Here is a 63,792-nt window from a genome sequence, read left to right on the forward strand (position 1 = left end):
ATCCTGGATTTCACCAAATTCCTTTTGGCCTTCTTAAAGGTTCACATTTTACTTCAACATCTTTTGTGTGTTAAAGAATTTGGCACCAAAATTTTGACCAAAAGATCTGGATCAATAGAGCAGAGCAGAATAACCAGTAGGTTTCTGGTCAGTCTTCCAGCAGAGAGAAAGCCATTCTATTTATGATCTCCAAAGGCAGAGTGTGAAAGACTTTTTTCTAATCTAATTTATTGATGCAAAGAGGTCGATATTCTGTTTGTGAAGTATATGGCTGTGTGAGTCTCTGAGAGTGAAAAGAGAGGATGGGAGGATAAACTATCCCTTTCTCTTAATCTCCCTATTACTGAACCCTACCATCTTCTTTACCTAGTGTCCTGGCATCTCAGATATGTCAGGGATTCTGGAAGATAAATTTGTCTATTTATCATTAGTCTTCCCCCTCAATTGCTACTTTTGTGTTAGCCTTCTCTATGTGGTCAAAGCAATTACCACACCTTTGGCCTCTTTTCCAAATATTTGTTGGAATCTTTTGTCTGAAGAATCTAACTTCTGTTTTGTAACTGTGAGTATAAACTTGTTTCCCCTTTGTGATGGTGGTTCTTGTTGCTGCTGTTCTCTTATTTAGATCTTAAAGGGGAAAGGGAAAACCAATGTAGCCCACAATTTTAAATATAATTTCAGTGTATTTATTATTTAAAAAGGTATTAACAAAGAGGATAGAATGGTCATTTTTTGCAGAGGAAAATAATATGAAAAATATAAGGAAATATAAGAAAATGTTGATGGTGATGATGTATAAAGCATAAGTGGAGAGAAACCATTTTAAAGAGTTTTCAGAAGTCTCACTCACCAACTGTTGTTGACATCCTAGTATCCACCTCCATGAAAGGGACAGACAGGTAAATGTAATTTCAGTGGGGTCACCATAAATAATGTCAAATCTCTGTTACTAAGAGAAAAAGGAACATTGGATACTGAACAGGCAGTTCTGACACAAGTATCTACTGTGAATCCAGCACTGTGCCATATACAGGGAGTGGAAAAGAAGTAAAATGTATTATTTATACCCTTAATAAGTTGTAGAAATTAGATAAAAGCCACTAAGGGAACAAAAACCAGAAAAAAAATAACTGAAAGCATTTTATAAACTACATAGAGCTGTTCTTAAGGCATACAGAAAATATATGTTGGACAAAAATAATCAGGGCAGAATTTTTTAAAGATATGAGCCATGAAACAAGATCTAAAAAGTTCTTGTTTTTAGAACAAGACTGGCTGGCTCAGTCAGTAGAGCATGTGACTCGTGATCTTGGGATTGTGAGATTGAGCCCTAGGTTGGGTGAAGAGACCATTTAAAAATAAAATCTTAGGGTGCCTGGGTGGCTCAGTGGTTGAGTGTCAGACTCTTGGTTTCAGCTCAGGTATGATCTTAGGGTCATGAGATCAAGCCCACATCAGTCTCTGCACTCAGCCGGGAGTCTGCTTGAAGATTCTCTCCCTCTGCCCCACCTTCCATGTGCACATACACTGTCTCTCTCCCTAAAATAAGTAAAATAAACCTTAAGAAAAATAAAATATTAAAAAGTAAAAAAATAAAAAAATAAAAGTTCCTAGGAATAAAATTGCCCTTTCTTAAGACTACCCAACTACTCTACCCAGCTGTTATTACATTTCTGTTTCTAAGAGAAATGGTCAGATTCCTCAAAAATATCTTTCTCCTATAACCTCATTCCAAATCCTTTAAATGCAGATTAAGAAAGCTTATTTAAATTGAAGTGGTCTATAGCAGTTAAATGAGACACTGAATTGGAGTTTTTACTCTCTTACTCTAAAAGTAAGATAAGAGCTTGAGACAAGATGGCGGGGAAGTAGGAGGACGTGCCCATTCAACCTGCACCCAAAAATGAGCTGATTACCTTCCAAAGATCTCTAATCACCCACGAAATCAGCCTGAGATCAGAATTATACACGTCTGGATCTCTACTGGAGCAGAAGACATCAGTGGGCAGGTAAAGCAGAGTGGGAAAGTCTGACTGATATCAGAAGATAAACAAAAGGGGGAGGGAGCCACCAGAGGCGACACGTTGGAAATACGAGAGTGCCCTGCACCTGGGGACCAGCATTAACTCGGGAGTCTGGTAGAAAGCACTCAAAAAGAGCAAAGGATCTCCAGGGGGGAAATTGCAGAATCGGGGTGTTAGGGTCAGGGCTTAAGTCACCCTTGGTGCAGAGCCAGAGAGAGTGTGGCAGAGAAACCAGGTCTCGGTCCCTGAACCACCAGCATGCCTGAGAGTGCTTGGCGCCTGGCTCCCATGAGGGGCTGGGAGCCTCGCCAGCCAACAGAAGCACAGCCTTTTGGCAGTCCCCAGGCAAGTGCCCTGCTGTGCCATCAGAGTCTGAGTATTGCCCCACGCCCTCCCCTGAAAGAGGTGCACACAAATGCCAGCCGGGTGCTCTCGGACTGGAAAGACCAGGCACTCCCAGCCCGGCAGCGGGAAAATCTCAGTGTGTGATCCCTGCTTGGAACTCTCTGGCAGTCTGGAGCTGCCATGGTTTTGGGTACAAGCAAAATATCCTGAGTCCCCAGGGACCGTGACTGAGAACCTGCTCAGATTTATATGGGATCTGCAGCCAGACTGAGGCTTCTCTCTGAGAGGGAGGTCAGGGTGCAGATTGCTTTCCTCTAAACCTACAAAAACCATCAAAAGCGGTCAAAGCGAAAGAGAAAAACAAAAGTGAACAAATATAAAAACCTCCAGAGAACAAAAGCCTGAAAAAACCAGTTTCCTCAGAGCCCACCCCCTTGAGGGGGGCAGGAGGACTTAGCTGAGAGAACTTCAGGGACTGAAAACCCACGTGGCAGGCCCCTCCCCCAGAAAACCAACTGGGAAAGGAAAAAAAAAAAAAAAAGACGACAAGAGAACAACCACCACTACTTCATAGGACAATTTTTATTATTAATTCGATCCCACTATTCTGGCTCATTTTTTTATATAGTTAATTTTTATTATTATATAGATAATTTTTAACCTATTTACCATCACAGAGAGATGTCCAGTACATCAAATTCCATAATAACCTTCTTTTTTTTTCCAATTTATTTATTTTCAGAAAAACAGTATTCATTATTTTTTCACCACACCCAGTGCTCCATGCAAGCCGTGCCCTCTATAATACCCACCACCTGGTACCCCAACCTCCCACCCCCCCCACGCCACTTCAAACCCCTCAGACTGTTTTTCAGAGTCCATAGTCTCTCATGGTTCACCTCCCCTTCCAATTTCTAACCTGAACTTTTTAATACATACACCTGTGTTTTCCTTTTGCATTTCTATTTTTTTAATTTCTTTTTTTAAATTTTAGTTTAGTTTAGTTTATCCCTTTTTTAAATTTTTATTTAATATTCATATAGAGTTAAACTTCAAGGTAATCTCCTTTCCCTAATCAATGCCACCCCTATAGGTAAACCAATTCCTAATCCCCCCTTATCTTAGGAAAGTTGAGTCCTTTAACAAAGATATCAAGATACATCCAGGAAGAATCAAAACAACCTTCCTCACCCACACTGAGAATTTACAACCACTGTCCCATCTTTTTCTTCCACCAGTATCTCTGTGTTTTTGTGTTTGTCCTGATAGTATATAAATCTTACATTCAGGGTTCTTTTTGATGAGGTTCTTCCTTTATATGCATATATATATATATATATATATATACAAATATATATATTTTTTTCTCTTGTCATATACTTTTATCAGTCTTTTTGTTTGTCTGTGTCTGTTTGTATACTTCATAAATCTTACCTTGGGGCCCATTTGGGATAAACCTTCTCTTTTATCTCACCTTTCTTTTCTGTCTCTCTCCCTTTCTCTTTTTTTTCTTTTCCTTTTCTTTTTCCACTCATTTGGGTGGGGAACCCTGATTGCTCAGAAGCATTCCAGGGTGCACCTTGACTGCACCACAGTTGATATACCCAGCTACACCCATTCAGCGATCTCTCACCAAAATGACTAGGAGGAGGAATGCCCAACAGAAGAAAAATACAGAGGATGGACCTTCTACAACAGAGCTAATGGCTATCAACATGGACAATATGTGGGAAAGAGAATTCAGGCTAATAATTATTCAAGCAATAGCTAGGTTGGAGAAAGCCATGGGTGACCAAACGGAGTTGATTAGGGCCGAACTGAAAATGACCAGAGATCATGTTTTCAATATTAGGGAAGAGCTGAAAGCTAACAAGGATGAGCTTCACAATGCTCTCAATGAGTTCCAATCTAATCTAAATTCTCTCAAAGCTAGAGTAACTGAGACAGAAGATAGAATTAGTGATGTGGAGGACAAACAGATAGAGAGAAAGGATCAGGAGGAAGCCTGGAACAAACAGCTTAGAAGCCACAAAAACAGAATCAGGGAAATAAGTGATGCCATGAAACATTCCAACGTCAGAATTATTGGAATCCCTGAAGGGCAGGAGAAAGAAAGAAGTCTAGAAGATATAGTGGAACAAATTCTTCATGAAAATTTTCCAAATCTCATGAATGGAACCAGCATTTATGTACTAGAGGCTGAAAGGTTTCCCCCCAAGAATACAGATTCACGAAAGTCTCGAGACACCTAATAGTAAGAATGAAGAATTATAATTGTAGGCAGAACCTCTTGAAAGCAGCTAGGACAAAGAAGATCCTTACGTACAGAGGAAAGCCCATCAAAATAACGTCAGACCTGTCCACAGAGACCTGGCAAGCCAGAAAGGGCTGGCAAGATATATTCAGGGCACTGAATGAGGAGAACATGCAGCCAAGAATACTTTATCCAGCAAGACTGACATTCAAAATGGATGGAGAGATAAAGAGTTTCCAGGACCAGCAAAACTTAAAACACTATGCAACCACCAAGCCGATACTGCAGGAAATATTAAGGGGGCTTCTTTAAAGGAGGAAAAATCCCAGGAATAGCATTGAACATAAATATAGAGACAATCTACAGAAAGAAAGAATTCAAAGGTAACACGATGTCAATAAAAACGTATCTATCAATAATCACCCTCAATGTGAATGGCCTAAATGCGCCCATAAAACGGCACAGGGTTGCAGACTGGATAAAACAACAGGACCCATCCATATGTTGTCTACAAGAGACCCATTTTGAACCTAAAGATACACCCAGACTGAAAATGAAGGGATGGAGAAGCATCTTTCATGCCAATGGGCCTCAAAAAAAGGGTGGGGTAGCAATTCTATATCAGACAAATTAGATTTTAATCTAAAGACTGTAGTCAGAGATCCAGAAGGACACTACATCATTCTTTTTTTTCCAATTTATTTATTTTCAGAAAAACAGTATTCATTATTTTTTCACCACACCCAGTGCTCCATGCAAGCCGTGCCCTCTATAATACCCACCACCTGGTACCCCAACCTCCCACCCCCCCGCCACTTCAAACGCCTCAGATTGTTTTTCAGAGTCCATAGTCTCTCATGGTTCATCTCCCCTTCCAATTTACCCAAAAGCACATACCCTCCCCAATGTCCATAACCCTACCCCCCTTCTCCCAACCCCCCTCCCCCCAGCAACCCACAGTTTGTTTCGTGAGATTAAGAGTCACTTATGGTTTGTCTCCCTCCCTATCCCATCTTGTTTCATGGATTCTTCTCCTACCCACTTAAGCCCCCATGTTGCATCACCACTTCCTCATATCAGGGAGATCATATGATAGTTGTCTTTCTCCACTTGACTTATTTCGCTAAGCATGATATGCTCTAGTTCCATCCATGTTGTCGCAAATGGCAAGATTTTGTTTCTTTTGATGGCTGCATAGTATTCCATTGTGTATATATACCACATCTTCTTGATCCATTCATCTGTTGGTGGACATCTAGGTTCTTTCCATAGTTTGGCTATTGTGGACATTGCTGCTATAAACATTCGGGTGCACGTGCCCTTTGGATCACTACATTTGTATCTTTAGGGTAAATACCCAGTAGTGCAATTGCTGGGTCATAGGGCAGTTCTATTTTCAACATTTTGAGGAACCTCCATGCTGTTTTCCAGAGTGGTTGCACCAGCTTGCATTCCCACCAACAGTGGAGGAGGGTTCCCCTTTCTCCGCATCCTCGCCAGCATCTGTCATTTCCTGACTTGTTGATTTTAGCCATTCTGACTGGTGTGAGGTGATGTCTCATTGTGGTTTTGATTTGTATTTCCCTGATGCTGAGTGATATGGAGCACTTTTTCATGTGTCTGTTGGCCATCTGGATGTCTTCTTTGCAGAAACGTCTGTTCATGTCCTCTGCCCATTTATTGATTGGATTATTTGTTCTTTGGGTGTTGAGTTTGTTAAGTTCTTTATATATTTTGGACACTAGTCCTTTATCTGATATGTCGTTTGCAAATATCTTCTCCCATTCTGTCAGTTGTCTTTTGGTTTTGTTAACTGTTTCCTTTGCTGTGCAAAAGCTTTTGATTTTGGAGATTGAAACAGTCATTAAAAATCTCCAAACAAACAAAAGCCCAGGGCCAGATGGCTTCCCGGGGGAATTCTACCAAACATTTAAAGAAGAACTAATTCCTATTCTCCTGAAACTGTTCCAAAAAATAGAAATGGAAGGAAAACTCCCAAACTCATTTTATGAGGCCAGCATCACCTTGATCCCAAAACCAGACAAGGATCCCATCAAAAAAGAGAGCTATAGACCAATATCCTTGATGAACACAGATGTAAAAATCCTACCAAAATACTAGCCAATAGGATTCAACAGTACATTAAAAGGATTATTCACCAGGACACTACATCATTCTTAAAGTGACTATCCACCAAGATGATCTAACAATTGTAAATATCTATACCCCCAATATGGGAGCAGCCAATTACATAAGAAAACTGTTAATCAAGATAAAGAGTCATATTGATATGAATACACTAATCGTAGGAGATCTTAACACGCCTCTTTCAGAATTAGACAGATTATCGAAGCAGAAAATCAATAAAGAAACAAGAGCATTGAATGACACATTGGACCAGATGGACCTCATAGATATATACAGAACATTCCACCCTAAAACAACAGACTACTCATTCTTCTCAAGTGCACATGGAACTTTCTCCAGAATAGACCACATACTGGGTCACAAATCAGGACTCAACTGATACCAAAAGACTGAGATGATTCCCTGCATGTTCTCAGATCACAATGCTTTGAAACTGGAGCTCAATCACAAGGAAAAGTTCAGAAGGAATTCAAACACCTGGAAGCTAAAGACCACCTTGCTTAAGAATGTTTGGATCAACCAGGATATCAAGGAAGAACTGAAACAATTCATGGAAACCAATGACAATGAAGACACTTCGATCCAAAACCTATGGGATAGAGCAAAGGCGGTCCTAAGGGGGAAATACATAGCCATCCAAGCCTCCCTCAAAAAAATTGAAAAATCCAGAACACAGTAGCTGTCTCTACACCTTAAAGAACTGGAGAATCAACAACAAATCAAACCAACTCCACACATAAGAAGGGAAATCATCAAGATTAGAGCTGAGATCAATGAGGTAGAAACCAGAGATACAGTAGAACGTATCAATGAAACTAGATGCTGGTTTTTTGAAAGAATCAATAAGATCGATAAACCATAGGTGACACTAATCCAAAAGAAAAGAGAGAAAGCTCAAATACATGAAATTATGAATGAAAAGGGAGAGATCACAACAAACACCAAGGAAGTAGAAACAATCATCAGAAGTTATCAACAGTTATGTGCCAATAAGCTAAGCAACCTAGATGAAATGGATGCATTCCTGGAAAATTATAAACTCCCAAAATTGAACCAGGAAGAAATTGACAACCTGAATAGACCAATATCTAGTAACGAGATTGAAGCAGTGATCAAAAACCTCCCAAAAAACAAGAGCCCAGGACCTGATGGATTCTCCAGAGAGTTCTACCAAACTTTCAAAGAAGAAATAACATCTACTCTCCTGAAGCTGTTTCAAAAAAATTGAAGCAGACTGTTTTTCAGAGTCCATAGTCTCTCATGGTTCACCTCCCCTTCCAATTCACCCAAATTCCCACAGTCTGAGAGGTTTGAAGTGGCGGGGGGGGGTAGGAGGTTGCGGTACCAGGTGGTGGGTATTATAGCGGGCACGGCTTGCATGGAGCACTGGGTGTGGTGAAAAAATAATGAATACTGTTTTTCTGAAAATAAATAAATTGGAAAAAAAATAAAAAAATTTTTCAAAAAAAAATTGAAGCAGAAAGAAAATTTCCTGACTCTTTCTATGAAGCCAGCATTACCCTGATCCCCAAACCAGGCAAAGACCCTACCAAAAAGGAGAATTTCAGACCAATATCACTGATGAATATGGATGCTAAGATTCCCAACAAGATCCTAGCCAACAGGATCCAACAACACATTAAAAAGATTATCCACCATGACCAGGTGGGATTCATCCCTGAGCTACAAGGATGGTTCAACATTCACAAATCAATCAGTATGATAGAACAAATTTTAAGAGAAGAGAGAATAACCACATGGTCCTCTCAATTGATGCAGAAAAAGCATTTGACAAAATCCAGCATCCATTCCTGATTAAAACGCTTCAAAGTATAGGGACAGAGGGAACATTCCTGAACTTCATCAAATCTATCTATGAAAAAACGACAGCAAATATCATCCTCAATGGGAAAAAGCTTGCAGCCTTCCCATTGAGATCAGGAACAAAACAAGGATGCCCACTCTCACCACTCTTGTTCAACATAGTTTTAGAAGTCCTAGCAACAGCAATCAGACAACAAAGGGGGAAATAAAAAGTATCCAAATTGGTAGTGAATAAGTCAAACTCTCTCTTTGCAGATGACATGATTCTTTATATGGAATACCCAAAAGACTGCACCCTCAAACTACTAGAACTCATAGAGCAATTCAGCAACGTGGCAGGATCAAAGTCAATGTACAGAAATCAGTGGCTTTCTTATACACTAACAATGAAAATACAGAAAGGGAAATTAGAGAATTGATTCCATTTACTATAGCACCAAGAACCATAAGATACCTGGGAATCAACCTAACCAAAGAGGTAAAGGATCTGTACTCGAGGAACTACAGAACACTCATGAAAGAAATTGAAGAAGGCACAAAAAGATGGAAGACCATTCCATGCTCTTGGATTGGAAGAATAAACATTGTTAAAATGTCTATACTGCCTAGTGCAATCTATATTTTAATGCTATTCTGATCATAATTCCACTGGTATTCTTCAAAGAGCTGGATTAAATAATCCTAAAATTTGTATGGAATCAGAAGAGACCCCGAATCGCTAAGGAGATGTTGAAAAACAAAAATAAAACTCAGGCATCACGTTACCTGATTTCAAGCTTTATTACAAAGCTGTGATCACCAAGACAGCATGGTACTGGCATAAAAACAGACACATAGACCAGTGGAACAGAGTAGAGAGCCCAGATATGGACCCTCTACTCTATGGTCAATTAATCTTCGACAAAACAGGAAAAAATATACAGTGGAAAAAAGACAGTCTCTTCAACAAACGGTGCTGGGAAAACTGGACAGCTATATGTAGAAGAATGAAACTCGACCATTCTCTTACACCGCACACAAAGATAAACTCAAAATGGATAAAAGACCTCAATGGGAGACAGGAATCCATCAGAATCCTAGAGGAGAACATAGGCAGCAATCCCTTCGATATCAGCCACAGCAACTTCTTTCAAGATATGTCTCCAAAGGCAAAGGAAACAAAAGCAAAAATAAAGTTTTGGGACTTCATCAAAATCAAAAGCTTCTGCACAGCAAAGGAAACAGTCAAAAAAAAAAAAAAAAAAAACAAAGAGGCAACTCACAGAATGGGAGAAGATATTTTCAAATGACAGTACAGACAAAAGGTTGATATCCAGGATCTATAATGAACTTCTCAAACTCAACACACACAAAACAGACAATCATATCAAACAATGGGCAGAAGATATGGACAGACACTTCTCCAATAAAGATATACAAATGGCTATCAGACACATGAAAAAGTGTTCATCATCACTAGCCATCAGGGAGATTCAAATTAAAACTACATTGAGATATCACCTTACATCAGTTAGAATGACCAAAATTAGCAAGACAGGAAACAGCATGTGTTGGAGATGATGTGGAGAAAGGGGAACCCTCTTCCACTGTTGGTGGGAATGCAAGTTGGTGCAGCCTCCTTGGAGAACAGTGTGGAGATTCCTCAAGAAATTAAAAAATAGTACTTCCCTATGACCCTGCCATTGCACTCCTGGGGATTTACCCCGAAGATACAGATGTAGTGAAAAGAAGGGCCATCTGTACCCCAATGTTTGTAGCAGCAATGGCCACGGTCGCCAAACTGTGGAAAGAAACAAGATGCCCTTCAACGGATGAATGGATAAGGAAGATGTGGTCCATATACACTATGGAGTATTATGCCTCCATCAGAAAGGACGAATACCCTACCTTTGTAGCAACACAGACGGGACTGGAAGAGATTATGCTGAGTGAAATAAGTCAAGCAGAGAGAGTCAATTATCATATGGTTTCACTTATTTGTGGAGCATAACAAAAAGCATGGAGGACATGGGGAGTTAGAGAGAAGGGGGTTCAGGTAAAGTGAAAGGGGAGTCAATTATCATATGGTTTCACTTATTTGTGGAGCATAACAAATAGCATGGAGGACAAGGGGCATTAGAGAGGAGTAGGGAATTTGGGTAAATTGGAAGGGGAGGTGAACCATGAGAGACTATGGACTCTGAAAAACAGTCTGAGGGGTTTGAAGTGGTGGGGGGGGGAGGTTGGGGTACCAGGTGGTGGGTATTATAGAGGGCACGGCTTGCATGGAGCACTGGGTGTGGTGAAAAAATAATGAATACTGTTTATCTGAAAATAAATAAATTGGAAAAAAAAAGATATGGGCTACAGAAAAGAAAAAAAAAAAAAGAAAGTGGAGGTGAATCATGAGAGACTATGGACACTGAGAAACATTCTGAGTGGTTTGAATGGTGGGGGGTTGGGAGGTCAGGGTACCGGGTGGTGGGTATTATAGAGGGCACAGATTGCATGGAGCACTGGGTGTGGTGAAAAAATAATGATACTGTTATGCTGAAAATAAATAAATGAGGGGAAAAAAAGGAAAAAAAAATAAAAAATAAAAGTAAGAAAAGATAAACCTTAACAATATGGAAAAGTCTAATTTTAGCCCACCTAAAGACAGAAAAAGAAAATAGTCTCAAATTTTTGCCTGTTCATTGAAAACTACAAGATAGTTGAATTTTAGAGCCTATTCCTTAAAATCATTAATAAATTACAGACCATTTAATGTATCAGCTAATTTTCCATTTCTGCCATTCTGATAAGCTAGCCCTTCTGCTTTTCCTTCAAGGAGAACTTGCGGCTCCAAATCCGTTTCATGGCATTCTTTACATCCTCATTCCTCAGAGTGTAGATGAGTGGGTTTAACATAGGGGTGATGGTAGTATAGAACACAGACACAGCCTTATCCAGTGGGAAAGTAGTGGATGGACGCAGGTAAATAAAGATACAAGGGACAAAGAAGAAAGTCACTACAGTGAAATGAGACCCACAGGTAGATAGAGCCTTGCGCCGGCTCTCTGAAGACCGCTTGCGAAGACTAAATAGAATAACAGTGTAGGAGGCCAGGAGAATGAGGAAACACCCCAGAGAGATGAGACCACTGTTCGCAATCACCAACATATTTACCAGGGTTGTATCAGCACAGGCAAGTTTTAGGACTGGGTGGACATCACAAAAGTAGTGGTCAATAACCCGTTTATTGCAGAAAGGTAGCTGAAAGGTCAGGAAGGTCTGAACAAATGAATGACCCAGGGCTCCCAACCAGGACAGTGATGCCAGCACAATACAAACACTGGCACTCATGATGGTAGTATAACGGAGAGGTTGGCAAATGGCAGCATAGCGGTCAAAAGCCATAACGGTCAAGACAAAAATCTCAGCACAACCAAAAAAGTGGAAGGTAAACATCTGAGTTACACAACCCCAGTAGGAAATGGTCTTTTTCTCAGAAATAAAGTCTGCAAGCATCTTAGGTGCTGTGGCTGAGGAATAGGCAATGTCCACGAATGACAGGTTACTGAGAAAGAAATACATGGGTGTATGGAGCCGACGATCAGAAAAGACCGTAAGCAGAATGAGTAGATTTCCCACCATGATCACAGTGTAGAAGATGAGGAATAAGGCAAAGAACATCAGTTGCATTCCAGGATCTTGGGAAAGTCCTAGGAATATAAACTCAGTGACATTGTTAGCCACTTCCGTGGGGACCCAAGTGATACTGGTTTGGTGGCTCTGGTTCCCTGCAAAAATAAATAAATATCATAAACCACTGTAAGCATGGTAAAGTCCAACAGGAAGAGCCTTATGAAAATATTTGAGTGAGGCTAGATAGTAGGTGAAATTCTTCTTATTTCTTGAACATAGTTATGGGTATTTTCTTCACCATCAATGTTCTTACCACATTATTGACTCACATTGTTACTTAAGCCTATAGTTCCTTTCTCCCAAATAATGATCTAGAAAACATGAGGGTTTTTTTATTTGTTTTTAATGTTGTTCCATAATCCTCCTTCTTGTCTGTCTTTCTCTCTCTCTCTCTCTCTCTCTCTCTCTCTCATTTTTCCAGAAATTCTCTTTGGGTTGGAAAATTTTAAATTCATTATCAAATGGATAAGTTAATTTCAGAGGGTTATAATAAATATAAGAAGTCAGATGCTGAGATGTGATGTCAAATTTCTTAGGTGAATCTTTTTTTAATATAATGTACACAGATCAGCCTTAGAAGAATGATATTCTATTTTATCAAGTGAGAAAGATTGTTTTAATTTCTAAATTAAGTTGGAAATCTCAGGACAATTAAAAATTAAGTCATTTTAGGGGCGCCTGGCTGGCTCAGTGGGTTAAGCCGCTGCCTTCGGCTCAGGTCATGATCTCAGGGTCCTGGGATCGAGTCCTGCATCGGGCTCTCTGCTCAGCAGGGAGCCTGCTTCCTTCTCTCTCTCTCTCTCTGCCTGCCTCTCAGTCTACTTGTGATTTCCCTCTGTCAAATAAATAAATAAAATCTTTAAAAAAAATTAAGTCATTTTAGTGATGAAAAACAACAGATACAAGGGCCTCCTGCTCACCAATAACCCATACTTGCAAGTCAAATTGAGGGAGTTTGAGTCCTCAACCTTGGTCTGCATATGAAAATTCCATTTTGTTTGCCAGTAAGGAGTATCTGAGTGGTCAAGCTATATAGAAAAATACTTTTCCCTGTGTTGGTCTAAAGAGTTGAAAAGTTTAAAACTTATTGAGACTCAGTTCTTTTACCTTGAACAAGCCCTCTCTGTGTAATTATAGGTAAGCATCAGGAATGAGATTTCCAATACAGATAATGCTATAAATGATAATTAAAGAAGTGCCTAATACCATATATGTATATGGTATTATATAAAGTATACAACAGTATAAAGTATATATGGGGATCCTGAAGGCATACGGAACCAAATATTGGGTAAAAATTGTCAGGGAAGAATTCCTGAAAGAGATAAATCATGAGACAAGATCTAAAGAAGCTTCTCAGGATAAAAATGGCTTTTCTGAAATACTGCAAATTACTAGGTATCTTGGTATCTTCCATATTTGTTAGGAACATCTCTTTACTGCCTGGATAGTGGAAGCTGAGTAATTTAAGACTGAGCATCCTTACATTATTGGATTAGCATCCTTATTAGATTACTTTAAGTAAATCAATTTATTCTTTCTGAATCTCAGTTTTCACATTTGTAAAAGATGAGTGATATAGTCATTTTACTCCATGAAGCGATATATATAGATAGTTAGATAGATAGATATAGATATAGATAGATACAGTCATTTTACTCCATTTTACTCCATGAAATAGAATGAGATCATTTGTGTAAATTTCTTTTTGTATTTGTGAGGTGGCTTACTTTGTAATTTGAATCTATGAAGTGTGATCTTTCTAGTTAGTAGAAATTTTAATTTGATCTATTCATCTATTATATAAAAATTATATAGGCAATATATATATTGTCTATAGACAATAGAAATAGAAAATATTGAAATTCATCCATGATTTTATTCCTGAGATAATAAACTATAATATCTATCCATTTCCATTGAAGACATATTCTTAACAGCAGTAATACTGTTAGTAAACTTTTACTAAGCACTTTACTATCTGCAGGACAGTGTGCTAAACTATTAGGATATGTCCCCTCATTCTATACTCACAGCAACATTGTAATTTCTATCTCCATTTTAAAGAGCACCAAATTTTTAAGACTTTAGGTAAATCATCCAGTATAACAGTCAGTGAAGAGACTGGTATATGAATGGAGCCATCATTAATTCCAAAACCCATGTAATACATACCCTTAAATAAATGAAAAAGGGGTAGAAAGATAAGTAAACAGATGATAATGATAGATGATAAATAGATGATAGATGATAGAAAAGTAGATGGATAAACTTCTCATGAAAAATAATTTTATTAAAAATAATCAAATGCTCTCTTATGTTGCAAAGTACTTTGATTAGAGAATGTATTCCATGAAAATGTTTGAACATTCTGTGGCAGCTGGGTCACTCAGTTGGCTAATCGACTGCCTTTGGCTCAGGTCATGCTCTCAGGGTCCTGGGACTGAGTCCTGCACTGGGGTCCCTACGCAGCAGGGAGCTTGCTTCTCCCTCTGCCTCTGTCTCTCCCCCTACTTGTGCTCTTTCTCTGTCAAATAAATAAATAAAATATTTTTTAAAAAATCTTTGAACATTCTGACACTGTATCAGCAAAGCTAACTTGTGCTCAGTCATAACTAATTGACAGAATCGTAAGGGTTGAAAAAACATTTAGGTAATAATATAAAACACTTATATTACATTTACTACATTCCAAGTATTGTTCTAAGTGGTAGTAATTCACTTAATTCTCATAACATTCATACAGTGTAGGATATCATCATCATCTCCACTTTAGAAATGAGGAAACTGAAGCATGGAGAAAGTGCATAACTTGCCCAGGGTCACAGAGAAAGGTAATTGGCAGAGTTGGTATCTGAACCTAGGCAATGGAACTCCAAAATTTATTTTCTTAATGAATTTGCACATTGCTTGGGCTGTGGGCATCAAAGTCAGTATATCTTCTCTCTCATTTGAAAGTCTTAAACTTTCTGTAATAGTCAAGGCACCATTTCTGCTACTGGTGATTTTTTTCTGAAAAGCTATATACAGTTCTTATAGGCAGAGACCACAGTTGCTACTGGCAAGATCATCACAACATTGATTCTGTGCCCAACTTATCTTAAACTTACAATGAGAATGCAATGAGTGATGTGATTCTGGTCATTAATCTTGACATTATTTCAGTGACTTTGGTGACAACCAAATAGATGAGACCCACATGTAAACCAGCAATCACCATTCCAGAGGAGAGTCAGGGACACCTCTCCAAAGAAGGTCTTCACTGAGTGGAATTTTGAAAGAGTTAACTGATGATGAATAGGACTGCAGGGTGAGGACACAGAAAAGAAGACAGGGCAGAAAGGATGTTCTAGGCTTGGTGGATTAGGATATAGGAATAAAAAGGGTATAAATCATCATGGCATCCCCTCTGAGAAAGGCCAACAGGTTTGATACAATTCATCACAGAATCCATGAAGGGAAGTGTCAGGAAGTAAGGCTAAAAAGGAAGAGGAGATCAGGTCATGATCTTGTGGGTTAAGTTTGAGGAGTTGGAATTTATCAGGAATGATTTTGGGAATCAAAAAGAAAGATGACTGCTGCAGCAGGAGGGCAGTGGGAATGGGAGGTAGTAGAGAGTAGTTGCTATGAAGAAGCCTGAAACCCAGCTTTCCTAGATTCAAATTCAAGCTCCCCTATTAGTTCACACTATGACTTCAGGGAAGTTAATTAACTTCCCTTTACCTCAGCTTTCTCAAGGGTTAAAAGTGGATAAGAATAGTATACACCACTTAAATGCTGTATGGGTTAGATCTGTATCACGTATGAAGCACTTATATACATGGCATGCTGTAAGTGAATATTTAATTACCTCTACCCATCTTAGTGATGAGAAAACATGCTGAATACAAAGAGGGAGAAAGTCTGGATTGGAGTCATTTTAGGACGTTAAACTCCTTACTATATTCACCTCCTAATTCCCATTTATACGTATTTGCATGTGCTCCGTGTTTAGAAAAGGTATCTACTGCTGACACTCACCCTCTCAAATATGTTCTGTGTCAGGAATAGTATCAGAATACAGTCCATATTCTTTTGTTTAATCAATTAATTAGCATATAGTATATTATTAGTTTCAGAGGTGCAGTTCAGTAATTCATCAATTGCATATAAAACACAGTGCTCATTACAAGTACCCTCCTTAATGTCCATCACACCCACCTAAATTATTTAAATTTAAGCCCACCTAAATGATTTCAAATCAAACAAATAACAAGACTGCAGTTCCCTGAAATCCTCTGGGGAAGAGATTTAGTCTTTAATTTTTTTTTTTTTTACTATTTTAATTTTTTATTTTTTCAGCGTACCAGTATTCATTATTTTTGCACCACAACCAGTGCTCCATGCAATCCGTGCCCTCTCCAATACCCAACACCTGGATCCCCCAACCTCCCACCCCCTGCCCCTTCAAAACCCTCAGACTGTTTTTCAGAGTCCATAGTCTCTCATGGTTCACCCCCTCTTCCAATTTCCCTCAACTCCCTTCTCCTCTCCATCTCCCTTTGTCCTCCGTGCTATTTGTTCTGCTCCACTTCTGTGAGTGATCTACAAGAAAAAGAGATCAAAATCTCTGGATCTCCTTCCTAACATAAAGTTCCCTCCCACAGCAAGCTCTTTGTGCAATAGTGTCCTTGACTTCAATATCCCTCATAGAGACATTATGATGACACACATACATGTTTTCATGTCTCTGGTCACTTAACATCATTTTATTACCTGTCAATCCTTTGAGCTTTTACCTATAGAAACATTTAAAGTCCCAATATATCCTGTTCTCCTAACTGTCCACAACTGAGGAAGTAACTTACTAAGTACCTGTGGAACTGAGAAATAGGGAACAATAATCTGAATAAGTAAACTCTTAAAAAAAATCTGCACATGTGTAAATGTAACACAATGTAGACTTTTCAAGGTAACATCTATATCATCTTCTACATTTCACACAGCACCAATATTTATTTATCCTTTCAACTGATAAATATTCATGGAGCACTTTCTCTGTGTCTGGTATTCTGCTGTGAACATAACAAGACAAATAAAACTAATACCTGACATAAAATCTTTCATTTTAGAGTAGTGCCTTTAAAGGGCCTTCTCAAATCATCTTAGACTGCACCATAACTTATGTAAAATCCTATACTTATATAGATGAAAAATAACTTTAGTGATCCCTTGACTTTATTTTATTCATCTAACCATTGGTGAAAGCAGTGAAGTGCAGGGAGGAAACAATTATCTAGGCTGCACTGTTAGTGTCAAACTAGAACTAAATTCCAATTGAAATAATATTGGTACACTTTAAATTATAGTAAACCATTTCCTAAATTACTGAATATAATTATTAGAACAGATATTGTAAGTGGGTGAAGAACTTAAAGATTTCTTTTTATCCCTGAATATAATTTGAAACAATGAAAACCGCCCTTGCTTCTTCCCCTGGTTATTAACTTATCATTACAAATGGGAAACTTACACTGGGTATCTTCTTGAGTCTGGTCCCACAACATGGATTTGGACAATCTGAGATCTTCTTGGATCAATAAAACTTTCTGAGATGGAAAAGGGATCTGTACCTAGATATTCATGCTAAAAGATTGAAATCTGTATACAAATGCTTCTCTTAGGTGTGTGTCAAATTTTACAAAAGTATTATACCTACAGCCTGAGAAGGGATCTTATGTTATTGATCCTCTCCCTCTCTCTCTCTCCTCTCAGAAGATTTAATGAACTTATAGCCATGCCATGGCTTCTGAACTGGACTGTAAGACTTTATTTCTATATTTCTGGATGCTAAGAGAGAGAGTCTGCCAGCAGTCTTTATGTATCACCACAGCCCTGAGGGAATGGCTAGACAGGTGATTAGGTAGCATTGGAAAGTATTGTTAGGCAGAGAAAATACAAGTATAATTACCACTAAGGAACACCTTGTAAAACTATACTGAAGGCTAATTTGTAAATTACTAGTTAAAAATATGCAGGCCATCTTTACAGCTTTGCACAATTCATGCAAAGTTGGTGCAAGGGAAGGTGGATGATGCTCAGTATCACAATATTGCACCACCAGCCCAAGTATAGTAGTTTATAAAACTATTAAACTGTTTTCAGTTAAAATCATTTTAAAATTTGCTAAAGTTCAGATGGGAGGGGAGGCAAGATAGTGAAAGGGGGGAGACCTCATTTCAGCTGGTCCCTTGAATTTAGCTAGATAATTATCAAATCAGACTGAACACCCATAAATTCAATCTGAGATGTAAGAAAAGAATATCTGGAATCCTTTTTGCAAGATAGGAGGTATAGAGAAATGAATCTGAGGGGATATATCAGCTCAGTGGTAGGGAGAAAGGCCTCAGTAAGCCAGCGACCAGAAAGTGATAAGGCACCAGAGAGGGCAAAATCAGAACCATTAGAAATGTGCTTTAGTGAGAGACATCCCTGCCTGAAAGGTGCTCAGGTGGTGAAACAGGAAATAGGGTAGATTTCTAGGTGGGACACTGTGGTCTCAGGATCCCCAGAGTCACAGAAAAGACAGCGGTTCCTGAACTGATCAAGTTCCCAACATTGGAACAGGGAAACTGGGTATGGTCAGTGAGATCAGGACAGGGCACTCAGCTTGATTCACCATAAATTTCAAGCCATGACTGGGTCAGTTGACTGCTTTCTGCACTGGGATCCTGGGAAGGACAGAAATGCAGGGACCCTCCACCTTCTCCTGGGGTGGGGGGTTGGGGTAGAGCGGATGCATACATGACCAGAAAACAGCTCTCAGTGCCTGGGGACTCTGTAAAGTGCAGTAACTGAGCGACCCTCTGCTTTCCCTGGGAGGATTGTGTGGGTGCACATGTGGAGGAGTCTACAGAGTTTGCACACACAAAAGTGAGGGTCACTTATCCCTGAGGGTTTATTGAAGATGGGACAATGATCTTTTGATTCCAGGAAATTCAAGCATGGCCATTTTTATTTTGATTCTCTAAAGGGGTACTGGAAGCCTTCAGGGAACAAAAGCCACACGCAGCAAACAAACATCTTACACTGAACCCAGCCCCCTGGCAAAGGATGGTGCATCTCTGCCCAAAGGTTCCTGAGAATCAGCACAGCAGGCACCTCCCCCAGAAGACCAACTGGAAGAACAACTGAACAGCAAGTTTACCAACAACACAAGACCATAAAACTCCAGTGCTAGAAGAAAATAGTATTTGGAATTCAAGGTTTTCTTTCATGATTTGTTTATCTTTCAGTTTAAAATTTTCCATTTCTTTTTTTTTCTTTTTGCCCTATTCAACTTGTTTCTTATTTTACCAACTTTTTGTTTTTAAGTATTTTGACTTTCATCTTTTACATTTACATTTTATAGATAAATTCTTCATTTTTGGTCCCTTTCTCTCTATTCAATTTTATTTTTTTTATATATGAATGTTTTGCTTTCTTTACAGTTTTGGGATTTAGTGTCTTCTAACAGAGAGACCAAAATACACTCAAGACCAAAGTGAATCACCCTGGTTTGTCCACCCTGTGAGATCATTCTCTTTTGCAACACCCCCATTTTTTTTCTCTTGTTCTTTGTTTGTTGATTGTTTGTTTGTTTTTTTCTTTTTCTTTTTCTCTTTTTTTTTTTTTTCTTTTCTGGTTTCTGATCTCTTCAGATTTGTTCAGTGTGTACTTTGCTTGGGTAATGGTTGATATTTTTGATAGTGCTCACTCATTAATCCATTCTACTCTGCAACAAAATCACTAGAAGGAAGGATTCACAACAAAATAAAGAACCAGAGCTAAAACTCTCTGCCACAGATCTAATCGATATGAATATAAATAAGATGTCAGAGATGGAATTCAGGATAACAATTATAAAGTTACTAGCTGGGATTGAAAAAAAGGCAAGATAATAGAGTGATAAAAAACAATAAATAAAATAAAAAGAAGACAATTGATAAAAGACAATAGAGAATCTCTTAGTGCAGAAATTCTATTTAATCAGGCCAAAATTAAAAAGTGTTCTGAGATACAGCCTAATTGGATGCTGTAACAACTAGGTTAAATGAGCAGAACACAGAGTAAATGACACAGAAGACAAGTTGATGGAAAGTAAGGAAGATGATGAAAAGAGAGAAATACAACTAATAGACCATGAGGGGAGGCATCAAGCAATCAGCAATACCATAAAATAAAACAATATCAGAATTATTGTGGTGCCCAAAAAGGAAGAAAGAAAGAAAAGGCCAGAAGGTATAATTGAGCAAATCATAGCTCAGAACCTCACTAACCTGGGGAATGAAACAGGCATTCATGTCCAAGAGGTAGAGAAGACCTCTTCCCGCCCCCCAAAAAACACCCTAACATATAATAGTGAAGTTTGCAAATTTCAGAGATAAAGAGAAAATCCTGAAAGCACCTCGAGACAAGAGGTTCCTAACCTACAGGGGTAGGAAGATTAGACTGCATCAAATCTATCCATAGATAATTGGCAGACCAGAAAATTGTGGTATGATAATATTCAGGGTACTAACTGAGAAAAGAAAAAAATTCAGCCTAGAGTGCTTTATCCAGCATGGCTGTCCTTCAGCATGGAAGGAGAGATAAAGAGCTTCCAGAACAGACAGAAACTGAGAGAATAGTTGACCACCAAGCCAACCCTGGAGGAAATATTAAGGGGATCCTATAAACAAAGATGGAGCCCAAGAGTAACACAGACAAGAGAGAAACAGAGACAATCTACAGAAACAGGGACTTTATAGGTAATACAATGGCCCTGAATTCATATCTTCCAATAGTTACTCTGAATGTAAATGGGCTAAATGCTCCAATCAAAACATACAGAATATCAGATTGTATAGAAAAACAAGATCCATCCATATGGTGTAGAGAAGAGAGTCATTTTATACCTAAAGACACCTTCAGACTGAAAGTGAGGTGGTAGAGAACAATTTATCATGCCAATGGACCCTAAGAAAAAGCTGGGATTGCAATCCTTATAGCAGAATAAACACATTTTAAACCAAAGACTGTAGGAAAAGATGAAGGGGACCCTATATCACATTGAAAGTGTCTACTTAACAAGAAGACCTAACAATTGTGAATATTTATGCTCCTAATTTGGGGGCAGCTAATAAAATCAACCAATTAATAACCAAATTAAAGAAATAGATTTATAATAATACCTAATAGCAGAGGACATCAACACCCCACTCACAGCAAGGGACAGATCATTGAAGGAGAAGATCAACAAGGAAAATAGGGTTTTGAATGATACACTGGACCAGATGGACTTCACAGATTTATACAGAACATTCCATTTTAAAGCAGCAGAATACACATTCTTCTTTTTTTTTAATTTATTTATTTTCAGCATAAGCTTAGCAACCTAGATGAAATGGATGCATTCCTGGAAAAATATAAACTACCAAAATTGAACCAGGAAGAAATCGACAAACTGAATAGACCGATATCTAATAACGAGATTGAAGCAGTGATCAAAAACCTCCCAAAAAACAAGAGCCCAGGACCTGATGGATTCCCTGGGGAATTCTACCAAACCTTCCAAGAAGAAAGAACATCTATTCTCCTGAAGCTGTTTCAAAAAATAGAAGCAGAAGAAAAACTTCCAGACTCTTTCTATGAAGCCAGCATTACCCTGATCCCCAAACCAGGCAAGGACCCTACCAAAAAGGAGAATTTCAGACCAATATCACTGATGAATATGGATGCTAAGATTGTCAACAAGATCCTAGCCAACAGGATCCAACAGCACATTAAAAAGATTATCCACCATGATCAGGTGGGATTCATCCCTGGGCTACAAGGATGGTTCAACATTCGCAAATCAATCAATGTGATACAACAAATTAATATGAGAAGAGAGAAGAACCACATGGTCCTCTCAATTGATGCAGAAAAAGCATTTGACAAAATCCAGCATCCGTTTCTGATTAAAACGCTTCAAAGTATAGGGATAGAGGGAACATTCCTGGACCTCATCAAATCTATCTATGAAAGACCCACAGCAAATATCATCCTCAATGGGAAAAAGCTTGCAGCCATCCCGTTGAGATCAGGAACAAGACAAGGATGCCCACTCTCACCACTCTTGTTCAACATAGTACTAGAAGTCCTAGCAACAGCAATCAGACAACAGAGAGAAATAAAAGGTATCCAAATTGGTAATGAAGAAGTCAAACTCTCTCTCTTTGCAGATGACATGATTCTTTATATGGAAAACCCAAAAGACTCCACCCCCAAACTACTAGAACTCATACAGCAATTCAGCAACTTGGCAGGATACAAAGTCAATGTGCAGAAATCAGTGGCTTTCTTATACACTAACAATGAAAATACAGAAAGGGAAATTATAGAATCGATTCCATTTACTATAGCACCAAGAACCATAAGATACCTGGGAATAAACCTAACTAAAGAGGTAAAGGATCTGTACTTGAGGAACTACAGAACACTCATGAAAGAAATTGAAGAAGACACAAATAGGTGGAAGACCATTCCATGCTCTTGGATCGGAAGAATAAACATTGTTAAAATGTCTAGACTGCCTAGAGCAATCTATACTTTTAATGCCATTCCGATCAAAATTCCACCGGCATTCTTCAAAGAGCTGGAGCAAATAATCCTAAAATTTGTATGGAATCAGAAGAAACCCCGAATCGCTAAGGAAATGTTGAAAAACAAAAATAAAGCTGGCGGCATCACCTTACCTGATTTCAAGCTTTATTACAAAGCTGTGATCACGAAGACAGCATGGTACTGGCATAAAAACAGACACATAGACCAGTGGAACAGAGTAGAGAGCCCAGATATGGACCCTCAACTCTACGGTCAATTAATCTTTGACAAAACAGGAAAAAATATACAGTGGAAAAAAGACAGTCTCTTCAACAAACGGTGCTGGGAAAACTGGACAGCTATATGTAGAAGAATGAAACTCGACCATTCCCTTACACCATACACAAAGATAAACTCAAACTGGATAAAAGACCTCAACGTGAGACAGGAATCCATCAGAATCCTAGAGGAGAACATAGGCAGTAATCTCTTTGATATCAGCCACAGCTACTTCTTTCAAGATATGTCTCCAAAGGCCAAGGAAACAAAAGCGAAAATAAACTTCTGGGACTTCATCAAAATCAAAAGCTTCTGCACAGCAAAGGAAACAGTCAAAAAAACAAAGAGGCTACCCACGGAATGGGAGAAGATATTTGCAAATGACAGTACAGACAAAAGGTTGATATCCAGGATCTATAATGAACTCCTCAAACTCAACACACACGAAACAGGCAAACACATCAAAAAATGGGCAGAAGATATGAACAGACACTTCTCCAATCAAGACATACAAATGGCTATCAGACACATGAAAAAATGCTCATCATCATTAGCCCTCAGGGAGATTCAAATTAAAACCACATTGAGATATCACCTTACACCAGTTAGAATGGCCAAAATTAACAAAACAGGAAACAACATGTGTTGGAGGGGATGTGGAGAAAGGGGAACCCTCTTCCACTGTTGGTGGGAATGTAAGTTGGTGCAGCCTCTTTGGAGAACAGTGTGGAGATTCCTCAAGAAATTAAAAATAGAGCTTCCCTATGACCCTGCAATTGTATTCCTGGATATTTACCCCAAAGATACAGATGTTGTGAAAAGAAGGGCCATCTGTTCCCCAATGTTTATAGCAGCAATGGCCACAGTCACCAAACTATGGAAATAACCAAGATGCCCTTCAACGGATGAATGGATAAGGAAGATGTGGTCCATATACCCTATGGAGTATTATGCCTCCATCAGAAAGGATGAATACCCAGCTTTTGTAGCAACATGGACGGGACTGGAAGAGATTATGCTGAGTGAAATAAGTCAAGCAGAGAGAGTCAATTATCATATGGTTTCACTTATTTGGGGAGCACAACAAATAGCATGGAGGACAAGGGGTGTTAGAGAGGAGTAGGGAATTTGGGTAAATTGGAAGGGGAGGTGAACCATGAGAGACTATGGACTCTGAAAAACAATCTAACGGGTTTGAAGTGGCAGGGGGTGGGAGGTTGGGGTACCAGGTGATGGGTATTATAGAGGGCACGGCTTGCATGGAGCACTGGGTGTGGTGAAAAAATAATGAATACTGTTTTTCTGAAAATAAAAAATTGAAATAAAAAGCAGCAGAATACACATTCTTCTTTTTTTTAAATTTATTTATTTTCAGCATAACAGTATCATTATTTTTTCACCACACCCAGTGCTCCATGCAACACATTCTTCTTGAATGCACATGGAACTTTCTCCAAAATAGGTCACATAATGGCTTTAAACCAATACCCAAATGTTGGGCTTATTCCCTCCATGTTTTCAAACCACAATGTTTTGATATTTGAAATCAATTACAAGAGGAAATTTGAAAGGAACTCAAACACTCAGGGGTTAAAGAGCATCCTACTAAAGAATGAATGGGGTCTGAGGGGTTTGAAGTGGTGGGGGGGTGGGAGGTTGGGGTACCAGGTGGTGGGTATTATAGAGGGCACGGCTTGCATGGAGACTGGGTGTGGTGAAAAAATAATGAATACTGTTTTTCTGCCTGCCTCTCTGCCTACTTGTGATCTCTGTCTGTCAAATAAATAAATAAAATCTAAAAAAAAATTCATGGAAACAAAGGAAAATGAAAACACAACTGTTCAAAAACTTGGGATACAACAAAGGTGGTCCCAAGAGGGAGTATATACCAATACAAGCCTTTCTCAAGAATTAGAAAAATCTGAAATACACAGGCTAACCTTATACCTAGAGGAGCTGAAAAAAAAAAACAGCAGATAGAACCTAAACCAAGCAGAAGATGAAAAATAATAAAGACTAGAACAGAAAACAATGAAATGGAAATCAGAAGAACGGTAGAACAGGTGGTGGGTATTATAGAGGGCACGGCTTGCATGGAGCACTGGGTGTGGTGAAAAAATAATGAATACTGTTTTTCTGAAAATAAATAAATTGAAAAAAAAAGCTGGTTCTTTGAGAGAATTAATAAGATCAATAAACTCCTCACCAGATTTATCATAAAGAGAAAGAACCCAAATGAACAAAGTCATGAATGAAAGAAAACAGATCAATACCAACACCAAGGAAATACAAACAACTTTAAGAACATATTATGAGCAATTATATGCCAACAAGTTAGGCAATCTGGAAGAAATTCATGCATGCCCAGAAACTTATAAACTACAAAACTGTGGGATGCCTGAGTAGCTCAATCAGTTAAGCAATTACCTTTGACTCAGGTCAGGATCCCAGGGTCCTGGGATCGAGCCCCACATCAGGCTCCCTGCTCCGCAGGGGAGGCTGCTTCTCCCTCTTCCCCTACTCATGCTCTCTCTCATTCACTCTCTCTCTTTCAAATAAATAAATAAAATCTTTAAAAAAAAAAAACTACCAAAACTGAAACAGGAAGAAAGAGAAAATCTGAACAGAACAATAACCAGCAAGAAAATTGAAGCAGTAATAAAAAACCTCCCCCAAAAAAGAGTCCAGGGCCAAATGGCTTCCCAGGAGGAATTCTACTGAATATTTGAAGAGGAATTAATACCTACTCTATTGAAGTTGTTTCAAAAAATAAGAGTGAAGGAAAACTTCCAGACTTGTTCTATGAGGCCAACATTACCTTGATCCCCAAACTAGACAAGGACCTCTCAAAAAGTAGAATTACAGACCAATATCCCTGATGAATATGAATACAAAAATTCTCACCAAGATAATAGCCAATAGGATCTAGTGGTACATTAAAAGGCTTATCCACCATGACCAAGTGGGATTTATTCCTGGAACTCAAGTGTGTTTCAATATTTGCAAATCAATCAAAGAGATACACTACACAAATAAAAGAATAGACAAGAACCATACGATTTTCTTAATAGATGCTGAAAAGGCATTTGACAAAGTACAGCATTCTTTCCTGAATAAAACTCTTCACAGTGTAGGGAGAGAGGGAACATATCTCAATATCATAAAATCCATCTAGGAAAAGCCCACAGCAAATATCATTCTCAATGGGGAAAAGCTGAGACCTTTTTCTCTATCAGGAACATGACAGAGATACCCACACTCATCACTGTTCAACATATACTAGAAGTCCTAGTCCCAGTATTCAGATAACAAAAAAAGAAATAAAAGGCATTCAAATTAGCAAATAAGTCAAACTCTCACTCTTCCCAGATGACATGATACTTTATATGGAAAACCCAAAAGACTCCACCTCAAAATTGTTAGCACTCATACAGCAATTGAGCAATGTGGCAGGATATAAAATTAATGCACAGAAGTCAGTTGCATTTCTACACACTAACAACAGGAAAGAAGAAAGAGAAATTAAGGAACTGATGCTATTTACAAATGCACCAAAAGCCATAAGATACCTAGGAATAAACCTAACCAAAGAGGTAAGGGATCTGTACTCTAAAAATATAGATCAATTGCAGGTTCATAGGGAAGCTCTATTTTTAATTTCTTGAGGAATCTCCACACTGTTCTCCAAAGAGGCTGCACCAACTTGCATTCCCACCAACAGTGTAAGAGGGTTCCCCTTTCTCCACATCCTCTCCAACACATGTTGTTTCCTGTTTTGTTAATTTTGGCCATTCTAACTGGTGTAAGGTGATATCTCAATGTGGTTTTCATTTGAATCTCCCTGAGGGCTAATGATGATGAGCATTTTTTCATGTGTCTGATAGCCATTTGTATGTCTTGATTGGAGAAGTGTCTGTTCATATCTTCTGCCCATTTTTTGACGTGTTTGCCTGTTTCGTGTGGGTTGAGTTTGAGGAGTTCATTATAGATCCTGGATATCAACCTTTTGTCTGTACTGTCATTTGCAAATATCTTCTCCCATTCCGTGGGTTGCCTCTTTGTTTTTTTGACTGTTTCCTTTGCTGTGCAGAAGCTTTTGATTTTGATGAAGTCCCAAAAGTTTATTTTCGCTTTTGTTTCCTTTGCCTTTGGAGACGTATCTTGAAGAAGGGCCATCTGTACCCCAATGTTTATAGCAGCAATGGCCACGGTCGCCAAACTATGGAAAGAACCAAGATGCCCTTCAACGGATGAATGGATAAGGAAGATGTGGTCCATATACACTATGGAGTATTATGCCTCCATCAGAAAGGATGAATACCCAACTTTTGTAGCAACATGGACGGGACTGGAAGAGATTATGCTGAGTGAAATAAGTCAAGCAGAGAGAGTCAATTATCATATGGTTTCACTTATTTGGGGAGCACAACAAATAGCATGGAGGACAAGGGGCGTTAGAGAGGAGTAGGGAATTTGGGTAAATTGGAAGGGGAGGTGAACCATGAGAGACTATGGACTCTGAAAAACAATCTAACGGGTTTGAAGTGGCAGGGGGTGGGAGGTTGGGGTACCAGGTGATGGGTATTATAGAGGGCACGGCTTGCATGGAGCACTGGGTGTGGTGAAAAAATAATGAATACTGTTTTTCTGAAAATAAGTAAATTAGAAAAAAAAACTATAGATCACCTTTGAAAGAAATAGAGGAAGACAGAAAGAAATGGAAAAACATTCCATGTTCATGGATTGGGAGAATAAATATCATTAAAATGTCTATCCTACCCAGAGCAATCTACACATTTGATGCAATCCCTAGTAAAATACCATTGACATTTTTCACAGAGCTGGAACAAATAATTCTAAAATGTGTATGAAACAAGAAAAGACCCCAAATAGCCAGAGAAATGTTGAGAAAGAAAACCAAACTGGGGGAATCACAGTGCCAGACTTCAAGCTATATTACAAAGCTATAATCATGAAGACAGTATGGTATGGCACAAAAACAAACACGCAGATCAATGGAACAGAATAGAGACCCAGAAATATACTCTCAATGCTATGGCCAACTAATCTTCCACAAAGCAGGAAAGAATATACATTGGGGAAAAGACAAGTCTCTTCAACAAATGGTTTTGGGAAAACTGGACAGCCACATGCAGAAAAAATGAAACTGGATCATTTTCTTACAGCATATAGAAAGATAAAGTCAAAATGAATGAACAATCTAAAGGTGAGACAGGTATTCATCAAAATCCTAGAGAAGAACACAGGTAGCAATCTCTCCAACCTCAGCCACAGTAATTTCTTGCTTGACCTGTCTACAAAGGGAAGAGACACAAAAGCAAAAATGAACCATTGGGAATTCATCAAGATTAAGTTTCTACATAACAAAGGAAACTGTCAACAAAACCAAAAGACAACAGACAGAATGGGAGAAAATATTTGCATATGACAGATTAGATAAAGGGCTAGTATCCAAAATCTATAAAGAATTTACCAAGCTCAACACTCAAAGAATAATCCAATCAAGAAATGGGCAGAAGAGGGGCTCCTGGATGGCCAGTGGGATAAAGCCTCTGCCTTTCCTTGGGTCATGATCCCAGGGTCCTGGGATAGAGCCCCACATAGGGCTTTCTGCTCAGCAGGGAACCTGCTTCCCCCCCTCTCTCTGACTGCCTCTCTGCCTACTTGTGATCTCTGTCAAGTAAATAAATAAAATCTTTTTTTTTCAATTTATTTATTTTCAGAAAAACAGTATTCATTATTTTTTCACCACACCCAGTGCTCCATGCAAGCCGTGCCCTCTATAATACCCACCACCTGGTACCCCAAACTCCCACCCCCCCGCCCCAATAAAATCTTTTAAAAAAGAAATGGGCAGAAGACATGAACTGACATTCCTCCAAAGAAGACATACAAATGGCCAAAAGACAAATGAAAAAATGTTCAACATCACGTGGCATCAGGGAAATACAAATCAGAACCACAATGAGATACCACTTCACATCAATCAAAACAGCTAAAATTAACAAGTCAGGAAACAAGAGATGCTGGCGAGGATGAGGAGAAACAGGAACCTTTCTACACTGTCAGTAGGAATGCCAGCAGAGAATAGCTACTCAGGAAAATAGTATGGAGGTTCCTTAAGAAAGTTGAAGATAGAGCTATCCTATGACCCAGGAATCACACTACTGGGTATTTACCCCAAAGATACAGATGTAGTGAAAAGAAGGGCCATCTGTACCCCAATGTTCATAGCAGCAATGGCCACAGTCACCAAGCTGTTGAAAGAGCCAAGATGCCCTTCAACCAACAAATGGATAAAGAAGATATGGTCCATATATACAATGGAGTATTATGCCTCCATCAGAAAGGATAAATACCCAACTTTTGTATCAACATGGATGGCACTGAAGGAGATTATGCTGAGTGAAATAAGTCAAGCAGAGACAGTCAATTATTATATGGTTTCATTTACTTGTGGAACATAAAGAATAATACAGAAGACATTGGGTGAAGGAGAGAAGTGAGTTGGGGGGAAATTAGAGGGGGAGACGAACCATGAGAGACTGTGGACTCTGAGGAGCAAACTGAGGGTTTTGTGGGGGGGGGTTGGATGTTGAGAGGGCCTGGTGGGTTTTCTTTTTTTTTTTTTTCATTTTATTTTATTTTATTTTATTTTATTTTATTTTATTTCTTTTCCGTATTAAGGAGGGCACGTATTGCATGGAGCATGGGGTGTGCTGCATAAACAATGAATCTTGGAACACTAAAAAAATAAAATGAACATTTTTTCATGTGTCTGATAGTCATTTGTATGTCTTGATTGGAGAAGTGTCTGTTCATATCTTCTGCCCATTTTTTGATGTTTGCCTGTTTCGTGTGTGTTGAGTTTGAGGAGTTCATTATAGATCCTGGATATCAACCTTTTGTCTGTACTGTCATTTGCAAATATCTTCCCCCATTCCATGGGTTGCCTCTTTGTTTTTTTGACTGTTTCCTTTGCTGTGCAGAAGCTTTTGATTTTGATGAAGTCCCAAAAGTTTATTTTTGCTTTTGTTTCCTTGGCCTTTGGAGACATATCTTGAGAGAAGTTGCTGTGGCTGATATCAAAGAGATTACTGCCTATGTTCTCCTCTAGGAGTCTGATGGATTCCTGTCTCACGTTGAGGTCTTTTATCCATTTTGAGTTGATCTTTGTGTACGGTGTAAGAGAATGGTCGAGTTTCATTCTTCTACATATAGCTGTCCAGTTTTCCCAGCACCATTTATTGAAGAGACTGTCTTTTATCCACTGTATATTTTTTCCTGTTTTGTCAAAGATTAATTGACCATAGAGTAGAGGGTCCATATCTGGGCTCTCTACTCTGTTCCACTGGTCTATGTGTCTGTTTTTATGCCAGTACCATGCTTTCTTGGTGATGTTCATCATCACTACCCTCAGGGAGATTCAAATTAAAACCACATTGAGATATCACCTTACACCAGTTAGAATGGCCAAAATTAACAAAACAGGAAACAACATGTGTTGGAGAGGATGTGGAGAAAGGGGAACCCTCTTCCACTGTTGGTGGGAATGTAAGTTGGTGCAGCCTCTTTGGAGAACAGTGTGGAGATTCCTCAAGAAATTAAAAATAGAGCTTCCCTATGACCCTGCAATTGTATTCCTGGATATTTACCCCAAAGATACAGATGTTGTGAAAAGAAGGGCCATCTGTTCCCCAATGTTTATAGCAGCAATGGCCACAGTCACCAAACTATGGAAATAACCAAGATGCCCTTCAACGGATGAATGGATAAGGAAGATGTGGTCCATATACCCTATGGAGTATTATGCCTCCATCAGAAAGGATGAATACCCAGCTTTTGTAGCAACATGGACGGGACTGGAAGAGATTATGCTGAGTGAAATAAGTCAAGCAGAGAGAGTCAATTATCATATGGTTTCACTTATTTGGGGAGCATAACAAATATCATGGAGGACAAGGGGTGTTAGAGAGAAGGGAGTTGGGGTAAATTGGAAGGGGAGGTGAATCATGAGAGACTATGGACTCTGAAAAACAATCTGAGGGGTTTGAAGTGGTGGGGGGGTGAGAGGTTGGGGTACCAGGTGGTGGGTATAATAGAGGGCACGGATTGCATGGAGCACTGGATGTGTTGAAAAAATAATGATACTGTTATGCTGAAAATAAATGAAAAAAAAAGCAAAAAATAAAAAAATAAAATAAAATGAAATTTCAAGAAAAAGAAAAATATAATAAAGTTGGGATATTTCGTATTTTCCCTTTTACTCTTAACTGTTTCAGACACTGTCCATCAAATATGGGGTAAAATGCAATTAAAAGAAAATACAGAATAATATGTATGTGACATAAATTTTCGACATGGAAAAAATTTTTAAACTACTTTAGTTTACTTTATCCACGTTTTAATGGATCAATTTTAACAACATATATGTTTTACTTCCAAGGCTATCACTTTGTCTGGAAAGTTTGACTAGTGCTTATTCTCTATGTGCTTACCATCTATAAAATGATTATTTTAAATAATTTCACTTCCTGGGACACCTGGCTGGCTCAGTTGGTAGAGCGTGTGACACTATATCTCAGGGTTGTGAGTTTGAACTTCACAGGGGGATAGAGATTACATAATTTTTTTAATAAAATCTTTTTAAAAAAAGAGAAAAATTCTTTTGCTCCTTCACTAGGTATTGTATGTATGTGATGAATCACTGAATTCTATTCCTGAAGCCAATATTGTACTGTATGTTAACAAACTAGAATTTAAATTGAAATTTAATAAATAAAATGAAATAAAAATCCTCAGGTTCCTTGAATTTCTACACCAGACATGGCAGTGTGGAAAGACCAAGCTTGACCCTCAGTCCCCAGCCTACCTCTTCTCTTGGTTCTAGATCCCAATACAAGAGTTCTCTCATGTATGTGGCCCTTATACACCATGGAGTATTATACCTCCATCAGAAAGGACGAATACCCAACTTTTGTAGCAACATGGACGGGACTGGAAGAGATTATGCTGAGTGAAATAAGTCAAGCAGAAAGAGTCAATGATCATATGGTTTCACTTATTTGTGGAGCATAACAAAAAACATGGAGGACATGGGGAGTTAGAGAGAAGGGGGTTGCGGTAAACTGGAAGGGGAGGTGAATCATGAGAGACTATGGACTCTGAAAAACAATCCGAGGGGTTTGAAGTGGCGGGGGTGGGTGGGAGGTCGGGGTACCAGGTGGTGGGTATTATAGAGGGCATGGATTACTTGGAACACTGGGTGTGGTGAAAAAATAATGATACTGTTATGCTGAAAATAAATAAATTAAAAAATAAATTTAAAAAAAAAGAAAAGAAAATGGACTTGTCCACTCAGTTTACACACAGTGCCCTCAGCCTAAAAGTTCCCATACCAGTGTAGGCATTGCCCTCAGGAGGATAGCACCAAAGGAAAAGCTCAGGCAAGCCCTGGAAATGGTCTCAGGGCTTTATAGAAGGGAACTCTGGAGATGAATAGCATTCATGTACAGTCTGACAAACAGAAATGTTAGCAGCTTATTAATAAAGAGAATTTTAATAGATAATTGATTAAGTATGTATTGAAAATGCCAAAGGGAATATACATAATTCTTGTTTTTCTGGATATAATGCTACCAATCCCAGATATCAACAGGACAAATCAAATGATATCCCAAGACTCTAAATTTTGCTATGAAAGAGGGACATTAGAATAAAGGATGTTGTGGCCTACTAATATATAAAGAAAGCTTGGAGTTTCAGGTCTCTGCAATGTGCCTTGCTGACTACACAGTACCACTTAAATCAACTCATACAACTACTCTCTGGCTGACAGTGTCCTCTCTCCTTCTATAGGCAAAAGACTTCAATAGAAATGCTGTGGAGTGAAAGAGGAGAATGTGATCCATACCAGGGATGGTTAGGAAAGTGTGATGCACACAGGGATGCCTACCCCTTCTCACTCATCTTAGTAAGAAATCATCTAAGGTCTTACATGAGCACAGGTATTGCAATTTACCTAGCAATCCTATTATTTGGTGGAGTTTAAGATATTCTTTTCTTGAGTTATGTTTTTCAGCTAAGTAATTTTAAAAGCCTCTCCATCACAACTGACTAGGAAATAAGTGAGCAAATATAAAAATATTGCTAAAAGCCCATCGTTATATTATTGTTTAGTGAACAGAATTAATACATTTCCATAGACATAAGAAGGTGCAAAGATCCTAATGTCAGAAATAGATAACCTTAAATATAAATGCTTTTGTGTATCTTTTTAGTGATCTCCTAAATCTGGAGATCTGTAGATAAAGTAGAAAATATGTAATTAGTCCATCTAATTGAGACAAAGACTTTCTGGAAAGAAAAATAATTGTTCAATCTTAATTATCCAAAACTCCTATATTTCTTGTGTGATCATACTTCTTTTGAGTGATCTTGTGAAAGTCTCTTAAGAAATCTGAGTTCAGGACATCTAGATCGCTCGGTGGATTGACTACCAAACTCTTGACTTGAGTTAATGTCATGATCTCAGGGTTGTGGGGTTGAATGCTTCATTGGACTCCACACTAGGCAAGGAGTTTGCCTGAGATTCTCTCTCTCTCTCTCTCTTTCTCTCTCTTCCTCTATGTAAAATAAATAAATCATTAAAAAAAAGAAATCCCAGCTCATTTGTAAAATATTACCTACTTCTATATCTATCTTTGAGACTTAAAGGTATTAACTATGAGTACTTTAAACTACAGTTTTCTTTTTTTTTCCCCTCCCTTTACAGGTCAGAGCTCTTAAATATAACAACCAGTTGAAGAGCCAGCTTATACACTTATCCCCTGCTGTAACTCCACTTAAAGAAATTCTAGGAGAATAGGATATCTCTTCTAGAGAAGCCTTCAGGGAAGAAAACTGGGAGTTTCCAACACCTGGCACTCCCAGGCTTTCTTGCCTTCACATGTAAACTTCACAAAGAGCATGCTCACTTACCTATACTGAACTCAAGTGCATTTCTAAAATTTGGCACAATATATAACGGAGTCCCTAGGTAAACTTTAATAGGTAGGGTGGTTAGCGCTGTTGTTAGGCTTTCTTGGAGACAGGACAAAAGGGACTTAAACTGCTTCAGAAGAGACTCTGATGGACATCAGAAGGAACCTCCTGGCATGGGAGTTGTTACACCCAGATGAGGAAGACAAAAAAGGAGATAGGATACCTTCTTTCATTTGAAGAGAATTTAAAAGTGAAATGACATAAATCAAAGAAGACTTGTTAGAGACAAAGGGTAGAAAGGTTGATCTTTTAAGGTGTCCTCTTGAACCTACTATTCAATTTCTGGGCCAATTAATTCTGCTTCTTAATATTTAACACCCAACGAAGTCACCATACCTCAATAGCAATCAGCAGCAATGCAATAAAATTTTGATGATGGTTTTTATGCCAAAGTCATGGAATTGGTTTCATGCATATACCCATGTATAGGATGAGTTAAGGATGTCCCAAGAAAGTTATGCTATCTAAATCACCTCTTCCTGTTCATCCTTTAATATGGCAGAAGGATACCACATGCTTTTTTTCTCAGCTTCCTCATGGCCGTCTTCATTTCAGCATTTCTGAGTGTGTAGATGAGAGGGTTCAACATTGGAGTGATCACTGTGTAAAAGACGGAGAACACTTTATCCACAGAGAAGCTGCAGAAAGGCCTCAGGTAGATGAAAACACACGGCACAAAGATCAGGCTGACCACTGTTAGGTGGGAGGCACAGGTAGAGAGTGCCTTGCTCTGGCCTTGGCAGAAGTGAGTTCTGAGGGTGATCAGGATGATAGCATAAGAGAATAGCAAGACCAAGAAACAAACGAGAGATAGCAGACCACTGTTAGAGACCATCAGCACCTCTACTACATATGTGTCCATGCACGGTAGCTTAATGACCTGTGGGACATCACAGTAGAAGTTGTCCAGTTCATTGGGGCCACAGAAGGGCAGCTGGATCACCAGTGCAACCTGTGTGATAGAGTGGATGAATCCCCCACACCAACAGGCAAAAACCAACTGAAAGCTCAGCTGGCGGTTCATGACTGTCAGGTAGTGCAAAGGATTACATATGGCAACGTACCTATCATAGGCCATGACTGTCAGCAGAAACATCTCACTGGCTCCCAGAAAGTGCAAGAAGTAGATCTGGGCCAAGCATCCTGAAAAAGAGATGATCTTCCTTTGCTGTAGAAAATCTCCTAACATCTTAGGCACAGTAACACAGCTGAGGCATAGATCAATGAAGGAGAGATGGCCCAAAAAATAGTACATAGGAGATTGGAGCAGGCGGGCATCAGCTCGCACTGTCACCATTATCAGAAGGTTTCCAAGAACAACAGTCACATAAAATAACAAAAATATTAAGAAGAGAAACAGCTGTAGCTCCCAGGAGGACGATAGGCCCAGAAGAACAAATTCTGTCACCTTGGAGTCATTTCTTTTTTTGATAAATCCAAGAATACCAAGTGACCTAGAGAAAAAAGAATCAAATTGGAAATGGCAATATATATGAGTTATAAGATTTTGAGATTATGTTTATAGAATCATACTCCAAGATGAAAAACATAAGGTCTGTGAGGTAGGAAATATACATTCTTGTATGAATTGAAAGAGGAAGTTTGCATACCTTCTGACTCTTCCTTCCTATAATACTTTTTTTAAAATTTATTTATTTTCAGAAAAACATTATTCATTATTTTTTCACCACACCCAGTGCTCCATGCAATCCGTGCCCTCTATAATACCCACCACCTGGTACCCCAACCTCCCACCCCCCCGCCACTTCAAACCCCTCAGATTGTTTTTCAGAGTCCATAGTCTCTCATGGTTCCTATAATACTTTTAAGTTGCATTTGCAGCAAACTAGGGAGGGAGGGAGACAATGAACTGCACATGATGTGATGAGAACATGAAAATCATTCCATTTTTTAAAAGATTTTATTTATTTATTTGACAGACAGAGATCACAAGTCAGCACCAAGGCAGGCAGAGAGAGGAGGGGAAGCAAGCACCCAGCTGAGCAAAGCCTGATGCGCGGCTCAATCCCAGGACCCTGAGATCACGACCTGAGCCGAAGGCAAAGGCTTAACCCACTGAGCCACCCAGGTGCCCTCATTCCATTTTTTTTAAGAGACAAATTGTAACCTCTAAGAGCAAGTGTCCTGGAATGAAGTATCTAGATCCAATGCACAGCTCTACTACTCACCAATGCAGTGACTTTAGACAAGGTATCAAACCTGAGTTTTATTGTTTATTCAATCTAATATAGGGATAATAATATCTTCCAAGGTTGTTTTGAGAATAAAATATAATCTGTTCATGAACAAAATATACCTCCATAAAAAAATGACCTAAGTCACCGAAAGTAATGCAACATTTCTTTTGTTTGTTTTAAAGATTTACTTATTTATTTGAGAGAGAAAGAGTTGGGGGAAAGGTCCAGAGAGAGAAGGAGAGAATCTCAAGGCAACTCCATGCAGAGTTCAGAGCCTGAGCCCATACCAGGAGTTAGATGCTTAAACAACTTGAGTTACCCAGTGCCCAGAGGCAGTATTTCTTATTCATCTTTGTACTCATACCACAATGCTTACTGCATGATAATTTATCATATTGAAAGAAGAATGCTTTGTACTATAAATCACTATGCTGTACAAAAGTTAGAAGCTATTAAGAACACACAAATTAGGAAACAAATCGTTTAGGAGAAGGAAGGGAAAAATGAAGGGGTGGAAATCAGAGGGTGAGACAAATCATGAGAGACTATAGACTCCAAGAAAAAAACAGAGTTTTAAAGTGAAGGGGGGTGGGGGGCTGAATTCACCCAGTGATGGGTATTAAGAAGGGCACGTATTGCATGGAACACTGGTGTTATATGCAAACAATGAATCTTGGAACACTACATCAAAAGCTAATGTTATATACATAGTGACTAACATTACATTTTAAAAAATCATTTAGAAAAGACAGGAAGCTCATGTTCTTTGCATTTATTTATCCCAGGTGACCGAACATGGGAATTTTGGAGAAAATAGGCAAGAGGAAATAAAATATTTATCTCTAAAGTTAAAGAAATCATCGGACTCAAGATAAGGAGAACAGTGGCTGCAACACACAAAAGAAGCTCACCATGACCCATTTCATAGAAGAGGATAATCTGGGAATATGAATTATGCTGTTTTTGAACTTTTTAACAAACACAGGTACACTTAAAAGAAGTAAAGTTTACACTAAGATATTGTTTCATCCATTTCCTCCTGCTCTATATTTACATTCATTCCCGATATTGGGTGGGAATATCTCAGATTACAAATAAAAAATTAGAGAACATTGGCACATTCCTTGCCTTGAAGCAGTGAAGAATTAACAGATGTTTCTCTGCCTAGATTAGTATACTTTCTTTTTTTTTATTTTTTCCCAATTTATTTATTTTCAGAAAAACAGTATTCATTATTTTTCACCACACCCAGTGCTCCATGCAAGCTGTGCCCTCTATAATACCCACCACCTGGTACCCCAACCTCCCACCCCCCCGCCACTTCAAACCCCTCAGACTGTTTTTCAGAGTCCATAGTCTCTCATGGTTCACCTCCCCTTCCAATTTACCCAAATTCCCTACTACTCTCTAACGCCCCTTGTCCTCCATGCTATTGGTTATGCTCCACAAATGAGTGAAACCATATGATAATTGACTCTCTCTGCTTGACTGATTTCACTCAGCATAATCTCTTCCAGTCCCATCCATGTTGCTACAAAAGTTGGATATTCGTCCTTTCTGATGGAGGCGTAATACTCCATAGTGTATATGGACCACATCTTCCTTATCCATTCATCCGTTGAAGGGCATCTTGGTTCTTTCCATAGTTTGGCGACTGTGGCCATTGCTGCTATAAACATTGGGGTATAGATGGCCCTTCTTTTCATTACATCTGTATCTTTGGGGTAAATACCCAGGAGTGCAATTGCAGGGTCGTAGGGAAGCTCTATTTTTAATTTCTTGAGGAATCTCCACACTGTTCTCCAAAGAGGCTGCACCAACTTGCATTCCCACCAACAGTGTAAGAGGGTTCCCCTTTCTCCACATCCTCTCCAACACATGTTGTTTCCTGTTTTGTTAATTTTGGCCATTCTAACTGGTGTAAGGTGATATCTCAATGTGGTTTTAATTTGAATCTCCCTGAGGGCTAATGATGATGAGCATTTTTTCATGCGTCTGATAGCCATTTGTATTTCTTGATTGGAGAAGTGTCTGTTCATATCTTCTGCCCATTTTTTGATGTGTTTGTCTGTTTCGTGTGGGTTGAGTTTGAGGAGTTCATTATAGATTAGTATACTTTCAATCTAGAACTAGCTCTTGGTATATTGAGTGAGAAAAAATTTGTATTTTTCTGTCCTCAATCCCATTTACCTATTCCAGGTTGCACTTGGTTCTTTCAAATCAGTCAAGGAAGTGATGTGATAGTTATTCAGATATCCCAAAAAGAAAAATCCTTTTTACCAAGAAAATTCACTTTATACAGTATTTCAAGAAAAGCAAGCGAGAGAGATTTGGGGCCCAAGGAACTTTTGGATGTCTTGGTAACACCACATATGTGACCATCACATTCACCTGTCTATAGATTCTACAATCGGATAAATAATGGAAGGAGACACCTCATTCTCTAGAATCCTTTGGAAAACAAAACAAATCAAAACAGACAAGAAACCATTTGCTGTCATATTTACAGCCTTACTTGAGCTCTGAAACAATGGAAATTTTCTAATCTTCTTTGGGTATACGAAGGATTGTAAATTTTCATATGGAGATGGCATTCTGAGGTTCTTTCCAATTATCTGAGATGTTTAATTAAATGAGATCAAGCTCTCATTAAAATCCTGCATCTATATTCAAACCTCATCTTTGGAAAACTAGGAAGAATCTAAGACCAGCACAGATTGCATGGAGCACTGGGTGTGGTGCAAAAATAATGAATACTAAAAAAAAATGAATACTGTTATGCTTAAAATTAATAAAAAATAAATTTTTTTAAAAAAGAAAAAATTGAAAGGAGTTTTCTGAAAATAAGGGGAAAATACAAGTGGAAGAGCAGAACCCAAAGCGTTCTTTTAATTTATGACTGAGAAACAATGTGATTATTTCCTAATGTGAAAACATAATATGTGAAGGGCAGTCACCTGTATTATATGCTTATTATTTCCACATCACAGGCATAGAGAAAGATAAGCTTTCACTAAAACAATATTAAAATAATCATAAAAGCAGATCAAATAAGAGTGTGTTTTTAAAAGATATTAAAACTAAATTACCACAAAACAATGTTAAGTCCTAGTCTTTGATCCACCTCTTTAAAGTAATATTTAATATTTGGAGACTTCAGTACAATAAATATTTTCAGATCATTCCTAGGACATTAGCATAATAGGATTTGACTAATAGTGATGTTGAAATCATTCAATTTCATGAGACAAATATAGGCAACCCTATATTTGAGTTGTAATTGAGGTATGGACTAGTTTCCAACTATTCTTAAATTTTTTTACTGACTCAAGAAACTTTCTGCCTTTAGATAATATGAAAATGTAATACCAACCACTCTGGGAAGTTTACTTTCAATGTTGATAAGCAGCCACGTTTGGCAGAAATACCTCTAACTTCTACATTTCCAAAGTCTCTGATCACATTAAGAAATCCAGCCTGTGAATATTCATGAAGAACAAAAAACCTACTATCCCCATCAGCACGAAGCAATGTCCATCACCTAAAACCGTCTTCCACCACAACAGATTTTCCTATGCCAAACTCCTGTTGGGATCTGGGAAGCAATAGTTGGAAATCCCAGCTCCATTATCACTTTCCTAGCTGTAGGACAGGCCCTCTCAAGTGTTTCATCCTTCACATTCTTTTTTTCTTTTTTTAATTTCATGCTTCACATTCTTTTTTTTTTTTTCCCAATTTATTTATTTTCAGAAAAACAGTATTCATTATTTTTTCACCACACCCAGTGCTCCATGCAAGCTGTGCCCTCTATAATACCCACCCACATTCTTTTTTTTTAAGATTTTATTTATTTATTTGACAGAGAAAGAGAGAGATCACAAGTAGGGAGAGAGGCAGGTAGAGACAGAGAGAGGGGGAAGTAGGTTCCCTGCTGAGCAGAGAGCCCAATGTGGGGCTCTATCCCAGGACCCTAAAATCATGACCTAAGCTGAAGGCAGAGGATTAACCCACTGAGCCACCCAGGCACCCTTTCATGCTTTACATTCTAAGAATAAACTAAGAATAGAAAAATCAATAAAAAATGTCTTTAAGTTGGCAAAATGAGCTAAAGGAATTGAGAATGCTTAATGACAAATCAAAGTCCTTCTGAAAGTACCCAGTGCAGCATGGAGGAAAGAAGACATAATCAAACTCTTTTTAAACAATCAAGGGCTATTTATGGACAACTGAGCAAATACTCTAATTTTTCTAGGCAAGGAACCAGAGAGGTCTATGCAGAAAATACTAAGAAAGGGAATTAAATTTTCCTTGTGGGAGTGGTTATGGCTTTTTCAAACAATATACTTTGCTGTTTTGTCTGTTTATTTTTGTCTGTATTGAGCCAAGAGCATTCTCAGAAGAAATCTGACCACAAAGCTTAAATGCCATGTGAACTTATTTGGGGAGTATCTGATGTAATTCTATTTTCTCTTGCAACACCAAGTAATGGAGACCATTCATTGAAAATGATATCCATGATGGTGTTTCATACTGATAAGAGCATAATCTTTCTGCTCTAATCTTTGTTTGAAATACTGCATCTTAAATTTTGTTTGGCAGAAGTGAATAATTTAGCAAAAAACAACTGAAATAAATAAATGGAAAATGGGATCTAGGAGGAACTACTGTACAATTAGGTAGTCCTGAGTCAATACTGCCATGAATCCAGTGCTGTCTATTATATTAAGTTGATCCTACCTTATCCAAACCTTATTATCAACTACCACCAGTCCAAAAATACCCTCATGCTATGAGAATGTCATTGCTCTGTGAATGCTTCCAAGTGCATGAACCTGGAACAGCTCAAGCAATTTCTTAAATTTAAAAATAATGACTGTCAGAGAGGTATAGAAATGGCTTCAAGGACAGAAAAAGGAGTAAGGGAGATAGATGGATCTTTGAAAAAAACACATCTGAAAAACTTACATGATTGCATGTCAGAAGCTATGTGAGTTCAAGGAAGGAATATGTTACCCTGCTCTTCATTGCACCAATCCCTACACAGTTTCAGTCCAGCAAAATTGGAAATTCTCAGATGACCATCACAATTACCCATGTCTGTGCCCTAACTGCTTCCTTATAAGTCAAGCCCTAGTTGAGGGCTGGCTGTACAATGGGAAAGATCTCTTGCCCCCAGGGCTTTGGATGTGTCTGAGGCTTTTATGGTCCTTGTGCTACTGCTCAGCCTAATGAGCCTTGGGAGTCCCCAGTCTACTGTTGCTGAATCTCAGTTCTTGCTAGAAAGCTGACCTTAGACCCTGCAGGCTCTGAAAAAAACCTTATTGCATAACACAGTTCACCCCTTTTACATACTTTGGATTAATTAATTTGGCACTAGATATGCTACCACTTCTCCATGTGTCAGTCTATACCTGAGTAAAATGATTCTCACTATTTTCTGTCTCAACCATGGTCCCGAAGTAGGCAAGCCTGAATGGTTAAATAGCAAGTTATCTTCAGAAGCTGTAGAAGCAGAAACACTCCCTTCAATGTGTTACACTGTCTTCACATAACACCTGAGTTTCTTGATGATGTTCACAAACAGCTTACTAATTGGTGCCTATTTATGGATCTCATACAGAAAACACAGCTGCTGTCATTAGTAATTGAATATTTTTATAAATTGTTATCAAAGTATAATTTTCTAAATTTTATAAATAAATTTCTCAAATTGGGGCACCTGGGTGGCTCAGTGGGTTAAGCCACTGCCTTTGGCTCAGGTCATGATCTCAGGGTCCTGGGATCCAGTCCTACATCGGGCTCTCTGCTCAGCAGGGAGCCTGCTTCCCTCTATCTCCCTCTCTGCCTGCCTCTCTGTCTGCTTGTGATTTCTCTCTGTCAAATAAATAAATAAAATATTTTTAAAAATAATTAATTAATTAATTAATTTCTCAAATAGATAATGAAAACATGTCAAAAATTATATTTAACTCTTGAATGAGGGAGAGTAGGATGATGAAGCCAATTCAAAAGAAAATATAAAAATGTGATTTCATGTTCAGTATAAAAAAGAACATTGAAATAAAATTTCTAAATTATGTGTAAATTGATGGAGGCATAATATTACATTGCATATATGGACCATATTTTCTTTATCCATTCATCTGTTAAAGGGCAGAAGATATGAACAGACACTTCTCCAATGAAGACATACAAATAGCTATCAGACACATGAAAAAATGTTTATCATCACTAGCCATCAGGGATATTCAAATTAAAACCATGCTGAGATACTACCTCACACCAGTTAGAATGGCTAAAATTAGCAAGATAAGAAACACCAAGTGTTGGAGAGGATGTGGAGAAAGGGGAACCCTCTTACACTGTTGGTGAGAATCAAGTTGGTGCAGCCTCTTTGGAGAACAGTGTGGAGATTCCTCAAGAAATTAAAAATAGAGCTTCCTTATGACCCTGCTATTGCACTCCTGAGTATTTACCCCAAAGATACAGATGTAGGGAAAAGAAGGGCCATCTGTACCCCAATGTTTATAGCAGCAATGGCCACGGTCGCAAACTGTGGAAAGAACCAAGATGCCCTTCAACAGACGAATGGATAAGGAAGATGTGGCCCATATACGCTATGGAGTATTATGTCTCCATCAGAAAGGATGAATACCCAACTTTTGTAGCAACATGGATGGGACTGGAAGAGATTATGCTGAGTAAAATAAGTCAAGCAGAGAGAGTCAATTATCCTATGGTTTCACTTATTTGTGGAGCATAGCAAATAGCATGGAGGACAAGGGGAGTTAAGAGAAGGGAGCTGGGGTAAATTGGAAGGGGAGGTGAACCATGAGAGACTATGGACTCTGAAAAACAACCTGAGGGTTTTGAAGGGGCAGGGGGTGGGAGGTTGGGGGAACCAGGTGGTGGGTATTAGGGAGGGCACGGATTGCATGGAGCACTGGGTGTGGTGCAAAAACAATGAATACTGTTACACTGAAAAGAAATAAAAAAATTTTTAAAGGGGGGGGGGGCATTGTGGCTCTTTCCACAGTTTGGCGATTGTGGCCATTGCTGTTATGAACACTGAGGTACATGTGGCCCTTCTTTTCACTACGTCTGTATCTTGGGGGTAAATACCCAGTAGTGCAATTGCAGGGTCATAAGGTAGCTTTATTTTTAATTTCTTGAGGAATCTCCACACTGTTCTCCAAAGTGGCTGCACCAATTTGCATTCCCACCAATAGGGTAAGAGGGTCCCCCTTTCTCCACATCCTCTCCAACACTTGTTGTTTAATGTCTTGTTGATTTTGGCCATTCTAACTGGTGTGAGGTAGTATCTCAGTGTGGTTTTGATTTGAATCTCCCTGATAGCTAATGATGATGAACATTTTTTAATGTGTGTGTTAACCATTTACATGTCTTCTTTGGAGAAGTTTCTGTTCATGCTGTCTGCCCATTTTTTTATGTGATCATCTGTTTTGTGTTGAGTTTGAGAAGTTCTTTATACATCTTGGATATTAGCCCTTTGTCTATGGTGTCATTTGTGAATATGCTCTCCCATTAAATAAATAAATAAATAATATGTAAACTGGTTAATATCCTAAAAGGCAATACAACATTAACCTTTGGGATGTCCTTTTCTAACACACACACACGTGCACACACATGCACATACACACACACATTTAGCACAGTTTAGCAGTTTTCTATTATGTCTATCTCCCCAACTTCCAGGCGAAATAAATATCTGTTCCTATGCCACCCAATCTATTGTGTTTTTATTATAGCAGCCCCAAAAGACTAAGATAGGAACTTCTATTTCCTCACCAGCATAGAGAAAAATAAGAGCTGATACTTGACAGTATCTTTGACACACAAGCATTTCAGCAGAACAGCAACAGGCCTACATTTTATAAATACCTATAGTCACACATATCCTTTAATGTTTCTTAAAGAAGCAAAAATGAAGATGTGCCCTAACATAGTCTAAAGGTAGCTAAATGCCCTATCAAACTGTTATCTGGTAACTATTTGATAATACATAAAAATAGGAAGCAAATTAAAATGGCTTCATAATCAATGCTGCTATATTCTATTTTATTCAGTGTTGTCGAGGTATCCAAAGATTTTTCATTAATTATCACTTTAGTGTTATTCCAAGGTCTTAAAGTTAACAAAGGATATTGGAAATTATGTATAAGATGACATTCCAGAGCAACACAATTACTATTGATAACAGAACACTTGTTAGAAATAAAATTCAGCCAGGTGATGGCTATTAAGGAGGGCATGTGGTAGGATGAGCACTGGGTGTTATATGTAACTAATTAATTGTTAAACACTACAAAAAAAACTTATGATGTACTATATGCTAACTGAAATAATTTAAAAAAATAAAATTCAACTTGGTTGAATACATAATTGAACATTATTTTATTGTATTATGTCAGTCACCATACAGTACATCATTAGTTTTGGATGTAGTGTTCCACTGGGTGATATATGTAAACAATGAATCTTGGAACACTACATAATTATACATTTTTAAGAATGCTAGATATGTAGAAGTAACCCTAGCTCATCAGATCAGTGAAACCAGTAGGTGAAGTTTATTAAATTCAGAATAAGCACTTATGGTTTGTCTCCCTCCCTATCCCATCTTGTTTCATGGATTCTTCTCCTACCCACTTAAGCCCCCATGTTGCATTACCACTCCCTCAGTTTTTCTATGTAAAAATGAAGTGGCCTTACAAAACATAAAATGCATGTTTGTGTTATATTCTAATCTATTATAAATTGATGAAGAAAAACACAGCTCTTTCCAAATTAAACTAGCCAAACTATTCTGATTTATACAAGGAATCATTTTGAATACCTGAAATTGGATCCTTACATATAAAAGCTTCTGAGCTGGCAGCTTCCATTAGAAGTTGTTCATTTCTTTTTTCTTGAAAGGCTGGCACATTTAAATCATTAGAAATTCAATTTCTTTCTTCTCCAGAAAATCTTTACCTTGTTTAGAGTTTATGAAAGCACTTATTTTACTCTATAACCAACTAGAATTGGAGCTCCATTAAACTGAAGAAACTTTAAAACTGAATGTATGGATTTCTCCTGAGAACAAGAAAATATTTAGCACTCATACCAGAAGGATAAAATATTTTATCATTTACAGACACAAGAACTTTCACCTATAGTTAACTAATCCAGCCATAGGTGGAAAACAAATATGAAGACAGATAACATGTAAAAACTCCTATAGAAAAAAAGAATATATTTTCACTCAACAAATATTTATTGAGCTGCAAATATATGCCAGGCACTGTGCTAATGACTGAGGTGATTACGATTATGAACAAATAGGAGAGATACTATCCCTAACAGAGTAAGCATTCTAATGTGAAAGACAAGACACAAAGTAATTGCAGATTTTAATAACTTCTATGAACAAATAAAACAATGTGATAGAGAGCAAATAAAAAGTACCAACTTTAGATAGCATAGTGACAGAATGCGTGAATAAGGAAAAGTATGAGATGAGTTTGAACAGGTAGCTAGAATTCAGAACCTACAGAGTCCTATAGGTCATGGTAAGGAGTTTTGACTTTATTCTGAAAAGAGTGTAAAGAATTTGAAAGAATTTTTCTGAAGTAATTGAAAATATTTCATAAATGTTTTTTGAATATCACTCTAGAAGGATCAGATGGGGAAAGTGGGAAAGCAGGTAACTAACTGGCTGCCTTCATAAAAGAACCAATAATAGAAACACCAGAATACTGGCAAAAGAAATAGGCATAAATGGATAGATTTGGTGTTTTTAAGAGATAAGATTTTTTTAAAATAAAACATTTTAGAATGTGTATTAATGTGAAAGCAGTAGAAGCAGAGAGAAATGGGCAAATTAAGATTTTTTAGAAGTAGAAATGACAGGACTTGCCCTAATTATTAACAATGGAACACTAAATTGTTTAGAATTACTACCAACAGGAAAAAAATTGATAAAATAAAAAGCTAACAAGATAGAAAAGAACAACAACAGAGGATTTTTTGGGTGATTCAGAACCCAAAAAGTTAAACACTAGGACACCAAACCTTCATTTTCCCTTAGAATGTTTCCAAATGTGGCAAATTTGGGGATTCATTTCAGAAGCTTTGCAGAAAGAAGTTAAAGCTCCTGAGATGGGGAGACTTATAGAAAATACTCCTTTTTAACAGATTTTATTTATTTCTTTGAGAAAAAGAATGAGGAGAGAAAGACAAAGAGAAAGAGGGAGAGAGAGAGAGCAGGGGGAGGGGCCGAATGAGAAGCAGGCTCCCCGCTGAGCAAGGAGCCTGATGCAGGACTTGATCCCAGGACCCTGAGTTCATGACCTGAGCTGAAGACAGATGCTGAGCCAACTGAGCCACCAAGGTGTCCCTACAAAATACTCTTCATCTTGAACCAGGACGCAAAGGGGTATATACTTGGGATAAATGGACAACAGAACTACCAGGTATTTACCCAAAGAAAACAAAACACTAATTCAAAAAGATAATGTGCACTCTAAGTTTATTGCAGCATTATTTATAATACCGAGATATGGAAGAAACATAAGTTTCTGTGAAGACAAATGGATAAGGAAGATGTGCTACACACACACACCCCACAATGGAACATAAAAGAACAAGTTCAGTAATAAAAAAGAACAAGAACTTGCCATTTGTAACAACATGGAAGAACCTAGAGAGCATTGTGCTAAGAGAAATAAGTCAGATTGAGAAAGACAAATACCATATAATTTCACTCATATATGGAATCTAAAGGACAAACAAATGAATAAACAGAAAAATCAGAACTATAAATACAGAGAACAAACTGATGGTTGAGAGAAGGGAGAAGAATGTGGAGATAGGCAAAATAGGTGAAGGAGAGTAGGAGATACAGGCTTCCAGTTATGGAATGAATAAATCAAGGGAATAGAAGTTATAGCATAGGGAATATAATCAATGGTATTGTAACAATGTTGCATGGTGATAGATGGTAACTACTCTTGTGATGATCATAGCATAACATATAGACTTGTCAAATCACTATGTGGTACACCTGAAACTAACATTATGGACCAACTATGCTCAAATAAAGAATATTTTAAAAATAAACCTGGGGCACCTGGGTGGCTCAGAGGGTTAAGCATCTGTCTTCAGCTCAGGTCATGATCCCAGGGTCCTGGGATCGAGCCCCACATCGGGCTCCCTGCTCATCAAAGAGTCTGCTTCTCCCTCTCCCTCTGCCTGCCACTCTTCCTGCTTGTGCTCTCTATCTCTCTGTCAAATAATAAAATCTTTAAAATATAAAAAATAAAAATAAAACAGAACCATGTGTACTTCCTAACCCAATCCAATTTAACTGTCCAGAAGGTTGTCATAACAATGAGTATGGTAGGACCAGAGAGGAGTGAAAAATCTTTAAGAAGTTTGGACCACAGAGAGAGTAACAGTTTTAGGATATATATTGGCAATTCATACTTTACCTTTGCTTAACAATATCCCTAACAAAGTGTCCTCAGGTGCCTAGCAGATACAAACACAAATCCTCTGTGAAGGACAGTGTTTTCCTGCTAGGTCTTAGACAAAACCCACAAATAACTTTTCAAGGGCAGTAAGCAGACAGAGCCAGAATTAACTGCATAACTTTTCTATTGGCAATGTAATGTAACAAATTACAACTTGGTGGTTTAAACAAATTTATCATGTTATAGTTCTGAAGATCAGCAGTTTGACAAGACCTCTCTGGGCTAAAAATCAAGGCGTAGGCAGAGCTACATTCTTGGAGGCTCTAGGGGAGAATTTGTACCCTTCTCTTCTTTGGTTTTCAAAAGCTTCTTTGGTTTTCAAAAGCTTCCCTAGCTGGTAGCTCCCTTCTTCCATCTCCAAAGCCAGCAGAATGAATTCCTTCTCACACACCACCACCTCTCTGGTTCCTGTAGGCAAGGGCCTACCTAGAGAATTGAGGACAATCCCCAGTCCTTAATCTTAATCACACCTGCAAAATCCATTTCACCATGGGAACTAGCAGGTAGACAGTATTTTTAAAAAATGTTATTCTGAGAATTTAGGTCAGGAACATCTTTGAAGGCCATTATTTTACCTACCATGACATATAATGAAATGGCATGCTGTGCATGAGAGCCAGAAAATACCTCAAATTGAAGAAACAGAATACTCTGACATCACACACTGGGATCACACATCAGGTATAAAAGAACTCTCACAGAAATATTTTTTTAAATAATTATGCCTAAAAAAAGGGGAAACACAAAATTTGCCTATTATCAGTTAAGAAGAACATATTTTCCATCTTCTCCACATTGTTTCTGTTTATCATGTCACTATTTACCTTTATCCTTTTCCGACTGATGTAATCCTAGTATCGCAGTTTCCCTCCCATTCCCACAACGTTCAAGATATAATTCCTCATCATCTGGTTTTCACTGGAACTGCTCAAAAATCAACTTTTTGTCTAATTTTGTTTCTGGAGTGGTAATCTATTTTTCTCTCTTTCCTTTTCAGCTATTATTGTTTTTTTTTAAGATTTATTAATTTATTTTAGAGAAGGAGAGAGAAAGAGAAAGAACACACACAGGTGAATGGGGGTAGAGGCAGAGGGAGAACATGAGCGAGAACCTCAAGCAGACTCCCCGCTGAGTGCAGAGACTGATATGGGGCTCCATCCAATGACCCTTAGATCACGACCTGACCTGAAACCAAGTCACCCACTTAATAGACACAGAAACCCAGGTGCCCCCTGTAGTTATTGCTTTTGTCCTTAGTTTCCTTTGTTTATTATTTATATAAGGTGAATTTTTAATTTAATGCTGTTAGAATGTGTTGGACTTGCTCTTTGAAGTTATAGATTTTTGTGTTAGAACAAATCTATAACATTTTTCAGATATTATATCTTTAAATATCACTTGACTCTTCCTGTCTTCAGAATATCCAACTAAACTAATATTAGACTTCCACATTTAACTTCTCTTCCATTTTTCTCTTTTTGTCTATTCACAATGCATTAATGTACAAAGTCTTCTGATGTAGTTTCTAGTTAATTTATTCTCCTATGAGCTCTCCCAACCACTATTAAACCAGTCCAATGAGTTTTTAATTTCCATTATTATTTTTTTTTATTTCTGGATAGTTATATTTTCTCAAAAAAAATTTCCCATATCCATTAATCAGAATGTTGACACATCTACCTGGTGTCAGTGGATGAAGGTGTAACACCACAGAAAACTTTAAATCAATTCCCATCATGGAAGGAGCTCTCACTACCTTCCTAATGAAAAGTCAGTAAGATAAGTGATGTCTAGACTTCCTTAAAAAAATGCATTAATGTTCTTACCTCTCTCTCTGGTTTGTCAGGGTTGGGAGGTTTGGGAGGGATGGATGTTAAAAAGCAAAGCAAAACAAAACAAAACAAAAAACAGCCTGACCCCTAACTGGTATGGAGAAGAAATGCCTGCTGGGTGCTAACTCTGGTGGTGAGGAAGTAGCTTCCCCAAGCAGCAAGAAAAGGGAATGTGTCAGCAAAAAGTGAATCTAAATACCATAGAAAACAAATCTACATGCCAAGTGTTACTGTCCATGAAAGCAGAAGAAAATTTCAGTGAATTTCCAATTTGTGAAACAGAAGGGAAAATATCTTTACAAATTTGATGCCCATAAAAGCATTTCACAATGGGAAATTCCCTACCATATTGTACACAAAATTTGGAAAATCTTTCTTCACCTCATTACAATGTGTCTTATTTGCATTTGGGTTTGTACAAAAGCCAATAGTTGGGACCCTATGGTATGCCTACCACAGATGACATTAAAATAGAAAGAACTGATCCTATACAAAATTATTATTAAGTGGGGAAATGCATCTTGGTTCTTGTTCACTCTACCTTTTGTACCTCTGTTCCCAATCACCATATACATATTATGGTTCTACTACCTCAACTGACTGTTGATGCATGGAGATCCCCACATTGCATGATAATGATCTGTAAATCCTTTATATTTCAATTATTCTTTTTGCTCAAATGCCAAATGGAAATAGACATTTTATTATATACTATGCCTGTCTCCAGAAATTCCTCAAAAAGTCATTCAATGTCTAAAATTAACAAGTCAGGAAATGACAGATGTTGGCAAGGATGTGGAGAAAGGGGAACCCTCCTACACTGTTGGTTGGTGTGCAAGCTGGTGCAACCACTTATATGGAAGTTCCTCAAAAAGTTAAAAATAAAGCTACCTTATGACCCAGCAATTGTATCTTCTGGGTATTTACCCTGAAGATACAAACGTAGTGATCCAAAGGGGCACGTGCACCCAAATGTTTATAGCAGCAATGTCTACAATAGCCAAACTATGGAAAGAATCTAGATGTCCATCAAGAAATGAATGGATAAAGAAGATGTGAAAATATATATATAGATATAGATATAGATATCTATATAGATATATAATGGAATACTATGAAGCCATCAAAAGAAACAAAATCTTGCCATTTGTGATGACGTGGATGGAACTAGAGGGTATTATGCTTAACAAAATAAGTCAATTGGAGAAAGACAACTATCATATGATCTCCCTGATATGAGGAAGTGGAGATGCAATGTGAAGGGTTTGGGGAGTAGGAAAAGAATAAATGAAAGAAGATGGGATTGGGAGGGAGACAAACCATAAGAGACTCTTAATGTCACAAAGCAAACTGAGGGTTGCCAAAGGGAGGGAGGTAGGGAGAGGGTGATGGAATTATGGACATTGGGGAGGGTATGTGCTATGGTGAGTGCTGTTAAGTGTGTAAACCAGGCAATTCACAGACCTGTACCGCTGGGGCTAATAATATATTATATGTTTATTAAAAAAATAAAAAATAAATTTAAAAAAGTCATTCAAGATGGTGATATCTTTTCTTAAGATTTTGTTTATTTATTTGACAGAGAGAGATCACAAGTAGTCAGAGAGGCAGGCAGAGAGAGGGGGGAAAGCAGGCTCCCCGCTGAGCAGAGAGCATAATGCAGGGCTTGATCCCAGGATCCTGAGATCATGACCTGAGCCAAAGGCAGAGGCTTAACCCACTGAGCCACCCAGGTGTGCCAAGATGGTGATATCTTAAAGAAATGTTTTTCTAATGATTATATGTACTCCTTAAATTGTTCAAAAAAAGATAATTTTTTAAAAAGTACATATACACACTAAAGCTTAGAAGAATAATGGAAACATTTGCAAGACTCTTAAGAGAACTTTTCATTCTATGACAGTACAAAGCTAATAGAAATAGAAATAGGGGTTCCCAGATAGCTCAGTCAACTGAGCCTCTGCTATCAGCTCAGGTCATGATCCTGGACTCCCAGGATCAAGGACCACATCAGGTTCCTTGCTCAATGGGGAGCCTACTTCTCCCTCTCCATCTGCCCTATTCCCAGCTTGTGTTCTCTCTCTCTCTCTCTCTTAAATAAATAAATACCTTTTTAAAAATTTTTTTTAAAAAACCAAAGCTAATTAGACCACTGATTGAAGGAAACCAAAAATATACTATAATGGTTTGAAGAAAACCAAAAATATACTATAATGGGGTTTTTTCATGCACTAGAATCAAAGGTATCATAATCTTTAAATTGTCTATTTTTAGTTCCTCACAAACCAGAAATTCTTTTCTACATCTCTCTAGGGATTGACTACATGGCTGTCTTCTTTCCCTAGAGGAACCTTGGTTTTACAGAGTAAAGGACAATTCATAATTAGCTTTGAATTCAGAAGACACAGCCACATACTTATTTCTCACAAGTGCTTATTCTTCCTAGTTCTTTTCCTGAAGGCACTTAATCACAGAAGGTAAAGGTAGATGCTGGCCTGAGAGACTAGCCTGCCCAAAGGACTACTGAAGTGAGGAGTCACATTTTTAAATACACAGAGGGTCAATCTCTGGATAACATACCAAAAATATATGAAGAACAGAGTCCTCTCCAGAACCCCATTTCTGGCTTAAACATTTTATACAGGTGTTACTTGAATCCTTTCCTGCCAGTTAAAAATTGGAAACAACTTCCAACATCTCACATGCATTATCTTTGGGCATTTCCCCTAACAAGCTTCTGGCAGTCACTGCACAGTTAATTGTACAAAAGGTAGTTTGTTTTTCGGTGAAGGTCCTGAAATCCATACTTTTGAGACTGAGACTGAGAAGAAAGGATACAGCTGACCCATTCCTCCCACGTATAGCTCCCAGGTATGCCTAAAAAGCATCATGTCCCTACTCTTTTTTTTCTAGAGAAATAACCCTAATTTTCTGTTGTTCTTGAAGGAAGATCTGAAAGACAAAATCCAAATAGTTTCAATTCCTGGGAAACTGAGGTAAGTACAGATGAATCTGTTTTCTAAAATATTAATTTTCCTAGCTTTTTCAAACTCTAATTAAGTTAAAATATGCTCTTTTGAAAATAAGAGTCTAGTTATGATGAAGAACCCACAGAACATAATGTTAAATAGGACCAAGCCTATTGTTTCCCCAATTTTATTTTAGGAGCCATATCTACACATCACTACAGGGTCCCAAAAAGACACAGAATTGAAGACAAAAGCTACAATACACAAATACCATCCACTACAAAGTCTTAGCAGGAAATGAAATTAGGAAAAGCAAGTTAGTTTTGAGATGCTTCATGAATGCATTTAAAAAATAAAAGAATAGGGGAAGTGAACCATGAGAGACTATGGACTCTGAAAAACAATCTGAGGGGTTTGAAGTGGCGAGGGGGTGGGAGGTTGGGGTACCAGGTGGAGGGTATTATAGAGGGCATGGCTTGCATGGAGCACTGGGTGTGGTGAAAAAATAATGAATACTGTTTTTCTGAAAATAAATAAATTGGAAAAAAATATAACACAACACTATAAAAAAATTAAAAGTAAAAAATAAAAAATAAATAAAAGAATATTGGCTCCTTATGTTTTGTGTGTGTGTGTATATAAAATATATATTATAAACCATTATATAAATTTATATTTATATAATTATATAAATATTATATTTATTATATATATTAATATATATAATATGTAATATACAATATACAATTACACAATATTATTATATATTTGTATACAATATTGTATTGTATATTTGTATACAATATATTGTATATATTGTATATTGTAAAATTGTATAATATACAATATATAATATATAATTATATATAATAGTTATATAATTATTATATATTATATATTGTATGTTATAATTATATATACAATATCATTATATTATTATATATTGTATATTATATATTATATTATATTACATTATATATAAACCATTATATGTATATAATGGTTTAACTTGTGAGTAGCCACGACTAGGGGAATCACAGTAATGGTTTTATCTGGTAAAAATAAAACCCATGATGTCACTGCAAGCTGAGAGAAGGAGACCCAAACACAAAACCTGGCCAAACCAAGGTAATGGCATGGAGAAATTAAGAGTTCTGAAGGACGTGTCAGACATAAATATACTCAATACCAACACCAGAAGACTCTTTAGGAAAAGCAAAGTATTTCTTTACCTTAAGTGAAGAAACCAGATTAAACTTTTTTAGGCATTTCTTTGCCCTTGCTATAGATTTGCTTCATTAGATTGACAATCAGAAACCAGAGCATTAAATATTTTGAAAAATAATCAACTCGATCTAGATCAGAATGCCAAGTCCTATTTCTTCTTAAATACTAAGTCAACCTGTCTCATTGGCTGCTTCCTCCAGTTATGTTTCTTCTTGGGCTTCATGGAGTATTTTCTTCTAATAATGCTTTTAGAGAAATTTGAATTGAAGTAGCAAATATCCAAAGGGATAGTTGAAAAAAAAGTCACAGAGCTTCTCAAAGAAACACTTCTGGATCCAGAAGTGCTGCTTTACTGAGTAATTTGGTCTTAGGGAAGGGAAAATATTGGGACTATATCTACCCACCCTATGACCTTGGCCATAAAGCCTCAGTTGACAACTAGGATATTCAGACTGCACAGGACATCAAGCAGTCCTGGGAAAGCAATTTGGGAAGCTCCTTGTTGCGGTTCCCAGGTGTCTTCACAGTACTTTCATCGGTCATACAGACAACATTTCCTTGGACAACTGAAACAAATAGACCTCAGTAGGATCCAAAGGAAACAGGGAATATACATTTTTCAGATAGGCTAGCTCAACTTCAGGATCTCATATAGGGCAATGAATAATTCATCTCTGTTTCCCTGGGCCTAATGGGTTTCCTGAATTACAAGACTTTCAGTGCTAACTTTGGGTCAGTCCCAGACAAAAGGTACATTTGGTTACTCTAACCACATACCGTATTAGTCTATCACCCCCTCTTTTCAACATGCCCTTACTCTCATCTGGCCACACCACTTCCCTCCCAGCTTCAAGGTCCAATGGCATGGTCCTTCCTTATATATGTCAAATGATTAAGTCTTCTAGATAGAAAACTGAATTAAGATTCAACTGAGGGTATAATGATTTATTATTTAACAAGAAATTACATAGCAAATATTCCCTAAAAGATAATTTGTTAGATACTGAAAATGAATAAAAAATGATTAACACTTGGTCTCTATTCTCAGAGATTGATACTCTAGTAAATTAAAAGACATGTAAAGAGATATCCATGATACAAGATGTAAAGGGTAAATTATTTAGTGCAGAAAACTACTACAGTTTTCCAAATGTTACTTCTCATTCATTCTAGCTTTAAAAAATAATGTGTCCTTTGTTTAATGTTGATTCAGCAAATATGTTGTCATACCTATGAAGGAGACTGTGCTGTGCTAGGCATTGATAATACAGAAACAAAAAATACAACCTCTGCCTCATGAAGCTTACAGATCAAGAGATAGAAAAGCAACTTGTTATGATAGGGCGTAGTAGAAATTCACATATACATACACTGGATGTTATGGCAAAACAATTAGTACATGATGGTAGAGTCCAGCAATACTTCATGAAGGAGGCAACTAGCCAATAGTTTGTAAAGTGCAAGTACAAGTGGCGGGGGGTGGGAGGTTGGGGTACCAGGTGGTGGGTATTATAGAGGGCACGGCTTGCATGGAGCACTGGGTGTGGTGAAAAAATAATGAATAATGTTTTTCTGAAAATAAATAAATTGAAAAAAAAACTACCACTGGCAAAAAAAAGAAAGTGCAAGTACAAGTTACACAGGCCAAATAATAATAATAGTAAGTAAAAAGAAGGAAATAGAGAAAGGAAGAAATTCAGAAGGGATGGGCAAAAAGAGTAAGAGAGAAGGAAAGGAGGAAGAGGCAACAGACACCTCAGGGAGAACAGCATGTCATTTGGTGGAAGTACAACTCTTCTTTTCCTATTGGGCCTAGAACTCAAAGGAGCACAGGAAAGCCATGAGTTTAAATAAGTAGAGAAAAATCAGATCATGAAGGACCTTGTCTGTCATGCTCAGTTGTTAGGATTTGGTCTCATTGTGATGTCTCATCACAACGTAGCTTACATCCTAAATGAACATGTCTGGAAACGGATCCTCTTCTGAGTCAGTGAAGGAATTCATCCTTCTGGGTTTCCCCTGTAGCAGGGAAATTCAGGTTGTTCTGTTTATGTTCTTCTCAATCGTCTACCTCCTGACTCTCGTGGGAAATGGAGCCATTATTGGCGCTGTGTGTTGGGACCAGCATCTTCACACACCCATGTACATCCTGCTGGGGAATTTTGCATTCCTGGAGATCTGGTATGTCAATTCCACTGTCCCAAACACACTGATCAACTTCCTCTCAGAGACCAAATCTATCTCTTTCACTGGATGCTTCCTTCAATTATATTTTTTCTTTTCCATGGGCTCCACTGAGTGCTTCTTTCTCTCAGCAATGGCCTTTGATCGCTACTTTGCCATCTGTCATCCTCTGCATTATGCCACAGTTATGACCGGACAACGTTGTTTCAACCTAGCGATTTCCTGTTGGGTATGTGGCTTTCTCTGGTATATGGTACCTGTTATTCTCATCTCCAAACTGCCTTTCTGTGGTCCTAATGCAATTGATCATTTTGTATGTGACTCAGGCCCATTACTGACCCTTTCTTGTGCTCCTGCCCCCATGTCTAAGCTCATCAGCTATACCCTAAGCTCCCTCATCATCCTCCTGAGCTTCTTTTTCATCCTCATCTCCTATGCCCTGGTTCTACTTGCTGTGCTTCAGTTGCCATCAGCATCCAGTCGGCATAAGGCCTTTTCAACATGTGGGTCCCATCTGTCTGTGGTGTTGCTGTTCTATGGGACAATAATGGTGATGCATGTGAGCCCTGGATCCAGCCACTCTACCCTGATGCCAAAGATCATGACTTTGTTCTACGCAATGGTGACCCCACTGTTCAACCCTTTGATTTACAGTCTCAGGAATAAAGAAATGAAAAATGCTCTCTGTAAAGTCCTGGGAAAGTTTAAAATTTCTTTAAAAGTTTTTGGCAGCAGACCCAGAAGAAGTGTGGAATGATCTAGTTTAATGTGATATGGGTGAAATGGCCACCCTTTTTATTCTATCATTTGTGTAATCATTCATTTGAAAAATAGTCACTGAAAACCTCCTCTATATTAGACACTTCATTTGATACTAGATTATGAAGATATTATGAAGATAATTCAGACACAGTCTCTTCCCTCAAATGACAGTCTGGTAGGGGAGGCAGGCATGTAAGAAGATAATCACCATAAAATGCAATAAATGTCTTACCAGTATATGTACCAGTTGTCACAACAACACAAAGAAAGAGACACCTAATTTTGCTTGGTGTTTTGTGGTGGCAGAAATTGTGTTAGGGAAAACTTCAATCAACGCAATACTAAACATGCATGTTCTGTGGTGGGGAGATGGAAAGCCTTATATTTCTGTTCAACTTCTACTTAGATTTCTTTGTCAATAATCTTGTAATATCTTTGAAAGGATATGAGACTTTAAATCAGAAGATCTAGATAGGAACTCAATTATTCCATTAATCAACCATGTAAAATTTGGCAAGTCACATAATTTCAGTTCAAATTAGAATGGTAATTCTTACAATTCCTACCCCAGAAAACAATTATTGTGTGATTTTAATGAGATAATGAGTATCAACGTTGGAAAACAATCTCTAGCACATAAAAAGCGTGCAATAAATGTTAGCTGAATATGAATATTGATTATTTCTGTGCTTTTGTGTTCCTTACCATAATCAAAAGAAATCTCAGACTCCCCCATGAAAGTCACTTCCCATTACTTTTGGCAAAGCCAAAATATATCTCAACTTTTCTTGGGACATGGAATAAGTAACATTTCTTCCTTTATACCCAAAGTACCCTGTGATTAGTTTTGGGTTTTTTTATTTATTTTTTATTTATTTTCAGCATAACAGTATTCATTATGTCTGCGCCACACCAGCGGTCCATGCAATCCGTGCCCTCTATAATACCCACCACCTGGTTCCCCCAACCTCCCACACCCCTGCCTCTTCAAACCCCTCAGATTCTTTTTAAGGGTCCATAGTCTCTCATGGTTCACCTCCCCTTCCAATTTCCCCCAACACCCTTCTCCTCTCTAACTCCCCATGTCCTCCATGCTATTTGTTAGGCTCCACAAATAACTGAAACAATATGATAATTGACTCTCTGCTTGACTTATTTCACTCAGCATAATCTCTTCCAGTCCCGTCCATGTTGCTACAAAAGTTGGGTATTCATCCTTTCTGATGGAGGCATAATACTCCATAGTGTCTATGGACCACATCTTCCTTATCCATTCATCCGTTGAAGGGCATCTTGGTTCTTTCCACAGTTTGGTGACCATGGCCATTGCTGCTACAAACATTGGGGTACAGATGGCCCTTCTTTTCACAACATCTGTATCTTTGGGGTAAATCCCCAGGAGTGCAATGGCAGGGTCATAGGGAAGCTCTATTTTTAATTTCTTGAGGAATCTCCACACTGTTCTCCAAGAGGCTGCACCAACCTGCATTCCCACCAACAGTGTAAGAGGGTTCCCCTTTCTCCACATCCCCTCCAACACATGTTGTTTCCTGTCTTGCTAATTTTGGCCATTCTAACTGGTGTAAGGTGTTATCTCAATGTGGTTTGTTTGGTTTTTTTTCAATTTATTTATTTTCAGAAAAACATTATTCATTATTTTTTCACCACACCCAGTGCTCCATGCAAGCCGTGCCCTCTATAATACCCACCACCTGGTACAATGTGGGTTTTTTTTTTTATTATTTATTTATTTATTTATTTATTTTCAGAAAAACAGTATTCATTATTTTTTCACCACACCCAGTGCTCCATGCAAGCCGTGCCCTCTATAATACCCACCACCCTCCCCAACCTCCCACCCCCCCCCGCCACTTCAAACCCCTCAGATTGTTTTTCAGAGTCCATAGTCTCTCATGGTTTACCTCCCCTTCCAATTTACCCAAATTCCCTACTCCTCTCTAACACCCCTTGTCCTCCATGCTATTTGTTATGCTCCACAAATAAGTGAAACCATATGATAATTGACTCTCTCTGCTTGACTTATTTCACTCAGCATAATCTCTTCCAGTCCCGTCCATATTGCTACAAAAGTTGGGTATTCATCCTTTCTGATGGAGGCATAATACTCCATAGTGTATATGGACCACATCTTCCTTATCCATTCATCCGTTGAAGGGCATCTTGGTTCTTTCCATAGTTTGGCGACTGTGGCCATTGCTGCTATAAACATTGGGGAACAGATGGCCCTTCTTTTCATGACACCTGTGTCTTTGGGGTAAATACCCAGGAGTGCAATTGCAGGGTCGTAGGGAAGCTCTATTTTTAATTTCTTGAGGAATCTCCACACTGTTCTCCAAAGAGGCTGCACCAACTTGCATTCCCATCAACAGTGGAAGAGGGTTCCCCTTTCTCCACATCCTCTCCCACACATGTTTTTTCCCGTTTTGTTAATTTTGGCCATTCTAACTGGTGTAAGGTGATATCTCAATGTGGTTTTAATTTGAATCTCCCTGATGGCTAGTGATGATTAGTTTTGGTTTGGTTTGGTTTGGTTTGGTTTGGTTTGGTTTGGTTTTGGTGTACACACACATAGTATTCTAGAGAATTAATCTTCAAACTAGGTTTCGTATATCCCTGGGAGTACCTGAAGACTTTCTAAGAAGTACATAAATATAAATAGTTTAATTTCTAGATCCTCAACTTACATATGTATGTTTTCCTAAATATCCTGTGCCTAAGAACACATGTGTTGTAGAAGCTTCATACAGTCTTATTTCACACATCTTTCACAATCACTCCTCCCATTTTAAATACAAAGTTTGCCTTTCTCCTATTCTGATCTTAATATTTTACACTGCCCAAATATATATAGTTCTAGTCAGGGCACTAAATGAAAAATTTAAAGTACTGATCTCTCTGCTTGGAAAGTGAGTGAATTTAACTTTCAGATAATAAATCCTTTTGTTACCAGGGGGTTTACAATTTGTTTTCAACACAATCAAAGGAGAATGACTTATTTTGGTTTGTCCCAAAAGAAAAACTGAGGGAAGGACTTGGGTGCAGGTACTTTATTGGGCTGTAGTTTCAGGAAGCAGGAGTGAGGAATGAGAAAAAGCTACAGTAATCAATGAGGAATCAATTCTAATAGACCCTCTTAGAATTGTCTGTTTGAATGGCACAAAGCTGAGGCATTTATCAACTAACTATGGTTGCATGTTAACCCTTATGTTTCCAAAATACATTTGCTGGTATGTCAAACTGTGACCTCTGAAAAGGCCCTGGTGAAAAAGCAGAACAATACATGGGCATGGCCTGATGTAGAAGGGATGCCATCAGACTGATTCTGAGCTCCCAAGGGACTACACACACACACACACACACACACACACACATATACACACATATATGTATGTATGTATACATACATACATACATACATATGCATGTGTGTGTGTGTGGCTAAAATCAGGGGTTGATCAGGAATCTCAAAAACATTCAGCACAGAGGCTACTTAACTCACTTGGTAGCAGATTATTACAAATAATGTTGGAGTTAACAGGCAGCATGTGATAGTGGTAAGAACCAGACAGCTTGGGATGCCTACGTGGTTCAGTGGGTTAAGCCTCTGCTTTCGGCTCAGGTCATGACCTTAGGGCCCTGGGATTGAGCCCCACATCAGGCTCTCTGCTCAGCAGGGAGCCTGCCTTTCCCTCTCTCTCTGCCTGCCTCTCTGCCCACTTGTGATCTCTGTCAAATAAATAAATAAAATCTTTAAAAAAAAAAAGGCAGACAACTTGAATTCAAGTTTCTTGAAGGTTCCGCCTACCTGCATGACTTACTGTGTGCCTCCATTACCTCATATTTAAAGATGTAATAATAATAGAACTTTCTTCATAGTGTTGCAGTAAAGACTAAGTGAATTAATCTACTCGTCAGGGAGCCTAACAAAAAGTAAACACTCAAATTTCTTCATCATTATGGTATTTCATGCTTTTGTCCATAGGGAATCTGTTCTCAATATAGGCTCCAATTTCAAAGTTAATTTTCTGTCCAAAAGAAAATTCTCAATTACTATGATGTAGCTGTAAACATAGGCATTGGAATAGAGTTAACTAGTCAAAACAATGCACACTCAGATTAGAGAGTGACAGAGTATAGAGTACACCAATAATACAGATATTACTGAATCATGATAATACAGATATTACTGAATCATGAAGCAGAAATGTTACTGTGTTGCAGGAAAAGTGGGCTTTCTCACCAATACAATGACAAAGACTATCTTAACATAAGTTATGAGCAAATGTTGAATCACCCATACAAAAAGAATGTCCTTATGTAAAAGAACATTGGGCATGCAGAAAAGCAACATAGTATAGTCGAGACATTGTAAAAATGTTTTATAATGTGGAGCATAACAAATAGCATGGAGGACAAAGGGTGTTAGAGAGGAGTAGGGAATTTGGGTAAATTGGAAGCGGAGGTGAACCATGAGAGACTATGGACTCTGAAAAACAGTCTGAGGGGTTTGAAGTGGCGGGGGGGTGGGAGGTTGGGGTACCAGGTGGTGGGTATTATAGAGGGCACGGCTTGCATGGAGCACTGGGTGTGGTGAAAAAATAATGAATACTGTTTTTCTGAAAATAAATAAATAAATAATAATTTAAAAAAAAAAGTTTTATAAACAAATGCATCCCAAAACAAAACAGATGATTATGTTATTATCATAGGCACTAATTTCACAAGAAATAACTAGAACATGATATCAGATTTCTACTTTCAATAGTTTATTGTATAATACCTATAGTTTACTGAATACATTATATCTAAGATCCTATACATTTCTTATTTTAATGTGTAGGTAAGTCTTTCACAGATAATGTGTTCTGTCTTCTTCAAATTCCTAATTAACCTCTCCATTTCAATTATTGCTATACATCATTGATTCTCAACTAGTATATACCAAATCAATAGGACCTTTTTACAAATTATCCTTGCCCTGAACCCTGTACCCAGAGATTCTAATTCAGAAGATGAATGATGGGACTTAAGCATGTCAATTTTTTAACAAAATCTCTATGGATAAGTTTTGGATATCCTTCCTTGTAGGCATTATGGCCATACTCAGGACAACATTTGCCAAATGATGCATAATCATTGTTGAACCATCTTTACCAAGCAACAAGTTTACATATCATCCAGTTACAGGTTCTTAAGAATGGAAAGAAACTTCTAAATAATCCCATTCAGATATACACCCAATGCTTCACCCAATAGCTGGTTCTCTGACCTATTGAATCCCACCTCATCCAGTGATGAGAAAGCTATTTGATTTCTGCACAAGAAAAACCCCTTGTAGTTATGTGTGGTGATAGTGATGGGTGTTATTGGACCTATGCAGAGATCATGTTGCAATACATACAAATATTAAGTCATCATTTTGTACACATGAAATTAACAATTTTTATATGTCAATTACATACCCATAAAATATTTTAAATGTCTTTAAAAATTGGGGAAATAGGGGACAATAAAATACACATGCTTATAAAATATATTAATAGTTCGAGGCTAAAAATAAACTCACCAGAACATAACCTTTTCATTTACTAACAAGGGACAATTAAAATCAAATTAGTCTAAATGATCATTATTTGTTTTACTTGCTTTCTTCCCAAGTCTTCTCATCAACAATATTGTAGAATAAATACCCAGACAACAATATGCCAAGAAAGTCCTATGAATTTGGGAAGTTTTAATCAAGGCAAAGCATATTAGAGGATGAAAGAAAAAGGAACTAATTGTAGTAGGTTTGGGTAGAGAGCTTATTAATAGTAAACTAGTCCTCTAGCTATTTTGTGTTTTAGGAATTAGAATAGATGTCAAATGCTATCCTAGGGGGGCTTGATCCTGAAAGCATTTTTTAGAATGACATGACTTAAGGAAAGCAATTCTTAATTTGATGGGTCTCTAACCAGCCTATTTCTCTTTCATTTTCTGGCGGAATACAGTTGTAGAATAGATGAAAAAAACAAGACCTATTGATAGGCTGCCTACAAGAGACTCAGCTCAGACCTAAAGGCACAAACAGACTGAAAGTGAAGTGATGAAAAACATTCACCATGTAAATGGAAGCAGAAAATTTAAAAAAAAAAAGCTTCAGTAACAAGACTTATATCAGACAAAATAGACTTTAAAACAAAACTATAATAAGAGACAAAGATTTACAAAATGCTCAAGGTATCAACCCAACAAGAGGATATAATAATTGGAAATATCTATGCACACAACACTGGAACACTTCAATACATAAAACAAATATTAACAGACCTAAGGGAGAAATTGGTGCATATACAGTAATACTAGGGGACTTTAACACTCTACTTACATTAATAGATCATTCAGACACAAAATAAATAAGGAAACAATATCTTTGAATGACAGGGGTCATGTTCCATCATCATCTTAGATAATACAAATTCCCACTTTCCTCTCTGTTTTCTGAAGCCTCCCTTCCTGGGGCTTCTATCCTTCTGCTTTCATCCATTTATTTCTATCGCCCCCTATGCCTGCTGCACAGTACTCATCTTAAAAGTGCTTTGGATGGAGCACTGGGTATGGTGCATAAACAATGAATTTTGGAACATTGAAAAGAAATAAAATAAAATAAAATGGAAAAAAAAACTAAACTGCCAAAAAAAAATGCTTTGGGTACTCCTACACTGATTTCTTGAACGTGTCTCTTCCTCTTTGTTGCATTTGCTGGGACACATCCTCCCATACTTTCAAAGAAAGGATACTTATAAAGTAAATCTTACCCCTCAGACTGTTTTTCAGAGTCCATAGTGTCTCATGGTTCACCTCCCCTTCCAATTTGAAGTGGCGGGGGGGTGGA

General features: G+C 37.9%; 3 protein-coding genes across 3 annotated transcripts; 1 reads left to right on the forward strand and 2 right to left on the reverse strand.

The window, feature by feature from the left end:
- Positions 1-11,379: 11,379 nt before the first annotated feature.
- Positions 11,380-12,315, reverse strand: LOC122893648 (olfactory receptor 4S2-like). Its single transcript, XM_044230807.1, has one exon. The coding sequence runs from the start codon at positions 12,256-12,258 to the stop codon at positions 11,380-11,382; it is 879 nt and encodes a 292-aa protein (XP_044086742.1). The 5' UTR covers positions 12,259-12,315.
- Positions 12,316-34,678: 22,363 nt separating this feature from the next.
- On the reverse strand, positions 34,679-54,817 carry LOC122894628 (olfactory receptor 4Q3). The gene is made up of 2 exons (XM_044232391.1): positions 54,729-54,817; positions 34,679-35,642 (listed from the first exon to the last, which is right to left on the reverse strand). Exons 1-2 carry the CDS (start codon positions 54,815-54,817, stop codon positions 34,679-34,681), a joined length of 1,053 nt encoding a protein of 350 aa, XP_044088326.1.
- Positions 54,818-55,905: 1,088 nt separating this feature from the next.
- LOC122894629 (olfactory receptor 11H12-like) lies at positions 55,906-56,892 on the forward strand. Its single transcript, XM_044232392.1, has one exon. It carries the CDS (start codon positions 55,906-55,908, stop codon positions 56,890-56,892), a length of 987 nt encoding a protein of 328 aa, XP_044088327.1.
- Positions 56,893-63,792: the final 6,900 nt, after the last annotated feature.

Source organism: Neovison vison, chromosome 13 (genome assembly GCF_020171115.1).
Source record: "Neovison vison isolate M4711 chromosome 13, ASM_NN_V1, whole genome shotgun sequence".
Lineage (NCBI taxonomy): Eukaryota > Metazoa > Chordata > Mammalia > Carnivora > Mustelidae > Neogale > Neogale vison.

What these genes read in the sequence shown, in the direction of transcription:
- LOC122893648 (XM_044230807.1), bottom strand. Translation starts at nt 12,258, where the DNA reads ATGCAACTGATGTTCTTTGCCTTATTCCTCATCTTCTACACTGTGATC.
- LOC122894628 (XM_044232391.1), bottom strand. Translation starts at nt 54,817, where the DNA reads ATGCCATTGGACCTTGAAGCTGGGAGGGAAGTGGTGTGGCCAGATGAG. An exon ending in GGGGGTGATAGACTAATACG is followed by an intron (nt 35,643 to 54,728) that starts GTATGTGGTTAG and finishes TTTTTTCTCTAG; the next exon opens with GTCACTTGGTATTCTTGGAT.
- LOC122894629 (XM_044232392.1), top strand. Translation starts at nt 55,906, where the DNA reads ATGAACATGTCTGGAAACGGATCCTCTTCTGAGTCAGTGAAGGAATTC.